General features: G+C 40.1%; 1 long non-coding RNA gene across 1 annotated transcript; it reads left to right on the plus strand.

Moving 5' to 3' along the window:
• The first annotated feature begins 11,386 nt into the window (after window positions 1–11,386).
• LOC148225374 (uncharacterized) lies at window positions 11,387–41,656 on the plus strand. The gene is made up of 4 exons (XR_015803771.1): window positions 11,387–11,757; window positions 37,271–37,381; window positions 40,996–41,109; window positions 41,419–41,656. It is a non-coding gene; the product is annotated as an uncharacterized LOC148225374 (long non-coding RNA).
• Window positions 41,657–72,089: the final 30,433 nt, after the last annotated feature.

Consider the following 72,089-nt stretch of genomic DNA (forward strand, 5'->3'; position numbering starts at 1 on the left):
AGCATACCACTCCGGCTTAAAAGCTTTAATTCAGGAAAGTTGCTCTATTGAGGAAAAAGGAACATAAGCACTTGCCTAACAAGGAGTGTTTAAACTGCTTTCCTAAATATGGATAGATTGGAGCATGCACTTAAATGGTTTCCCACACCAAGAGATTACACCTCCTACAATTATACAAATTAATTTTGAATCTAATTCTGGGAAACAGGACTGTTCTCACTCCTCCTCTGGATATGCACTCCTCTTTCAGCCACACGTGGACATTTGCCATGAGCTGTGCATTCAGTGGCCATTTGACCCCCTGAAGGAGTAGGCTGGGACTGGTCCCTGCATGGGCTGATAACCTGGATGCAGCTGCTGCACACCATAAATGCTCTGGCATGGCCAGTAAAATCAGTAAGCCATAACCTACCCTGCAAGCTGCTGGGGGATGAACCAGGGAAGGCCTTTTAAGAAATACATAACAGCCCCTCTAGAGCTGTAACTGTAGCCTCACTTTTTCCCATGTACTGGCAAGTTGGAGATACAGAGGAACTTTCTTTAGGTTGTCCGAGGCTTACAAAGGGAAAGAGGACCTGAAGCCTTGGAGACAGCCAAGGTGTCTATATCTACTGTGGAAAACCTTTCCTTTAGCTGGCTTGAAGCTGGGGCAGTGAAGATTTACTGGTTGCACCCAAGGATGTTAACCACAACAGAAGATCAAATAAGACATGTATATGTAATGAAAAACTGAGTACATAAGAAAAAAAAAAGGGAAAAAAAAGTTTGATATATATACATATATACACACACATAAAGTTTCAAAGCATTTTTTCACCCTTATTGAGGATTAACACATTGGCTGAGAATATATTTTCCAGTAGCTTTTGGATTTCTCTAGTGTTTTCAAGCATTTAGGGCACAGTCTGGAAACCAAGCTGACAGATACCACCCTTGAGCAATACTGGTTTGCCACTGACCTCGTGCACCACTCAAAAAGAATCACCTGCTCTATCTTTTACCCTGGCACGTGACTTCAGAAAAATCAAACAAGAGTTTCTCATTACACTTATTAAATTTGAGTATGGCTTGTTATTAATTGACTGAGGTAAAACAAAACCCTCTCACTGTAAAACATAATTATTTAAACTAAAGTGCTGATGACTTAAAATGCAATGTTATAGCACATAATCTATGCTGAAATGAAAGATAGAAACATCTCCTTTTGGCCTAATTGCACTGAATTCAGTGCATTTGTTATGATCAGAAAAGTGAGACTTGAGAGGAGTGCTGGATGTGGGTGCTGTGTTTTATCAGTCACCAGATGCCAAGGCTTTCCCTACCCCTATGAAAACAGGCCATCAATGAGCTACAGCAATAGAGAAAGCCTTCCAGGTCCATTCCTATGACTAATAAAAGAGAAAATCAAAGTATTTACCTCTTATGTAGGAGCAGAACAGTAAGATATGCTTTACATATGTTCCCAAAGATGTCTGTAGCTGCGTGGGTTTCTTGTAGTATCTTTCTTTCTCAAGCAGTTTCCAGTTTTCTGGTGTATTTTAATTTTGAGGGGGAAAGGGCTTCCTATTAGTAAATAATTCATCTATCATACTTGTATCTTAGATTTATGAAGTAACTTTGCTTCACCAAAGAGCATTGCAAATGACTGGCTAGTTCATCCCTTCAGATTTTTTGCCATAGAAGAGAAAGCTGGTTCAAATAGTCCAGAAATCTCTCAAAGAAGGAGGGAGATGAGTGTGGCACTGTCATCCTCCCCTTTGCCTGTAGCTCAAAACATGGCTATGTGTATGAATTCTGCCTGACTTGAGGTCCACTGAGATTTGGGGCTGAGAAGGAGCTCAAGTAAAATGTGTGTTCTGGGCAGTCATGAACCCAGGAGGAGCAACATTATATGTGGCATAAATGTCTGATAAACCCACATGGGAATAGGCATGGAAGCAATGACTTGGCTTAATCAATAGCAGCTGCTAGATTCACTTTTATGGTATTGTATCTCATGAGGGCATGAGGTGTTTTGGTGTGTAATGGGTCCTGCAGGATTTGTGGCAAGCAGTGTTGTTTGGGGGAAACATTGTAAAGGCTCTCTCAGCCCTTCTCCAAATGCATGAAAAATTTGTGAGGTTTTACTGGAGTCTCTTAATGTTGATATTCTCATAAATTTTTGTTGCTGAGGTGGAGGTTCCTAAGGTTAAATCACCAATGACTAATGATGAGCATTGTGCAGCCTCACCTTTATGCACCTTCTTTTCAAGGCAGAGTCAGACCCTTAAATTATGCATTTAGGCTCCCCTTCAAAATCAGAAAAGTCTGCTGCCTGAGAGTGCCTTGTCACAAGCTGACATGCTGAGCCAGGAACCAGTAGGAAATTCTTTATCCTGTTACTCTGTAAGGATTAATTATCATGGGGACCAGTCCCCAGGTCTCCTTTTTATCCAGCCAAATGCTTTAACTAAGGGTAAGAGAATCACTGACATTTTTCCCCCTGCTTTGTTTATTCAGTGCCCTTTTCCCCTTCCTTTGGTGGTGAATACCACTTCCCCAGCCAGGCCTCCTCTGCAGGAGGGTGTTTGAGCTGGAGTCAGCCCTGTGACAGAGTGTGAGTCCATGAGCATGTGCTCCAACCCCCAAGCTGGGGGAAAGACCTTTGCTTCTAGGAGAGGTGGCTGAAGGAGGGGTAGGAGAAACAGCTCCTATTTCCAGGAGACTCTGAATGGACATACATCTATTAGGCATGCTCAGGACATGCACTGAAACAGTAAAACATTTCCACAGGAGCTATTTATCATAACATGAAGACATGCCCTAACAAATATTCACTTGCAAAAAGCTGGTAGGGTCTTGCTTTGCACAAGCTTTCATGCACCTTTCCTTCTTTATATTCTGCGGGATACAGAAAGTTACAGCCAAAAAAGACATCAAGAGTTTTTGGATTTTTTTTTTCTCCTGACTTAACATTGCTCCACACAGGAGATTATTTCCTTTTTAAGCTCTTCCTGTGCTAAACACAGGTACTTGCCTTTCCTATGCTGTTCTTGGCACTGAAAGGGGATTACTCTCTCTGGTGGATCCTGCTTGTGACAGAATGGAGCTTGACAATAAACAAAGAAATGGCATTCTAAGCAAAGGGGATTTCACTGTGATCGTGTGCCTATATTGACAATATTCACTGTCCAACCCCTCACCAATCCACCTAATTCACTTATATGACACAAAATAAGGGGTTTCATTTTAACCCTAAAGGTATGTTACACACACCTTCTATGAAACTTCAGTTGGCAGTCAGGAAAAGGCAAAATTCCAGCAGAATGTATTGATATGGGTACCACAGAATTTTATACACACCCCTGCCATAACATAGGTTTTCCAGGCATCTATCTACTAGCCTACATTGAGACCCAGATCAGTTGCTGTAGGTTCATCATAAACTCAGAGAAGAGCACTTCTTCCTCTGTGGAGCTTGGATATATACTCACCACCACTCCACAGGCTCTAGAGAGCTCCAGGCTGGAGCTGCCCCTGTGGAGGGCTGAGGGAAGTGCTAGGGAATGAGGAATGTGAGCACAAGAACAAGTAAACCATCTGTGTGATGTATTACCTGTGAGTTCAGCTGATACCAGCTACCCTTTCTGCCCAGAGCAGCTGTTTCCTCCCCAGCAACAGATCTCCATTCAGCATAGACCTCTTCAAATGTTGGCAGCATTGATGCTGAGGCTCAAGAACACCTGGGCACATTTGTGGTAGGACAGCACTATTTGATCTGTCACAGTAATGTCTGGTGCATCCAGAATACTCACGTGTCAGCACCAAAATGACACTGTTCCCTTCTCCTTCTTTTTTTTCCTTCTTTCTTTTTTTTTTTTTTTTTCTTTTTCAGTAGAGGAAGATCATCCAGAATCAACCCAGTAAAAAGAATTGTCATAAAATCTCACACCATTGACTTGTAAATGGAATTGAATCTGTGGAGTCTATATAATGATCCTATCAAAAAGGGAAAGAGCTATCACATTCATATAACAGATGAGATATGAAATGACTACTATGGCAGATGAACACCCCAGAGGTATTTTGCTTTATTCTACTCACTGCGTTATATTTCCAGTTTCTCTAATTTTAGTTATTTTTTTATCCTAAGGTCTCAATACAAGAACAGAAAGTCTTTATTTTCTTTTTCTCTTTCTCTTTCTTTCTTTCTTTTCTTTGTTTTCTTTCTTTTCTTTCTTTCTTCTTTCTTTCTCTTTCTTTCTTTCTTTCTTTCTTTCTTTCTTTCTTTCTTTCTTTCTTTCTTTCTTTCTTTCTTTCTTTCTTTCTTTCTTTCTTTCTTTTTCTTCCTTCCTTCCTTCCTTCCTTCCTTCCTTCCTTCCTTCCTTCCTTCCTTCCTTCCTTCCTTCCTTCCTTCCTTCCTTCCTTCCTTCCTTCCTTCCTTCCTTCCTTCCTTCCTTCCTTCCCCTTTTTTTCCTTTTCTTCCCTTTTTCTTTTTTTCCTTTTTTTTTTTTTTTTTAACAAATAACTTCATACAGAAGTCAATAATATAAATACTTATGTTTCCAAGGTCAGTGCTGGGTCTTTATTAAAACTGATTTTTCACAATGCCTTTCTCTGCCGTTGTTTTTGCTGTTGCTGCTAGAAACCTTCCAGTCATTTCATTTCCCCTTCCCTATAATCATCATTTGAGTTGCTGAGAAGTTAAAGTATTTGCAGAAGACAGGGGCCAAGTAGTGACAGGCTCACCTTCCTCACTAAAGAAATTGCCCTGCTTAGGAAAATCAGATGCAAAGCCCTCCTCCAGCCCCTTCTAACCCTCACACATTCCTTTACATCTCTTACCTCCATCCCTTTCCCCCTTCTCCCCTGGCCCCCTCTGTTCAGCATTTTGATTAGTGACTACTTAAAATAATCAGAACAGCCACTTAACTGGCAGTCTCACACTCGCACCTGAAGCTAAAACACAGTGTCATAAAAATGAAAAGTCATCAGAATCGCAGAGACTGCCGTTTGCATGCAGCTGCCAGAAGAATATATTCATACAGCAGTGATTGTGCAGTGCTGCTGTTAGTCAGCACGGGCTGGATTAGTACACAGACCCTTCTATCACTGCCCTCCAGGGATTCACACCCTGGGTTTAATTAGGGTTTGTGCCTGGTTTTGCTTCAGAGGGACGCTGAGTTAAGTGCAGCCCTGGTGTATTGTGCTGTACGACCTCTGTCTATGTGGAACATGCTCCTGCTGTGGCATACACAACACACATGCAAACCCCTCACACACATTCTCCTGCCCCTTTTCTATACATTATTGCCAATATTACAGTGCACAAGCTGGAAGGCACTACTTAAACCATGTGTTTTGTACTTATTAAACACTGCTGGCCACAGGGAATGAAATGAGCCAGGGCTCATTCATAGGAAGGGTTGTTGTGGCACTCTTTAATTGTATAGAACAATATCATCCAATGTGATGTAATGAAGATCTATGAGAAAACCAGCCTTTTCCCTTGAAGACAATGCCAATGTTTTTTAATTTTTATTTCATTCACTGACATGTTGAGAGATGAAAAGCACAATGTGATCTGCTACCATATTCTACGTACCACATTAAGCCCTATACCCATGTGTATTCTCTATGAGCATATTACCAGTAAATAAGATAAAGAGTGGACAACAAACAGACAGAACAAGATTTTTAGAGTTAAAACTGTTGCTACATCAATCCTTCATGTCTCTTCCCCTTTACAAAAAGGAACGGAAATATCCCAAACTGTGCCCAGAGCATAGATAGCAACCTTTGAATTAAAGAGTGGCACTGAAACTGTAGTGCATCTAACCTTAATCTTATTTAAAGTTTTTTATTCTCTGTCATTGTTTTGGTTAAAAGGCCCTCAAGAAAATTTCTGAAATGTGTATTAGCTACCTGAAAGAGCAGTTGTCTCCTATTTAAATAAATATTTAGAAACTATCCCAAGGTCCCTTGTTGCAAATGAACTATTTTCTATTGATTTCAATGAGCTAGGATAAGACCTTTAGGCAGTTGTCTAAAAGGAACAGTTTTGCTAACTTTAAATCTGTATCTTCAACTTATATGGAATAAAAATAGAGACAAATTATGAAAGCTGTACAAAATCAGAACAAGTAGAGTGACTTGTGTTACCATAACTTGCTTCCCTTGAGCTGGCTTTGTCTCATCTTACTTGGTGTTTGCTTACAGTGGGTAAGAGGGATGTAGGCTTTGTGCAGGGCAATGCTGCACAGAAGAGCACAGCATAGCAGCAAACGGGCCAGAAAACACAAAATTCTGGCCACCAAAACCAGCACTGAGCATGGGGTTGCTATGAAGGGTAGCCTACATGGATTTTACTGATTTAGTCATATGGAAAAGTTTTCCACCTTTGTCCCCTTTTTTAGTATTGATCACAGTTACCTGCATGATTTCATTGAACCTTAAATCCTTCTCTTTTCAGTGATTTGTTTTTTACCTTTGTCCCTATGTGAGCCTTGTTCAAGAGAAATAGAGAGAGGAAAGCAGAAAAATGGCAGATTTGAGATGGCGGGAGGGAGGGAAAATGCTAGAAGGGAAGAAAGTATGAGATAATCAAGCACAACTAAGGAAAAAGCATGAAAATATTTGCTTGCTTATAAGCAAGATCCAAAAATTTCCCAGATCACAAGGAGGAAGTTTGACTATAAGGCTAAAGCTAAATTCAAATCCAGTTAAAGACTGAGGGGAAAAATCTTAAAGACCCCCACTTCTGCAAAGGTTGAGAAGATCACTCTGAAGTCTGAGCTAGCAGCCTGAAAAGAAGAATAATGAAGCAGAAAGGAAGCATAGCACACCTTGTTTAAAGAAGGAATGAGGTTTAAATTGCTTTGAATTTTAATGGCTCCCAGCCCCACTCCTCATAAGATGAGAGACAGAAGTAGAGCAGAAGGCTCCAGTACTTTTTCTCCAGCAACTTTGGTATCTGCTTACCAGTAACTGCAGCTTTCACCCACTACTTCACTTAGCTTCCACAGAGGACATCCTGGATCCCCTTCCTCATACCACAGCCCCAGAGACCAGTGGCTTCCCAAGCCTTCACCAGCTGAGTTGGCACCTGTTGTGCAGCAGATGATGGCCATGCCCCTCCCAACCCTCTGCTTTGGGGAAGGAAAGAGAAACCCACTGTGTCTGCCACCATGACACGACTCCAGGGAGGTGGAAGCTGTTGAGCCAGATTATACAAGCACCAGGGGACTTGTAAAGCTTTTATGGGAATTTAAATACATTTTTAGGGACTGTTCTGCACGTTTAATTTCCACACCTGGTTATTTGCTGTTATTGAAGTCTATGATTAAGCATCTTTGAACCCCCGTTTTTATAAGACCCCATGCACATGAATATCACTGAAAGACCAAGACTTTGTCACTTTAGTGCATGAGAGGGAGCCCTGGTCCTGGCAGATGAGGACCCCTTCTCATAGGCATGTAGATCTGCTCATTCAGCCTGTACTGCAGCATGGGCGACTGAGACATGTGTCCATCTTTCTCCTGCTGTCAGGCCTTGGCAGATGTTGTCGTCTGACCCAGTTCTCAAGGACAACGGGATATTCCTGCCTTTTTCTTAAAGGTGCAACTGGCCCTTGTTGAGTCTATCTAATAACCTCAATATTTGTTCATTTCAAATTTTTATGAAAAACAAAGGCTTTTTCCTTTGTGGAAAATCCATTCTAAATTAATAGATATTGCAAGATACTTTTCTGATGCAAAAGACCTAATTCTTCATTGACCTACACCTTGCAACCAGTCTACAGGGCTTAATGTTCTTATCAGGCGTAGAGGAGGCAAGGTCTTGGTCCAATATAAAGACTAACTGGGGTCCCTTCCACACCTATCTCTTTCATACAGGAACCTAAATGGAAATACTAGGAGACTTCTGATTTGGGTTTTTATAAGTGAAACCACTCCCTAAAAGGGTGATAAAATAGTCCAATAAAAAACAGTGACTCCAGCTCTTTAAAAGGACAGTTTTACCATTTATACTCCAACTAGATCTTCCTACCACTGCGACAGGGCCTGCAGGTTCCTCTCTTTGTCATGCCGACAGTGTCTCCATGCATGGTGTTCCAAGCAGAATTGCCTCATCCTAACTCATTCAGATGCCCTTCCTGTGAGTCAGGAGCATGAGCACACTGGCTGATGTCTCCAGTCCTCCTGCCTCTTCCCCAGCCTCTCAGCAGGGATACTCAGCCTCTGGCAGAGGACAGTGCTGACTGTGCATATGGAGGTGCAGCAGGGAGACCAGAGTGGGAGAGCAAAGCGTGATACTCTTTGTCCCCTTGCAACAGTCACTAGGTTCTTTTCCTTCTGCTTTTGCAAGGCCTTGCTCACCTCCCACAGTCTTTTACAACAACCTTTTATTTACTGAACTGGATATAACCTGTAGGTAGCAGGTAAAAATTCAGGGAGTTGCTCACTCACAGCCATTCACTCACATTGGGTTTTCAGTGCCTTCTCATGGGAGCACTTTTGAGAAGTCTTTCTCACACACTCACATCTAAAAGTGCTTTGCTCGTCAGAGAGGTTCAGGCAGGGCAGGTCTTAGCTATAGTATTTTTGTGTGGAGGAAGAACTGCACCACAGCTAACAATAAGCACTTCTTCAAGAGCTAATTGAAGATAGAATGTATAACACCATCTGTAACCAGCCATCTGGTGATTCCCAATAACACTGCCTTCCACACCACAAGGAGGGGAGGAATTTATAGAATAGCAATCTAGTTTGAACAATCTGATTTGGATAAAACGTGAGCCCCTCTTTGCCACCTCCTCAGCCATTATCCATATTCAAACTGTGTGAAACCACAGCTCTTGTGGGGCTTTAAAAAAATTGCTATAGGACTGTGAATAATAATGATGATGATAATCAGAAATGTATTTATTAGTTACCTTTGAACTTTCAGATTCCAGCCAGACAAGATGCAGGAAACTAAGACCTCAGGAGAGTCTTTTTTCACAGAAATGACAGACCACTTCTGCAATCCCAGGGGACAGTGCTAGCAGAGATAAGTATCTAAAGTTAGGAGTGATTATCTGAGTTGAACTTAGAAACCTTCTGCAGTTCACCATCAGTCCCTATGCCTTCTCTTACTAATACATGAAGGGACTGTAAATTAATGACCACCAACCTATCAGTTGTGAATCAACAATATATTTTACTCACAGGAATGCAAAAGCAAAACAAATCCCCCTCAAACACCAGGGGTTTCTGATGTACTCCTGGAACACAAAAACATCTGACACTATTTTTGCCACATATCATTCGTGAAATTTGAACCTGTGCTGAATCCTCAAGCGGCCTTTTCTTTAAACTGTGAGAGAATTTTAGCAACTGCATTTGGTACCCTTGCAAACACAGGCAGAGACTGGTAATATGGACAGACCTCCACTTTGTGCAACACAAATGGCACCAACTATAATAAATATGAGGAGTGATTCCCAAACCGAAGACTGGCAAATAGTTACCCAGCTGCTACAGAAATAGCAAGATAGATTTTTTTTTTAAAGAAAAGAAATTAAATGAAATGGATATTAGCTGGAAACATCTGTGTTCACCACAGAGCAAAATGCATATTCAGCAGCCAGTTTATTGGCTCTTTAGAGGATGTGAATGGTGCATTGTAAATAATGACACGCCTGTAATAAATTCCCAGTAAAAAAGAGAGGGGGACTGAGCCTGTTCCTCCCACAATTCACATTTCTGGGTCCCTGCTGTGAGTGATGATTCACAGCAGTCACAAATTCCTGTTTTCAAAATGCTATTGTATACTCCAGGGCTTTCATTAAGTTTTACACTAGCAAGGGAAATTTAAAACTTGAGAGAGAGAGAGAGAGGCTCTGTGGTGACATTCATTTAACACTCACTGTACTGCACTGATAGATGTGATAGGAGGGTGCATGTCAGAAATCAGTCTGTGTTGCTTTCTTTAAATGTAAAGAATGGTGCATGAAATCCTGACAGTGTGTAAGAAACAATTCAAAAAACCACCAAAATTGTGACTTGACAGCTTTTGTGTTTTGGAGGTGTATAAAACATTGCATAAATGTATTGGGCTTCAGCATTTAATTTGTGCTCCTACGGGACAGGCAGCTGTCTTAATTTCCTTCTTGATGCAAGTATATCAGGTCTGTGAGTGTTATGTATAAAAGATGTACTGTTCCAGCCTCACAGCTCCAGGACTGAGCTAGCTGCAAAGAAAGATCTCATTGCAGAGAATATACCTTTTCCTGTCAAAGCTGGGTATCAAGATGTGCAGATGGATTTTTGCACCCTGACCAGGGAATTCCTAGAACATCATTCTGGTGCAGAGAGTTCCAGCATACTCCCTCCACTGGGCCTTTCACCTCCAGGACATGGTTTTATATTCAGTCTACATCATTTCAGCCAAACGGTTGTTCTACAGCTGCAAAGCGCACTAATGAGATGAGTTTTTGGCAGACTCACAAAGTTCTCAGTGCCCAGAGTTACACATGTTGTACACTGTCTGCTGGCTACCTCTGTTTGCACTTAAGGAGGCACTGTAAGATTTTTTTTTTAGCAGAGAATATATTGCCCAGTAGCTAAAATGTTATACAAGCTTCTTCTCACACTAGTGAATTTGCCATACCCCATTCATTTAGAAAGGAGGCATCCTTATTCTCAGCTAAATTAAGGGCAGATTTTCCAAGAACCAGGGCCAAATTCTGCTCTTAGTTTTTTGGGTTTTTTTTCAAACCCAAGTGCAATTTCATCTTTTCATTGGGATTTCTCAAGCAAAGACAGAATGACTTTGTCTCTCATATGGCTGTGGTATATTTCTCTGCTTCTTTTCTGCTCTGAAATTTAAAACCTTCTGTCACAATTTTTAGCTATAATTACTGAGTTTAGGGTTTCACATTGAGAGCTGCACCCAGCACAGGTATGAAGACACAGGAGCGTGAAATAAAAGCTGTTCAGATCCTGCCTAATAAAAATCTGTAACACTTCATCAACATCATAGGCTTATTAATTTCAGGGTCATTTTAAGAGAGAATTTGTGAAATTTGCGCCATTTTCCACTTTGAAAAGGAGATTGGCGTAAATCTTGGAAACAGACCCATTACATTTAATTAAAACACAAACAGAACTGAAAATGTTTTTGCTTTTCTCTCCTTCACCCTTTGCACTTTTCATTTGCTCGAAAAGTGGGTAAAAGTTTGGTGTGCTTTTTGGCTGTGTCTGACTTTTGCTTTAAAAAAATACATGTAAGGTGGAAAAATGCTTGAAACATTAAGTAGTCAACTAATGGCACTTCATTAATTTGCTTTGTTCAGGAGCTGGAGCAGGGAAAATGTACTGCTCTAAAAGCACTGGGCTGCAAGACTTCAGAGCAGAACCTACATGATCCTATCCCAGCTCCACATCTCCTTCCTTTCCCGTGCAAATGTCCCTGAGGCTATCCAGCCCTGCATGACAACACTCCCTCCACACCTCACCCCACCCCGAGCCAACATTTTGGGAGCCAGCACTGCAGGATTTGCAGCTCCATACCAGTTATTAAATTTTCCAGGGAGTACCACCTCATCTTTCTTGGAGGCTGCTGCCTGCCAGCCAGCTGCCATTTTGTGGAGCGGGGTTGATAGAGCGCGTTGTGGAAGAATCAAGCCCTGCACGCTCTCAGAGAAGGTGCTATTTTTGGTTCTTCTCTTCCTTTTTTTCTCACCTACGCTGAGGAGCTACAGCTATTCAAACTGACTGCCTCCGCCTGCTTGAGGTATGGAAAACAATTTTTTCTCTGTCTGGGGTAGGAGGAATGGCGCGGTGTCATGGAGCTGCTGCCAGCAGGAGAGTGGTCCGTGGGTCACTGCCCAAGCTCTTGGGGTGGGGTTGGGTCTGCAGGGCAGTGGGGCAGCAGGGGTCCCAGACACTTTCTCATGCTACAGCCAAAGGAAGCAACAAGGACAGGGAGAAGCAGATGGGCTTCATTTCTGCAAAAGAGTGTTTTTCTTGGGATCTTTTAGCTTGGTTTGTTTGTGAGGTGGATAAGTGGAATTTCCAAAATGAGTTGGTGTTTAATGTCAGGTTCACTGACAGAAGATCCATTAAACTGGGTGGGGTAGGTGTGCTGATAGTATTTGTTTTCCAAAATAATATTCAAACTGAGACATGTTTTTAAGAAAGAAAGCTTTTTCTTTGCAAGATCCCTGAGGTAGAATAATGGAAACTGCTTTTTGTCTGCCCTTTATATCATGGAAAAATGGATAGGTACATTTTTAGTGGTACTCAGATATTTACACCATGAATCACCAGAAATGACTTTTCCTTAAACGTCATCATTTGTGAGAGATTTTTTTTTTAATCTCTAAATTTTGATAGGGGTCCCTCCTCCTCTGTATGACACCATAACAATTAGGTACATCTGAAGCTCTCAAAGATGTAGAGCCTGATTTTCAATCTGTGGCGATTGGTGGAAAAATACTTTCACTTGGGAGTTTTACTGGTTTGAGAAAGCCAAAGCCTTTTGAATGCCATGGTATACTCTGAAACATGTTCCCTTGATGCCTGTGACAAAAGGAGATGATGTGGGTCCAATTGGGAAAGTTAAGATGTGAAAACTGGATTTGACAGAGCAAGTACTGTTTGCTAATTTAGCAAGTAATTTACTTGCATAGGCAATGCAATGCAAATACATGTGTGCACCAAGAACCTGAAAAAAATTAATTGATATTCCTTTATTTAGAACTTAAGCACTGTTTATATGCCCATTTTAAGCTAAATCATTTTAGATCATCCATTTAAAAAAACCTGCTCAATGTAATAAAGATTTATTCCAATATTACTTTTAATATATTATTGTAACATATTTTGTATAAATAACACACATATTTTCTCCAAATTCTAGGAATCTTTTTTTCCCTGTCTCAAGGTGACTTTGAGCCTCGTCACTTTATTGCAGACTTCGGAGGTTTTCATCACCCTGTTTGCAAGTACCATTTCAGTGGTTAATCACATCAGGGACAGCTGTCTCTGGGGTGCTCTTTTTGATACTGGGATGGAAAAAGCCTTTAAAGACCATTCCTTTGGTGCTCCAAGCACAAAATCAACCACTGACATATGCCCTGCAGACAGGGGAAGCCAGTAAAATGATATCACAGCTATTAAATGGGCTCAACTATTTTTGTCTTTTTTTTTTTTTCCTATTCCAATAAATTTTTTGGAACCTACCCCACCATCATTGATTCTACCCCAAGAGAAGGAAGCAGAAAATCAGTCATTGTGAGAGTCTGAAGCATTTCACAGCAAACTGCTTTCACATCCCAGGAGAAACTGAAATATGTTCCCAAATAGAGGACTCGGAAACTTTTTCTCTAAATTGCAAGAATGTGAATTATTCCTGTTGGAGACAGAGCATGAGAGAGAAGTGAGAAGAGTAGCTGCAGTTTCTCATCGCAGCCTTATTCTTCCCTTCATCACTTATCAACATGTAAACTTTGTTTTCTCAGGAGTAATGATTTTACAACCACTAGGGACAATAGGAAATGTCAGATAAGAGACTCATTACACATCGAGTCAGCCTAGTCTGACAAGAGTGGAACAAAATTAAGGAAGAATGAGTAGAATTTTATATGGTTATGTTTTGCTTAAAAGTGGCCACTAAAGAATAATATAATGTGTTGGATTTTTATTTAAACTCTATGCTCATGGTACCTTTAAAAAAAATCTCTTTGTATCACAACAGAAGGCTGACTGAAAATAGAACTCTGCATTCAGTGCTGCCATCTCATTCTCACCTTTGAGGACAAAATTCAGATGCGAAGGAAAGTTCACATCTAAACTTTGTGTGTCCTGCTTACCTCTCTCTGCATTCCACCACACATTGGAAAAGGAGGTAGCTGGCAACACGTATGGATAGCTTTCAGCTATTGTATAATGGATTTTGACACAGGCCACAGTGGTGATGACCTGTGCCAAGTGGACACCTGTTATGAAATCTCATATGATTTTGCAAAGAGCTCATGATAAATGTTGTCAGTTCAACAGCAAAGCTCTACAGGCCGTGAATTTGTAATGGATTTCTTGGTTGTGACTATTTGTGCTGGGATATATAGATGATGAAATGAAATCCAGATGATAGCTAGATTTCTGTTTCTGTTCTGCAGTGTCACAAGTCACGCAAAGAGAATGAAAAAGGTCCTTGAACTTTGAGCTTTAAAGGACTTTACATCAATGGTAGTGACTGAGGACACTTTTTAGAGGTCATCAGTTTATGTAAATCAAAACTTTCTCGGGACTGTTAACACTGTCTGGGTTTTCTCAGTGATAATTTCCCTGCCTATACTAACCAGTATATGCAACAAGGCCCTCATCACCAAAATAAACTTTCTGCCTACCCTGAGATGAAAAGGCAAAACATGTAGTTTGCACAGAGGAAACCCAGGTGAACAAAACTGAATAAGAACTCTTTTTGTCTTTGCTTCTGTGCTTTTTCCTTCCTGAATGTCTCAGATTCAGCAGACTCGCTTTGAACGTTCAGCTGGTTGATCACTAGAGAATGTATTTTGTATGTAAGTCAGACCTACTTTCATGACAATTTCAACTGTGCTGGTGTCAAATGAACATGGGAAGCCACAGGATCTTAAATGACTGCTGGCAAGGCCTAGCAGATTCACCACTTCCCTATTTCATAGATGATAAAATGAGAAAATCTTACAAAAAAGAGAAGTAGTGTACAGCCCTACTCAACATATGAGCTAAGAAAGGGGGGGAAAATGTTGCAATGATTCCACAAATTTAAGGATCACAAATGCAAAGCTACAAGTAGATCAATATAAGAGTAAGATAACTAAAGCAAACGCAGGGAATGTTTACCACCTCAGGTACTGATTAACTGTGGTCCAGATAACTTGCTAATCAGCTTTCCACAGTCAGTTTCACTAGGACTGACACCCACTTTATTTCAGTATAAATTTTGTGTGTATGACCCAAATTAAATACCCCAAGCCCCACGGTGTGTGCAGATGTACACAAGCCATAGTGATTTCTGTCTCTTATAAGGACATGGGTTGTGTGGAGAGTATTTTCAGACTTTGGGTAGTTGACACACTGCATCTCCACTAGTAGTTCTTGTCCTGAGACCAGGATACAAAGACTGACAAGGAACCTGCTGCTGAGAAATAAACGCATGTTTACATTAATTATGTACATTTACATTTCCCTTGTCATATTGTCACAAGCTTAGTTCGAGGGACACTGCATAAGTTCAGAGGAATGGCTTGGCCAGGAAGAGCCTGTTGTGGGCTGCTACATACCCTGGGCAGTCTGAACACTATCAGGGGTAAGTCCTCCTGGGTGATATACTAATTTTATATGCAGTCTTTTTGCATTCATTGAATCCAACAGGCAAAACAATGCTTTCTGTGCCATAGTCAGCCCTTAGAGACAGAAGAAAGGCCCAGTGAGACAACAGATACATACAGAAACTGGACAAATTGCTTACTGTGACCAAAAAGAGTTCAGACATTCAGCTTCTACTCTAGACTTCTAGAGCTTCTTTCAAAGCATAAAGTCAATAATAATAACAAATACAGTAACTGAACAGATAACAGTACCTTAGCTGATAATAAATCATACAGCACCTGTCCATTCTCAACCAAATTGGATCCAGTCTTTGGTATTTCTTTAATTATTTTCTGATGTAAGTTTGGGCTCTTGAGTGGATGATAAGAAAATTATAAGAAGATTTCTTTCAGTTCTAAAGCATCTCCTATTCCAACTAGGTAACTTATTGTCGAGTCTAAGATTATTTGCTTTCAGCTATGAGTAAAATAATAAATCATTCACTGTTTTCTGGGCATGTAACTGCAAATTCCTTTGTTAAAGCTATTTGCTTGCCAGTCGCACTATTATAAATTAATTACTCAATAGCAGTTCCAAAGGTGATGCCTGGCTGAGGATTCAGACTCTCACACTGCTGAGTGAAGTCAAACACACGTGGTTACTTTCAGTCTGGCTTTAGCATATGAGCCACTCTACAAAAGGATCGTAAAACAAAGTACAAAGTGACAACCATGGATACCACTGATGTTCCTTGTGAAAAAGAGACAAGATGAAGGAATGTCTACTGTGGAGAACCAGATGGAGAGGTCCTTATAGATGCTTGGTCTCCTGATTCAGACACATCTGCTCGGGTGGATTTATTACTCTCCAGCAATGACAGGCTGAACCACAGCTCACTGGCATCAACATGGGGTCTTTCTACTAACTTCAGAGAATTCAGATTGGATGCTGAAGGTGGATACAAGTCTTCCTACTAACATCACTACGCATTAGGTAGAGAATATATTTGAAGAGCTGAGCCTAGCTGACTTCACGAGATTTAACTTACAAAAAGTATTAACTACTTTATGATATATTACTTGGTGGTGTGTTTTTATGACCTTTATTAATTTAAAATCTGAAACTTATAAGCATGTAAATGCAGTACAATAAAAGATAACATAAAAAATTCATAATATTGCTAAGATATTTCAAACAAAAGGAGAAATATGGTTCATGGGTATTATAAACATATAAATTATGATCAAAATTACTTTGATTTTGACCATTCAGGAGTGCAAGAACTTTTAAACTGAAGAGTGTTTAGAAGATTGCATAAGAAAACTTAGTCAGAGTTAGATCTCCTTAGAATTTAGCCTGGTAAAATTAATTGATAGGAGGCAGAAGCCTGTATAAACATTATTAAAGCAGAAGTTTACTATAGCTATAAAATTTCTCAGTGAGTAAGGTCCTCATATCAGTTCAAATTCCAAAAAATACAGTGTTTTCCTGATGGCATGAATTGCATATTTGTTTAGTATTGTTATGATGTAGGTTGTAGGGGATTGAACTAGGGGATATCCAGAGGTCCCTTTCAACCTTAACTATTCTATGACCCTATGAACTCCAGTGACAGCACTCATGTATTCTTGGAAATGATACAAAAATAGTTACCACTGTCCTTTTGGAAACTAGATAACTAGCAAAGCAAGAGCTCTTCAGTTTTAGGTTCATCCCACAATACTAAAACCAGTCAGAAAACAAAAATTTAAGCAGCTATGATGTTCTGCACTTCTAGTATGTTTTATATTGTGTGTTATTTACTCACTCATTTGCAAGGAAGAATGAACTGTGTCTTCTGTGTCATTAATATTTAGAAATACTGCACATGAGCTGTTGAAATATTTAAAAACATATCTTTTCTAAGTGACATTATTTTGGTGACTGGGATGGAGTTGCAGAGATTTCACTGAAAGCGTGATGTCAATGTCTCTGAAAGATGCTGAAGTGCATCTCTAAAGGTATTTATGAGCACTTGGGACTGGGATGACACTGCTAAATGCTAGCCTTGTCTTAATTTCTCCTCATATCAACCATCCAGTCATTAGGAGCAGGCAAGTTCGAGCTATCTACTTTTTCTTAGAACTAATCTGTACAAGCTGCCTGAAGAAGAACTGTCTGAGCTTTCATTTCCAAGAGTGCTCCTGTGGTGTGTTTGGAAAACACCCACTCTGTCACACTCCTGCATGCAGCAGTGGCCACAGCTCTAAAGAGAAAGCTGACCACTCTCTAGTGCATGTAACCATTTCTGAGCTTGCTGAACCTGCCTCCACACCATACAGTTTATGCATTAAGTCCATTTCATACAAGAGATGCTCTTCTATTTCTATTGACAGTTTGGCAGTGCAGTGTACTAAAATAACTTTGCAGAGGTTTTTACCTTGCCAATCCCTGTTGTCTCTCTAAGGAACAAGAATAAAATCTTCATAGCTATCATTCTCCAGCAGCTCTTTCTAACCCTTTCAAGCAACTAGACCTTCTTTGATGAAAGGGGCATAGCCTGCATTCCCCACTTAGTCATGTACACACACTCTTCACTTCATGTTACTTTGATGGTTGCTGGCCCATACAGATGCCAGAAAGCACCTGATGCTTTCAGAATATGAACAGCAAACTTCCCACCTTCCACATCACCCTCAGAGAACTGCAAGAACAGTGAATCACTGTTTGTCATCAGAGACCTTCTGGGTGCATAATGTGGAGGGAGGCTTTAGAATCAGGTAGTCTTTTCACTTTCAGATTCAGTTCCAAATGACTAGCTGAAGAGGAAATAGCTGTCAGCAGCTATGAAATGAGGAGAAAAGAGACCAAGAAACACGAGCACAATCTTGCACAAATTCCAGGAAGTGGGACATATAAGCCCTATGTGAGGTTGGACAAGGTAATGGGGTTTTGCTACAGACTGATAGCTGGTTTCCAGGTTTGATGTTCACAGGAACACAGAATGATTAGAAAGCATTTGTGCTTACAATTGAAGTCCTAGCTGCTTTTCACATCCAGCAATGAAGAATGGCAGGACTCTGACTGTTGGTAACATCCCAGTATTTCCAACAGGAATCAAGGCTTTAAGTAGGCTGGAGAATACCATCTATGAACACGAGACAGAGTAAATAGTGCATTCTGTTTCCAGAAACATACATAAGGTGAGAAATAATCAACTTAGGCCAAAGTTCACGCCTAAGCTTTACTATTGTGCATGTATTTGTTTGTCCTTATACATTATTTTTAATGTATTGTATTTTTTATAATACACATGTGAAAAAATAGGCATTTCTTGCCACTGGGTCTTAGCTCCAGTTTTCAGCTAGTGTATATCTTACACTGCAAAATACCTTGTTTTGGTAAGAAGATCTCAATATGTCTTACTGTGTTCACAGGTCTCAGCTCTCACCTTGTAAATGTATATGCTACATCTACCTTTACATTACCATTTGTATCCACAGAGTACAGTCAAGCTACAATAAAGCACATTTGCAAGTGAGGGAAGAGTTACCTTCCAGGACACTGTCTGTGACAAAGAACCAATGCAACAAACAGATTATGCAGGACAACTTTCCAGGATATTATATTCCTCAAATTTGATGCTTTTACAGTAAGTCACAAGCTAAAGATTTCCCTCAAATTTCCAGGTATTTCAACAGTCCTGCAAAGTTCAATGAGTCTCACTGCAAGCAAAGAAGATCCCTACACCCTATATTTTTCCTTAGTAACTCAGGTCTTGCCCTTTAATTATTATGAATAGGATTATCGAGTAGAAAGCAAACATACCTGGGCTTTGCATAACAAATGCAAAGGTATGGCTGTTGCTGCCTGTATTTTCCAGTCTATGGCCAAATCCTGCCCACTTCACATATAGTCATGGCTATACCTATGCTGTATTGTGATTGTAAGGTAGGGACCAAATCCTTGATGTGACAAGGGTAAAAGGGGAGGAGGAGCAAAGACAGAAATGTGGGAGCATGCCTTTGAAAGCATTTTCCTATTGCAGAAGACCACATTACAAAGGCTTATTCTCTCTCCCCCTACAATTCCCAGCCAGGTACCTGGGTCCTTCTTAGCACCCCAGATTTTTGTGCATTGAGTATAACTGCCTTGCTGTGACACCATGGCAGGCTGTCTCTCATCAGCCCCTGCTGTGATACTCCTAACGCTTTCACTCCAGGGAGTGCTTCCCTGCTTGATGCTGCTAGCAGATTAAAGCTGTTCTAATTTCCCATCCTAAGCCAAATAGATGCATAAGCAAGCTGTTGGATTGTTTCGCTACGAGCAGCCTGCTTCCCGCTCCCCCCACCTCAGCACTCGTAATGGTGGACATTTGCAAGTAAAATGTGGGGTGGAGGCCAGAGGTGAGGTTAAGACACACGATAGACAAGGAAGAGTTCCAGGAATATTTTTCTGCCAAACCCTATTTTTCAAGCTACTCTCCTGACTTCTATCTCTGTGTTAGTGTCAGGAGATGACTTGAAAATTAGGGAGTCTTTTTCTAGGATCAGAAAAGTCATCAAGATTCATTGGATCAGAAGAGTCTTTAAGATCCAATGTTTTTCAGAAATAGGCTGAATGAGCTTGGTAAAGATTAGATGCCAGTCCAAAAATACAGTGCAATACAATTTATTTTTATATGCCATCCTTCACACAAAGTACCACAAAACACTTTAGAGAGATGGAGAGATAATGCTTTACAGAGTTAGGTACAGCAACTCCCAGACAGGCAGAAAAGGAAAATGACATATGGAAATAGAGCAGAGTAAAAGGGAAAGATGAAATTTAGAAGCAGTAAAGATGCAAGTAAGTATCCTCATGGATGAGTCCCTGCGAAAGGACTGCAGAAGAATTCAGTGACAGAGGAGGAGAATGAAAAGTGGAAATAAGTGTCGAAAAGTAGGCTAGAAAACATGGAACAAAACTAGGAATGCTTTCACTCTGCAACATCTGGTAAGAGAAAGCAATACAGAGGGGTACGTGGCTGTCATTATAGCAGCTAAACAATTTTTTAAATAATCCAATGTTACTGATATACCTACTCATTTTGGCTGCCCATATGAATTAGGCCCAGAAAGAGTTTCACACACACAGAGATCTCCTCTTGCCGTCAAAATCAGTCCATCTGTGGTATGAGGATTTTATGATGCCTGAACACTTCAGGGGCATTACAGTCATTTCAGGGAAGCTGCTAACCAAATTGCATGGAGATGGCTTTGTCTGGGACAGCAGGCAGAAATACTTGCAGGCACACAAACATGCATGCACACACATGCACAAACTTTACATAAGAATCCCTTTAAAAATACATTATCAGGTTAAATTTTAAATTGTGCTTGATGATTCTGAAGTAAATTGAAAGCCTTCAGGCTATTTATTTGTTGCAGGGGAGAGAGAAGCAGGAGCTTTGTGTATGGAACGATTCCCTTTCCCAGAGGATCTCTGTAGCCGGCTGGAAGATGAAAAGACTCAGGCTGCAGATGAGTCAGAAATGGGGAAAGGAAAATTTTCAAAAATAGGATAAAAAATACGCTTAATCTATTTTGTGTTGCTGTGATTTTGTCACTGCTGGCCTTGGCGGGCTTTTCTGGCTGTAAGAGAGTTGATTATTGTTCGTGAGAGCTCAGGGATGGCATTGCAGCGTGCACGCAGCACAGCCTGCAGCGCCTGGATAGCAGAGGCAGTGGGCAGTGGGTTATCACATCCCTTGCATCATTCCAGCCTTGCTGCAGTCATATGTCATTATGCATCCTTAGTCCAAAGACATGAAGCTGGAGAAGTCGCCAATGCTGCTGCTGTTATAGAACATCCCAGCAGCCAGACCCTGGTGAAAGGTAGTGAGATAGTTCTGTTACAAACCTCAGCTTTTTTTTTTTGTTTTCGTACTTCACCTAGCAGTGAACTGCAGCATACAGAGTATCAGTGTGAAAATCTGGGCTCTAACTGTTATGTACCTGAATAAAGCCACTGATTCCAGTTCCCATGTCTCTGGCTAGATTATGCCACTTTGGCTCATGTCTTTCAATCTTTTAGGCTTATGCCTGGTATAGTTCTGAGAGAAATATGTCTACCCCAGTGTTTTCTCTTGGTGAGTTTTCTCTTCATCACAAACCTGCTCTTTGATGATATACCTGCCTTAGTCTTGTCAGTGTACATCCAGAACCGTTCCCCCAATTTACCGAAGAAACTTCAGCTATTACCACAGCACCACAGTTTCTCTCTGTGTCTTTTTCTTTCTCCATCATAACTTGTAGCCAAGACGGTTAAGTTGAAAAACATGTGAAAAGGAGAGATGATTTTTTGGTGCAAGAGGATGCTGGTTTTAGGCTCTAGCCCAGTAAAGACTACATGGAATACTACACACATTATATCCAGAGTATATGGGATGATCACCAGTGCAAGTTCATGAGACAGTCACTAACAGATATATACTGTTATAGTAAAGTCATATATTAAAAAGGCAACTTTGGAGTCATGAGTGAGAATCTGTCTGAGAATTGTTCATGTGCCTTTCAACAAAGTTGTGATTTGTTTTATTAGCTTTATATTCCATTTGTTTGTCACAGTCTCCTGAGGGATCGAATGTTGCCCTGCTTCCACAGACGAGCAATTGTGCTCTTCCTACAGACAACTCTCTTGGAAAACTCATGCCGAGAAAGAAGTAAGGCCATGCTTCTTCCCTGTCTCCTTCCCCAGGACTTGCAGAAGTAGTGGCAGGAGACTCGACTGGTCTTATTGATACAAACTGATCTTGTATGATGTGCTCTAGGATGACTCGGCTTTTTCAGGATGTTTGGACCACTTGGCACTGTGGTACCTTCAACCTTGCCCATCCTGTGATCCTCTGATCTGAACCTAGCTTCTGCAAGCTGGATGCCAGGCACAGAAAGAGAATTTTTGGACTTGACATATCACTCCAGTGCATCGCAGTCCCACGTTCCTGTGTGGCACGCTGCTTCTGGGAAAAGGCTTTAGACAGAAAACTTTCTAACTTTCTAGCATGAATTATGGCTAGTGACCCTCATCCCAAGTCACATCCAGGCCTGTTGTTACAGCACACAGAGCAAGAACAAGAGGGTAGAATTTGTCAAAGGGTTACATTAAAGTTCACTCAAATAGGATGAAAATCCAAATTCCACTGCCAGGGAAGATCATACTGTAAAGTACAGAAAACCAAATAACTATCTGCCTCTCACAACCCCTCTGTGTGGCCCACCAGATGTTCAACACAAGCTCCCAAAGCACAGCATGAAGAAAAAGCAGTGTTCACCTGAGAGATGCAAAGCAGAAGTGCACATACTTTCAGACAATGAGAGGAAACCGTTTGCACATCTCCTCTCCTGTACAAGTAGGCTAAGGGCTCAGGATGTTGACCACTCCTTCCAGTAAGGAGGGCCTCAAACTCTACAAAAGGTCAGCTATGAGTTTCAAGACTGAGCACCCTAATCAACAGAAATGTCCCTTTAAGTGCCATGTCCTGTAACATTTTTCTCTGCTGAAGCTTAGAAAGATCCTGACTCACCTGCTGGCTTTATTGTCCCATTTATAAACACCCTGCTGGAAATTTCCCATGTCAGGGGGATTCTGCTAAGGCTAGGGTGCATACTAGAACAAGGTTACATAATATTGACCCTTCCGTGTCATCTAAGACTTGAGCCAGGTTGAGACAATGTTAGAATCTGGCCATAAAAAAATAACCAAAATACAAACAGAAAGTTGCTACAATAAAGCTATAAAAAAAGATTACAGAAAGAAATACTGAGATGTGGGGTGGCAGAGGGGTAGAGGGAGACAAAGAGCTTTAGGGTGCTGTGAAGCCCAGTATGGATATGCTACATTAATTCAGAGGAGTTTTCTGCAGGAAGATGACAACGGACTAAAGAGTAGTCACCGACGTTACACCAGCAATGGCTTTGGCTCTGTGAATCCCATAGGATTGGACCCTGTGACAATTCGCTTCTTACTCTGTGGGCTTCCAGATTGGTGTGCTAAGTGAAATAAGGTGCAGCATTCTTTTAAAGATAAAAGGACTTGTTCAAATTTTACATAATCGTAGAATTATTCTTTGCAGTGGATTTACATAGACATTGTCAGTGGGGAATTCTCTCAGCAGCTTCAATTACTGTATTTTCGTGTGCATTGTCTGATAGGAGATGTGCTGGATCTCAAATACCTGCTTACCTGATTAATGTGGATTATTCATCCCATTGTAATTACCTGTGAATTTCAGGGTAGCAAACATGTGAGAAGAATTTGTATAAAAGCTGCAGGATTGTTGAAAGGCACATATTTCCCAAGAATCCCTCTATGCAGGCTGACACATTTCATTCCTTATGGTGATACTCTCTGCGTTACAGCATTTGACTTGATGTAAATGTGATAGTGCTAAGTAATACTGACATGCAGCAGTGAAATGCACTGAAGAACCACTAGAAAACACCTGGCTATTGAATGATTTCAAAGACTGAAAGCTTTTCATCATCAATTTCGCTTTCAACAAAACTGCCCTTAGATGTCTGTTGTCTTTTAATTTTTCTCCCTAATTAAAAACATACCATTTTAGCTGGTCCTTCTTGTGAAGTAGGTATCCTGAATTCCCCAGGAGCACAAATGTGTGGTAACAAACACAGCCTTAGCATGAGACACCATTTTGACAACTAGGTCAGGCTGGCACCTGATTCTACCCAGCCTGTGAATAGGTTTTAAGGTAGTTGAGCTGATTGGGTGGGAATTTGTCTTAATGGAACAGAAGCTCCTAAACTACTCAGGACTCATCTCTGTAGGCAGGGTAGGCAGATCTGAACTCCACTGTTCACACCATAGGCCGGATGCAAATGTGCTTTGTGTTTTTGGAGTTCATGCAGGTACCTCCCTCTGTTCCTGTGCATGACGAGCACTTCCTTGAAATGCTCAGACTTCATTTTTATGGACTAGGCTAGTAAGGCTGCCAGAGGAAACAGCCCTGTGTTAGGGCTCCTTGCAAACTATCTGACTTGTCTACAGACACAAGGCTTCCTGAAAACAATTTTTTGCCTTTTATTTTTAATGGCCAAAATAATTCTGCAGTTAGGATTGCTACTAAAAATAGAGAAGACGACGCAAACATGACCGCACCGTGGATGGAGCTCACAAAGACAGACTCTGATATTGGCTAAATACAGCTGATGGGGTTGGAAATATTCTCCTGAATGATATTTACTGACCTTGCAAATTTCACCAATGTCATTCCACAGCTTCAGGTCAAAACTGACTGAAGTGAGAGTAAAGAGGAGCCTGAATCATCTGAGCTACATTTAAAGTTAAACAGGGTTGCTGATAAGAGCTTTATGACCTTGAGCTCATTATAGCCTGAGCAAGCAGAACCATATTGATACATCAAATTGAACATTAACACGAAAAACCCTGTGAGCTGCCTTTTCATTGCTCTGGGAACATGTACAGCCCAGGCCAAGCACAGAAAGCAAACACAAAGAGCTTAAGGAGGTATCTGCTCATGATGTCCCCATTCACTTAGAAGTTCTCTGGCCACTCTTTTTTTTTCCACCACATAATAGACATGGTGTCCATCATCTCCCTCTGAAAGCCGTTTTTATCATCAGTGACCATAATCCAGGGTCACTGCTTCCTGACAGTGATGTATTGTATCTCTGCAGTTAACAACAAAATCTCATATAACCCTTGAAGGACTCAAAGGATTTCCTTTCCTCCTTTGGGCATTGCTTCCATTTACTGTTAAAGAGATGGTGAGGATAGGCTTAGATTTGCACTGATAGAACCCACATCCCCAGACCTGTTTACCGTGTCATCATCAGGTCAGTGTTTTACCTATTTATTCAGTGGCAAGTAGGATGCCTGTGCTGCTTACCACAGGAAGTCTCAGCCTTTTACATATGCATGTGTGAACTGAGTCTGGAGGCTACAAAGTTAGAAAGCTGTAATAGTTCCCAGAGTTCCTGTGTACTGATCCGGGAACTGGTCCCAACTTTGAGCCAATAGACTCTATTTCTGTTGTCCCTCAAGGGGACAAGCCAACGTCTGCCTCTTTGAGAAATCCAGCTCAACTCGTTCTTGAAACACAGTGCCAGACATGCTGACATGCATTGAGTGAAGTGTTATAATTGAATGGTTTGGACAATTTGAGACTTGAGATGTGATGAATACTTCAGCAGAAATCCTCCTGATACTTTCCCTTCATCTACAAAGAGAGTGGGTGATTTGATATCTGCATCACTAGTTACCCACCAAACCTTACTGGGAATAATTAACACCTGATCCAAAGACATAGCAGTTATTTCTTTCAAAAAAAAATTGCATACAGAAATGAAGAGATGCCATTTTATTATTAACCTGCCGTGCTGTACAGAAAAAATGTCATCAGATTAAGGACTAGACCCCGCTCTCATTTATGCATGTGCAACTTCACTAAATCCAACAGGAATCATGAACACATGTATGGGCAGGATTTTGCCCATAATCACTGATAGCACCTTTTCTCACAGTTCACATGCAATGTGGTATAAATCTGTCTAAAGCTTTCTGAGGTATACAAAAGTGGTAACATGTTGAATTTGGAGGATGGTAGACAAAAATACAGGTGTTTTGGAAAACACGTTAAAGGAGAGCTTTTTCAGTATGACTTCACTTAGTCTAATTCACTTGTTAATAAGGTCATCCTGAAAGTTTCGTCTGACAATTTGTGCTTAACTGTACTATTGATAGATCTAAAAAGTTTGCCTACAGCAAAATTTGCACAGTACTTCTCATTATAAAACTCCAGCTTTACTGGTCAGAATTTTGCCCTGGTTTTAACTGTGCTGGAATGAGCTGTATAGACTGCCTTTCTATGGGAGAATTTTGTTGGTAGGCAGTTGTCTCTCTAATATGTCACCTAATTTTTTTTCAGTGTTCTCTGAGAACATGTAAAAGGAAAAAAATACAGTTTATTAAATTAGAAATAAATTTACAACTGCTTTATGGAGAGCTAGATATTTGACCTTGGGCAAGGGATATGCAATTTGATAGAGAAGCTGACTTTAGACAGAGATGGAGCTTTTGTAACCAGTCACTGGAAAAATCTACCTTAATTCTGCTGAGTTGTGAGCCCTGAAAAATGTTAGGTTCATCAATACAAAGAATTTCTGAAACTGTTCAAAGAGCTTTCCGGACCCTGATTTGAAACTTTATATATTAAAACCACAAAAAATTTCCACAGTTAGAAGCTGCCCCTACCAAGCCACCATCCAAACACTGTTTCATACCCTTTGCCAGTATCCATGACACCTCTATGAACCTGAACAGGCAGTGCATTTCCTTGGCCTTCACTCCACTACCTTACCTTGCCTGCAGCACCACATGCTGCTCCACTTTGCTGCCTTTTTCGCCAAAAAAGAATTCACAAGTACTGTTTCTAAAGGGACCCAGAAGGAAGCTGGGACAAGCTGGGCTTTCAGAAGCTGTCTTGAGTTTCTAACCATGCTCGTGAGTTTGTATCATTTATACTTAAGTAGCCTCACCGGCAGATGTGAACACAACTTTCTCTGCAAGGTAGCCCTCAGAGGTTGTAATTATCCCTAGAGGTTGTGTAGGATTTTTGCTGCTGTTGCTGTTATTACTATTGCAGTTGTCATTATTGTAATTGTTGTCATTAAAAAATTATTATTATATGTGAGTAGGAAATTCTTAACAAGCAGTACTTTTCCTATTCCTATGCAACATGCCAAGTTTAACTTGCGCTGCCCAGGTACTTAGGTCTGGAGATCTATTCCTCCTTCCCTCAGGGGATAAGAGGAGGATTGATTTGCAGCTTCAAAGCAAGCAGCAGTGAATTCAGAGCTGGGGATACTCCCATGCCCTTCACCCTGCAGAAGCCCCTGCCAGCCAGAGCACTCCCCTGCTGTGGCAGACATGGGGATCTGCCTCCTCCCTCAGCTGCCAAAAGGATATCCCACAGGTGTCAGCAGGGAAAAAAATCACAGATGCTCTCAGACACACATGCCCTTCTTCAGGTCTTGAAGAAAGAGCTTGCATGCCAAAAAAATTGTTGATTTTTAAAACGAGATCACTGGTCTGTGTATTCGTATGAGGTGGGACAGTGTCAAGGGGACAGTGTAGGAGTGCACATACCCAAGTGGAGGTTGGAGCTAGGGGATTGCTCTTAGGCAGAGGAGGGAATTTATCTTGAATCAGCTGGTTCTTAGATTTTACATATAGCTTTCAACTTTTACGACCTTTTAAAAAAATTAACCAAATTATTTTTCCAGTTTAGACTAGATTAGGCCTTTCATATCTGAAATAAAGCCTGTAGCTGTAGGTCAAGTTAGTGAATGAATACAATAAATTTTTCTCCTGGTTTTAATTTTAAGGGAAAACTTTTACACACTGTTCAGTCTGAAGTGAAAGTTTAATTTGTAACTTTCTGGCTTTGTTTCTGAACCCCAAAATTTCTCACTGTAGTCTTGTTTCAGACAATGTCCTATATCTCTACTGCTTGATGGCAACTAACAAAGAGTTGGGAGGATAATTTAGGCACACTTTCTATTAATTGCAGCAAGATGAGAGTATTGGTTTACCTCTAGCTGGTAAAAATTATATATGAAAAGAACACATAGCACTGCAGATCAAATCTTCATCTTGTCCTGCAAGCTGTAATGTGTCATGTCTGTGGAGTTGCACCCACCTACAGAAGGTCTGAATTTGGTCTTGCTTTTTTCTGATGATGTTTCCCTTTAGTAGCTCACTTCATGGTCGTTTAACAGGAACCTAGCACACATGCAGGAGAGGTGTCACAACATCAGTTACCTGAGATTATTGTAAATGATGTGCCAGCACCTGAAGGAGATGTTAGGATGTATGTCAGATCATAATAATAGATACAGTGTTGTACCAGGCAGCACAAAGCCAGATGTATTTATAATTCCTGCAGCTGCAGCCCTGCTATTAGTTAAGTCTAAGAATGGAGCCACTGATAGATTTGTCAGAGATGAGTTGTCTTTCTAACAGAAAGAAAGTGATGAAAAGAAATAGAGGGTGACTCCAGTTATTGGCAATAGAGAATCTTTAACTGTACATCTTGAATTCAGAGATGGACATACGCATGTGCCTGGCATTTATTCCTCTCCAAACACCTCGGTGCCACCTGACAGAACCTGATGTGGTCTCACCCCAGTTCCCTGTGACAGGGGACAGATATCTCTATCAGAAGTGGTGCAATTACTGACAGTCTCCCCAAGAAGTGAGAAGATGTGTAGGCAGTGAGACTGACTTGTGACTTAGGGTTGTAGATCTGGGGTCAAACTTGCTGCCAGGTTGGGAAGGGTCCTTTTCATTGCATCTGTCTCTGCTGAAACTTTCTGAGATGGATAAAAGATTTCATCTCTTCACATTACGCTCAGAGCTGGTCAGAGATCCATGACCTAAATTCAGCAATGAACTAAGGTCTTAGAAACCCTGTAGCCATCAGAGCATCAGCCTCTACTGAAACCATTGTACTGCTGCCAGCTCTAAACACAGAGCTTTCTGAAGCATATTTCATTACTTTTACCTTGTAATTGAGTAACTTCAATAACTGAATTAGTTTTCCTCCTTTAAAACAAACAGAATGGTACATATCTACAAGTTTGGGAGGTAACTATTAGGGATCAGCTGCGAGTCAGGCTCCTAGGATGAGAGCTGATTACTCAGACCTCATCATGAATATTCAGAGATGGAAATCAGAATGCAGACAGTGGATTGAAGTGATCAGGTAACACTGGATTCAGAAAAGCAAGCTGGGGAAGGAGAAAAACTAAACACATTTTCTTCTACTTATGATGTTGATGATGAAGAAAAACGGCACCAAAGTGTGCTAGGTCACTTAGATGTTCACAACCAAACTAGCCCAGAAATGAATGCAGAAGCCCTGTTGTGCTAAGGTGGGGGTGTTTGAACACGGAAGTTATCTTGTAATGAAAGTTTTCTGGGAGTCTTCAAGGAAAGAAATAAATAAAGACTACATATGACCTCCACGCCTTTACAGACACTTCAAAATGGATGTCATTTTGACTATAACACAATTTTGATGCACTTATCTTGACCTATTAATAACAAAAATTGCTATAATTAAGAATCAAAAAACCTACAGCAAACCATGTTGGAAATAATATTTAGAGGGAATAAAATCTGTACTTTTAGACTGAAATCCTAGTGTAATACTAGAACCTGTTGATAACATCATAAGAGCACATGTGAAAGAAATCAGTGTGTGTTTTTGGTTAAAAAGTCTTAGAAAAGGGAAAAATATCCCAACTCTAAGTCTACGAAAAAACTGGGCATTTTTAAGCCTGCCTTTTTGTGATTCTTAATGTCTATGTGCATAATTCCAAATCAAACATATTCACATTATTAACTTTTATAAGTTTATTAGTCTCAGTGCTAATGAAACCATTCATCCTTTGCAAATGCACATGGCTCCCTAATGAAACTTCAATAGATGGATCAGCAGTTAAGTGAGTACATTCAAATGTTTATGCCAAATTCTGTTTGCTGCAGTGAACAGGGAGACCAAATCTCTTCCAAGTAGATTCTACACAAACCAACCAGCAGATGCAATGATGTATATGTAATAAAGATTCCCTTTAGCTATAAAGGAAACTATACAGTATATAGGATACTGATATTTAAGATATGTATTTTTTTCTTTTGGCTTGCTTTGATGTCAGTCAGAGCAATTCCACTTGAAACAACAAAAATAAAAACTAGTTAAATATATAGTAAAATGAGAGGATAAATCAAACAAAAATCGTAAATATAGTAGGAAAATACTTTTGGACTGGAACTCAATAATATTTAAGTGATGGACATCTATGTGCTTTTTAGCTGGGTTTTAAAATCTAAAGCTTATGCTGGTAATAATAATTTTAATTATTTTAATACTTCTTTCTCTTTTTCATCTTTTTATTTCTTGACCTGCAGTTCAGTTTTCTTGGTGTGTCTATGTTTGGTTGTTATAATGGGAAGTAACTGATTCTCCATACTACAGAATTTCTTTTCCTTGAAGACTTGGTGGTTTGTCTCAACTGTGAATTTAGAAAGCTACACCAAAAGGGGACTTCTGAATTTTGGAGTTTCAACATTACTATTTTAAGTCCCCAAAGTAAACATTTGTGTCTTGTTATCGCAATATTTTTTCAGGTTTTTCCTTAGCATGAATTTTCTGGAAAATGTATATAACTGGGGACTTCAGGATTCATTTTCAGGAAATCAGTTTATATTATTAAGCCAAGCAAGACAGAAAAATGCATTTGCTCCTAGACTATGCATATTATCTTCTTTTTTTCATTATTTTCTACACTGAGGTATAAATACTGTGCCTGTAGCCAAATATGTAAGTGCACAAAACAAACAGAAAGCATTCTTAAACCAATGAAGTATTTACTTTTTTAAAAAGACATTTTAATCCTATTAATGGTAAATTATATTACCTATTGTGAAAGCAGACATGAAAGAAATATCTGAACCATGCAGTTAATTATGATACCAAGTGAAACATAATATTTATGCTCTCCTTGTGTAGCTGGAACAATTTTTCTTTCACTAACTGTGAGTCATCCACTGATTGAAGTCTTGAAACTGATGATGAGAGAGTTGGCTGGCGTATCTGCCACAGAGGATTCCTTCTACAGATAATTAATAAAAAAAAAAGTCCTGGTTTTATTCTTTTGTATTCCTAGTTGTCTATTTTTTAAACAAAATCTCCTCCTCCTGCTCCTTCGACATATCTCTCTGTTTAGAGGTTATGTGCTTAAGAATAATACAAGACATCAAAGTCTCTGATAAAGCTGGGAAATGAGGATTTCACTGAACAAGGGCCTGAACCACAGTTTCATATTAAGGTTACATTTCTATGTCAGAACATCAGAAATATTTGAATCAGAATTTTTAAATGGTCCATTTTAATGAGTGAGCTCAGGACACAGTTTGTTTAATTACCTCAGTTTGGAATCTGCCCTTTTCTCCAGGAGGATGAAAAGTGTTCAAATAGCCAATTCCTGTTAAAATACTTGTCCATTTTAAGATTCTGTCTTCCCCACATTTTCTCGCTCAGCTTTTGCACTTGTTCATATTAGGTGCTTGCAGTGGCTGTTTAATTAGCAAACTAATGCAATTGTGTTTGATTCTTATGGCCTTGACTCTGTATTCCAAGCCAGTACTAAAGTTGTGTATGGCAGAGAATCTTCTGTGCCACACCCTCTTTATCTGGCAGTTTTCTACTTTATTTATTTTTCCTTTCATTTTTTCTTTTTAATCAAATTTTTCTATATTATTTTCTTATTAATTCATTTGGCTGCTATTTTTTCACTCCTTCTCCTTCCCAAAAGATGCTCTCATTTTACCACTTGCTTCTGAAAAGATTGCTTTGAAAATTTGTTCATATACACAGATCAAAAAAGTTACAAGAAATAAGCCAGAAAGGTGTTCTGTGAGGAGTGCAGCTGCTCTCCTCCCCCAGGAAAACTAATTCATCAGCTCTTTGAAACAGACTGTCTTAATTGTTTAGAAACTACGAGCTATGGATTTTCTTTGTTAACGTAAGTGCCCTGCATAGAAAAATCACCTAGTGTTACAAGTAGGAGGCAACCCCTTGGCACTCATGATTTCAGTTAAGTTTTTCATTTCAGCCTTAATAATTTTATGGGTTTCAGGTGTTTAAGATGTTATTTCAGGTTTTAGAGAAAACAGTCTCTTCCCTTTGTAGCAAGATTATAAAATTCCTTTACACTGTGACACATCCACTTAAAAATTGGAATTTTGTCTGTTGAATCATTTGGAAAAATCAGTTTCTATGGTCCTCACTTCAGTCCAGGGGAGCTTCCCTTTCTGCATTGATGGTACCCACCACCCGAACCCTGCTGAAAAATAGTAATCTAGAGATTTGTTTCAATCTCATGAAGCCCATGGAGGGATGGAGATGGCTACTGTCTTTCCATTGCCTTTGGACTGACTGGGCTGCAGCACCAAATGTAACCCATATCAGAGGCTGGCCCCAGCACTTCTTCATTCCTGGGCATATCAATAGCCAGACAGCTATTGTCTGACTACATCTTATATGTAGTTACACACCTAATCACCCAATCCCTATGGAGAAAAGAGACAGTTGCTAAAATGATATAAATTTCAAGATACTATTAGAAATCTGAATGTCTAATATCTCCAACACAGTTCCAATTTTCCTAATGCATGACTCTACTCACCTTACCTAAATATTCACTGATAATTTTCCTCCATCATTCTCAACTCTGTAAGCTTTTAGGGACAGTTGTTATAAATCAGCATTTCATTGTTTCTGGCTATGACCTCCTTACAATAAAAAAGATGTTATCAGTTAAAAAGTAAGAAATGCAGTGTGGTCCGAAGGGCACCATTGTAGAGATGCAATCAAACTACAATATAAGGCCCATGCAAATTCACTGCTGTTATCTATTTCATAGATGGCAAAAAGTTAGCAGTAGTAAATGTACAGCCGCATAAAATGGCAGTGATAATACAGGAAATAAAAGCCTCTCTAATCTCTAGTAGCAATTTGCACTAAAAAACAGAAATAAACTCCCTGTTAAAATTTTGTTCTAGAAATTTACAATTGCCTCCTCTTCTTTTCCTGCTAGAGTGAGTTCTGTTATCCCAGCTCATTTTGCTAGCAGACATGACAAGCAAGTGTCAGTAGGTACATACAGGTAACTAAATGCATATACACATATGAAGGACACTGGAATCCTGCAAAGCCAATTTAATTTTTACAGATTTCATTATTTCCTTTGAATAAAATCTGTTAGATCAGCTTTTATCTAAATAGCACCCTCAATAAGTCATTTTTTATACATCTCAAATACACATTCAATAGATCTCTTTGCAAAGTGTCAAGGAATTCAGTCAATATTCAGCTGTAGTGAATAGCATGACCTGAGTGATTAAACTGACATCTCATGACCTTGCAAATACTGGCAGAGGAATGAAATTCTAGTCAAAGGTCTTCTCTTAAAATGGGTATTTTGCAAATAGGAGCCAAAACAGTCTCCTTATTTTATTGTCTCATAGCAGCCTTCCACATACTGTGGTTATCATATTCTGATAAGTTTGTGAGCCATTCCTGCTGTAGTGAATCCCACTCTATGGCCAGGTATCTTGCATCCCAGGCAGTTCAAGATTCACCTGCAGAAGGATACTTTTGCCAAAGCCCGTGTAAAAGGAGGGCATGAAAGCAAAGCCAGAAACAGAGACAGACTGGCCCACACAGCCTGACCTGTCTCCTCCTGAGCGTCTCTTGAAACTGATTGATTTAATGCCTTGTATCTGCCAAACTGTCCTTCAAGCCAGAGGGGATTTGGGTGAATACAGGGGAAGCATTGTAAAAATGAGTTTGTGCATTAGTTCACTGAGCAAGCTTTTAACTCCTAGGTACAGCAAAATTGGCTTGTTGGAAAAACTACAATAGAACAGCTTCACTAAATGGGGAACAAGAAGGGAAGGGGGGAAGTGCTATTTGAGGAGTTAGTAGATTTCTTCCCTTGATTTGTGCCTGAAAGAAAAAAAAATATCCCAGCTGTCTGCTGCATTGTGTGAACATATACATGCATTTAAATTACTTATATCATTACTTACAGATGTAATTGTGAAATATGTTCTTTTGCATTCAAAATTAGGGGCAGAACAGATGGTGAAAATTCAGTTTAAGGCAATATGTCCATTAAAATAACCCATACTGTTTATGTATTATAACAATAGCAGTCTTCAGCATGGCTGAGATTTCTAGCAGTGCTAGATTATGACAGAAATACAAATAGGCTGTAGGACAAAATTCAGCATGACTGAAAATTCACCCTGAAAAAAATTTGCTGATTTCTCTTTGGTGATCATCAACAGATGAATTCAGTTCTGCTTCCTCCTGCCTTTGCAGTATTGACCTCTTTGTAGCAAAAAGTGAATGATAAACTTTCTGGAGTTCATGGCCTGCAAAATACTTCTCCATATTCAATTCACAGAGACTCTCAAAAGTTTGCAAATTCCTCTGCTGGGGTAATTTATATCTAAAAGGATGTACCTATTATAAGCATATTTTTAATATAAAAATATTTTAATGTAAAAATATATACGTATTCATATATATATTCTTGATATAGAAAGGAGCCACGCTAGGAGTAAACAAATCTTGGCTTTTGCCTCTGGAGTGTAAGTTTCACACCCTCCTGAACATGAAGAAAAGCTTGCAAATCTGAGCCAGGTGCTCCCCAAAGGCTTAAAAAGCAGCAAGCTGTTAAGCCTACCACAATGTTTTTTAAAAAACGTTACATAGCTTGAAGCTCTGCTCAGTTTCTGCTAATAACACTGAGTATTGCCACCACTTTTTCGTCTTGAACAATATTTTTTCTAAAGTTAGTCCAATTACTATTAAAAAAAAAAAAAGAGAAAAGGTGGATTGTGTTTTGGACTGAATCACCTATAAGTAAAGCACCAACAAAATATTCCATGTCCTTCATTTGCTTGGCATCCAGCACAATAAAAATAGAATAACATTATAACAGCCATGAATCTTATGTCTTGCCATAAAATCTGGCACACTCTACATCACTTTGGATAAGTTATTTCCATTCTACTTTGTTCACTTGAACATGGTAAAGTAGTTAACAAGAACATTTATCCTTTTCCCTTATTCCATCAGTCCTGACATTTCAAGCTATAATTCCCCCTGCATTGAATATACATGTTTTCTGTTCATTCATGCAAAAAAAAATGATGCTTAACTTTTAAAGAAATTATGGTGGTTTGTGACAAGTTTAAAGAAAGACAAGATTTGTCTTTGGCATTTGTACAGCACTGAGCACAACAAGAATCACACCTCAAACACATTGTATTAAGCAAGGATTAAAATGTATGTCTTCATGTCTCATACACAAAAAGGAGAATTTACTCCAAGCAAGACAGATGTAGGAACTCTTAAGCAATAAGCTCAATATCATACCTACTGGAATTTGATAAAAAGCATTTATCTGTGGGGCACTGTGCCTTTAAATCCGACTCATAAATACACAACTCTTTTCAGAGTGCTTCTCCCACGGGCTGCTAAAACAGCTGAGAGTCAGAAGATTATAAGAGAAGACTGAAAGTACTTAATTTTTTTATTCGTTTAAACATTCGAGACATTTTGAAGCGTCTAAGTTCATCATCAGAAGTGTTAATATGGAAGCAAAAATAAGCATTAACCATGAAAGTAACAAAGTTTTAAACCAATAGTCCAAATGCATGCATGAGACTGTGAGAGGAATGACCAAGTTCAAAGGTGGAGCTTGACGAAGTGTAGGAGAGGACAAAAGTGCTTCATGAGGTACTTGTATCACACTTATGTTTAATTACACAGTGTACATCTTCCACTGCATCATTTTTAGGGGCTGAGAAGTAGCTTTTTCTAGGTATTGATTTAAAGACTGACTTCCTTACTTCATGTTTACTAAGTTTTGCATTCGTTTAAAAGTACCTGGGGTAGGTTCAAATCTTAATATTATCTGGCTATACTACAAACCATTAATGTACCATCATCTTGTCTCTCTTTCTCTTCCTCTTTTCCAGTAGCACATAGTAGTTTTTTTGCATTTGGGCCCTCTGTACAAAATGTCTCAAGTTGTTATCGAAGTAGGAGTTGGATAATTTATAACTTCTGGATTTACTGTCTATGATAGCACCAGATTTAACCATTTTCATGGTCTTTTCAGCCCTCTGTTCAACTGCTTTATTTCCAAGGTCTCACAGGCTTTGTAGTGAAGTTGATCTAAAGGGTTGATGGAAGACTATTTCAGCCCAGGTCTCAAGTTTCCCTCTCCTTCAAAAGCACTAAAAGACTCCTGCTTTATGATCTATGCTTTTCAGGTTGTGCCTACCTTTTCGTAACCTTCTAGATCCAGATGACATCTGGAGGAAAGTATTTGACTTGTCTGAATTCTCTAGTTCTCCTAATTACTTTTTAAGAAACAGCATTATTAATCATCTATCTAAAACAGCCAGTAACCCTTCCAAAATAGATTTAATTACTAAGAGGTCCAAACAGAGCAGAGCACTCTCCACCTTTTAAGTTGGACAAGTGAAATCAAATGTTTTATAGCAGTAGCAGAATCTCCAATTGATCTTAGAACAGCTGTTAATAAAGCCAGGATCAGCAGCAGAATCATTAATTCAAAGAAAAGTTAACATGGTGTAAATGGGAAATGCCACTAGTAGCAATGAAATGGTCACCATTTGTCTTAAAAATACCAGTTTTTTAGAAACAAAGGTGTCCAACACCTTCTTTCTAATTGTTAAAAATGTGATGTTGTTTATGTTAAAATACATCACTAAAAAATGGAAAAAGAAAAACCACTGGAGAACTTGTGCAAGCTGTGGATACACTTGCTTATTAGGTGACTCCTGGTACTCGGAAGAGTGTGTGCATCCATATGCTATTGCTATACTGCAGTTAACTTTCAGCAACACTTTTTGTTAAATGGGAATAGCAACCTTTAATTAGGATTTGGGGTTTGGTTCTGAAATTGCCATACACCTGCTTATTCAAAACAGATGTTTTATCTGCAGTGCAGTTTTACTCATCATATGTTATGACGGCAATAGCAGGTTGCTAACAAAATACAAAGGAAAGGCAATATCTACTCGCTGTGTTCTCTTCTATGAGGTTAATAAAGTTGACTGATTAGGAATATCAGTTTGCTTTTACCAACACCTGACTATGTTATCATGCCACATTATAATTTATGTGAGTGTATCATTCAATGCTCTGATACTGAGAATCTAATTCAGTTTTAGTCAGAAAACAATTATAAAATGACTTGGCCTTTATGTTGCACTTCATTTTTGTAGTGTTTCATGCATCATCAGCTTTCCACGTATTACACATCTCCATTCCCATTTTACAGACAAAAGAAGCTGAAGCATCATCTAACACTGAAGCAATGCACTGGCCTGGCCAGCCTTGGGCCAAGAGCACCACAAACACAACAGATACAGTGAGGTTTCCTCACCCTCAGGTAAGGCAATTCCTTTCCTGGGTACACTCAGTAAACCCTAAAGCTAGAGGAAGCAAGGCAGAAAAGCCATGAAATGTCAAAGGGACGTGTTCAGGGTTCAGACCTGGTGTGTGGGAGGGAATATTTCCAGAATCACACATTCTGCTTTCGTAACTGTCTTAAAAGGTAGAAAATGCTTCTGATAATCAAAGAACGAACCAATGCACTGTGGATTTCATCCATAATTTGCTTATAATGAGCAACCAATATTCTAGGTAAGATGAGGGTCCCAGCTAGTCACTGAGTGGTCAGAAGCCTGGAGATGTCCTAATGCCATGAGTCAATTTTCCCTCTCAGTTGTCCTGCCACCACAGCCAAGCCACCTGAGCAATTTGTGTCCCTTCCCCATGGGAGAAGGAGGGCTGTCAGCAGAAGGTAGGAGAACAGTGCTGAGGTTTACCCAGCCCAAGTGGCAAAGGTGATGCAATACCAAGGACTGAAGACATCAGCATGCCTCTCTTTGCTGCAGCCTTGCAGCATTTAAGCAGAACATTGTCATGCCTTCTGGGTCAAGAATGCAAAATTGTCGTATTGAGGGGTAATGCAACATGCAAATTTATTTTATAAAGGTGTTATGTATGCTTCTAATGTGAAGATATTAAGTTATACAACAAAAAAGGAATCACTAAGAAACAAATTTTCTGCCATATTAATGCTTTCTATATAACAATTAAAAAAAAAATTTCAGTTGAGAAATGTGTATCTGAAAACCTGAAAACTTCGAGCTTTGCTTTCCAAGTTTGGAAAAATTGCCTCAATCTGACCTTCTGTATTATGTTTGTTGCCACATAGAACAATAGTTTGGTGGTCTCTATCTGTTCTCTTGCCTTTGATGGAGTAGCTGTATCATTTCCAAGAATCCTGTAATGATTAAATTAGCTTTGTTACCATGAACCTGTTCTAAGCCTAAAAAGTTAAACCATCGTCAAATGAGTACAATGGTCTGGTTTACTTGCCTTCTTTTTGTTTGCTTTTTATCACTTTTCTTTTTTTGTAAAATGTTTTTTGTAATGTCAGACTGTGAGAAGATAGATTGAATTATTCTCTGGATAGGAGTTTCTTTGTGGAGGAAGGTTTTTGTGATCTGACATTCAGCAAAGCCATCTTCTAGGCTCCATTTCATTGACAGGCCACAAATACATGTGGATCCACTTTGACTTTTGGACTTAGAGATGTAGAAAGCCAAGCACCTGTTTAAGTAATTTGCTGAATCAGGGCCACAGTAAACTGAAACATCAAAAAATTATGTAAATATAGGTTGATAGCTTAGCAGAATGAATATGCTCAAAGTATAACTAAACAAAGAATTTATTGAGGGAATCTCATCTCTCTTTGTGTCCGCTTTTGGAATAGCTGCGCTTTTTTTAATACTTACTTGTTATTTGAATGTAGTCAGCAACTGCCTTTAGAGATTTCTTTTTTGTTTGTTTGTTTGATTATTTAACATTTGAGATTTATTGCTTGATGGGATACCTATTGAAAGGACTGTAAAGATTCCCATTGGCTTCAAAGGACAACATATTGTGCCCTGAGCTCTGGTACAGCAAAGCATTTAGACGTGTGCTTAAACATTGATGCTTTCAATGGGACTTGAACACATGTTTAAGATAAAGCATGTGCTATGGGCTTTGTTGCATAGGGAAGCACTTCAGCACATTCTTAAATGCTTTGCAGAACTGGCACTACAACCACCTTTGCTGCTAGCTATATTTTTTACTTTTATGGAGAAAAAATAAAAGCAGCGGAAGAAGTTACTGTTACTTTGCAATAAAAATATATCCAGTCTTGAAAGGGTGGATTTGCCTCCTGTTTGGTCATAAGAAAGTTTACATACACTATGATGTATTTTTGAAAAGCAGAATTTAACACTATCTTGATAGGAGATGAATGAATATTTTTTCTGTCCCTTTTCAGCAGTTTTAGTTTGGCACTTGTTTAAGGTGTTATTAATGTGCACACTCAAGAGAGTCTTAGATCCCTCAGTAGTTCTCCATCATGAAATGCCTTTTTTAGCATGTAACAACTTCTGCCTACTGCTCACCATCCACTTTTAGTTGCCTCCCTGTTATCACTTCATATACTTTCCAGAGAGTGAAGAAGGAAGAGGAATTCTCAAATAAATGTTGTCTTCCCTAACTGTGTGCATTTTCATTAAGACTTTCTTAGCTCCCCACTCCCACACACCTTTCCCCAAGAAAGTGAGAGGAATGTGCCTCTGCCAACAATTTATCCTTCATTAGAACTAAATATCAGCCTAAACAGACAATCACGAAACGCAAGATGCTGAGTCTTAAAAATTTGCGGTTTTTTTTTCCTTTGGAGAACTGAGCCTGTACAAGATGAGATGAACGCCATTGCACTTCAGCTAAAACATGAGCAGCCAGGAGCTACAGAAAGTGTCAGTGAATCCAAGGCTCAAAAACCTCATGTTTTTTCACAAATGAAGCATGCAGAAAGAAAGCGTCCCCAGAAAATGGGGGTGGTCATGTTCCTCTGCTCACAAAATCTCTGACAGAAATCCTGTGGAGTTCCAGAAGAGTAAACCTATACTACTCACAGATGAGTTCTTCTTTAAGCTTCAGTGAAGTGAACAGTGAATATATTTAACCAGTTCCAAACTATCCTGTGCAGTTTTAATAGTCTTGACTATGTTTAGGATTCAAATAGTGTAAGAATTATACTAAACAAACTTAAAGTGCATTTGCTCTGTAACTGAAACATGTGGTTGCAATTCCTATTGACAATCTAGCCTAGCTGTAATAATTGTGCAGCCTGATGGAGTTAGAGCCCCAGTTTGCCCTGGTAAAACGTGCTGACATGGTCCAAGGTGAGCAGCCACTCTGCTCATGCCAGTATTTCAGCTAATTCATTTAAAATCTGGCTTTGATATAATTACCTCAAATATAAGTACAGATTAAGATTGCAGAAAGGGTCAAACTTGAAACATGCCCACACAAAGTCATGACTCCTGCTACTTTAATGATACTGATAAAAAAACACTTAAAATTGTCTCAAACCTAAACCAAACCAAACCAAAACAAAACAACAACAAAAACATTGGAGAGCTGCTGGTAGTCCAAGGGTAAATACATGAAGATTAGACTCAATGGAACAGCAGACTAGGAAAGAGAGAACATCACTTATGTGATGGCTACCTCATGTTTTCATGTACTTTCAGCTTTGACTTTAAAAACATTTCTTCAAAGCATTATCTTTTGTAAGAAAAAACTTTTATTTGGTTCTTCCCTGAGACCTCAGGGCTTGTTGCTGTTTCATCAATAAAATGGAAAGAGAACAGAGAAGCGCCTATTTTGCCAAACTAAAATTATGAATAAGCAAAATCTTTTTTTCTCATAGATACATACTGAGAGAAGTTATGGAAATATGATGTTATTAAAATAGTTTCCTATTTTCTCGCCTCTTATTTTTAATCTGTCTCAGACGGTATTAAACCTTTTTTGCCTAGAAACCAAAACAACATCTCCTTGAGAAGCCTTATCTGATCAAAATTAAAGCTTTCCCAGCCAGCAAGGAGCCCAGTTCTGTTCTGACTGCATTTGTGTTCATTTTTTCAGAACATGGGTTCCACCCTCTGCATGCTGTAGTGCAGTGAACGTGAGCCCATGCCAACTCCTGAATCTCTGGCTACTTTCTGCAGAGCATGAAAATTACCTTTGAAACCACCACTGGTAAGGCTTCCTGGGATGATTTTACTTCTTGTGGGTTGCAAGTGTTAGTGGTTTAGAGTTAAGGCAGAAGATACCTTTAGTATTTAGTAGAAATATTTTGAAGACAAAATAAATAAAAAAGAAAAAGTAGAAAGGAGTCAAACAGGTAATTATTTGTAAAGGAAAAAACTATTGATTTTCCTTTTGATACATAGTCTAAATTATCCCTCAAGAAAAGTAGTAATGCATCTTTAAACAGATTTATTACTTCTAACCTTTAAAAAGTGGCTTATTTAACTTCAAAGCCATTACTGTTTTCATTTGATACAGAGATGGAACACAAATGCAGACACTGGAGACGAAGTTTGATTTGGCCATCAAAAAGATTCAAGGAGATTTGAGGTCCCAGAAGACTCTAGGACTTTTCCACAGCTTTCATTTTTTCTCCCACTTTCCAATTTTCAGTTCCTCAGCTCCCCATCTCTCCTGTCTGTGTGTCCAAGAAGACTCTTTTATCCCACAAATACTGGCTCAACCCTTCCTTGGAAGGCAATGTTTTTTCTGCACAGGTGTCCACTACAAGATGTATGAAGTTTTCTACTCAAAGTTGTCTCATATACACTCAGATCTGAAGGCAAAGGAAATCCATCAAATCCAAGATTACACTATTACCATAGAATAATGATTTATTGTAAGGACTTCACATTGATACTTTTCTTCCAATCTGCTGGTTTTGCAGGTTTGGTTTTTTCCCTGGCATTCCTAATAGTTCATCTGTAAAGGTAGGCCATAAACCAATCTTATGCACAAGGAAAGTTAAAGGCAAAATTACAGCGTGTTACAGTATAAAAAAACCCTGCAAATGGCTATGATTTTCCAAAGTATAACCAGGTGTCTGGCTGGCTAGCTAGCTGGCTGGCTGGATGGATGCATGACAAAAGAGAAACTCTGCATAGTGTCACTGCCAGTGAAGTTTAGACAGACTCTGTTTCTCACCTTTGAGCTTCAGGTTCAGATTTACCCATATTTACTGAAGGGCAAGACACAGCAGAATTTTACCCAGAGGAGACACTTCATCATGATTCTGCATTCCCAGCACTGTCTCCTCCCACTTTTTCCTGAGTGTTCTCTGGAGTCTAATGACATATAGATGCATTCACTCTTCAAGCAGCCTTTGGTAAGTGTACTAACTTGTATCTCTTTCTTCTGTCCAGGACATAGGTGCATAAGCTCTGTGGGACCCTGATTCCCCAAAACCTCAATATCAGTCTGAGAAGGTGGGCAGTGCATTCAGGAGATTTAGCGAAAATCTGACAGACACTCAACTCACTCAGAATGAGTCTGGTTTCTTCTTCTTAGGAGCACCAGGAAAAAGACAATAGTCCCTAGAAATGCTGTCTCTTGTGGTGATAAGGAAAGGCTTAAGACAACTGCTATGACTTTTACCAGTCTCTTGCAAGAGGAACAGCAAACACACATGAAGATAATTCTCTTTGAAATAATGTCTTTGTGCTTGAATAGCAATTGGGCAGGAAAAGAGTGATACACACAGATTAGGTCACAAATACTTGTTCTGGGAGATTACAGGCACATCACAAAATGATATTACTGGTATCCCGGTGATATCCCTGTGGGGTGTAACACAATGTACAAAACACAGTGGCACTAAGGGACTTAAGAGTATTTGAAGACTATATAACCAAAAGCTGGCTCCAGCCAGTCAATGTGATGATAATGTGTAAATACATATACATGCATACATGCATGGTCGAGCAGCAGTGATGTGCTATTCTATGTCAGCTATTGCACTGGGACCTTTGGACAAGATGGAAGATACAAGCACCAGTATTGGAGCACAGAAGACAGGAGGAGGATTATTTATGTGCTATTGTAAGGGACCATGACAACATCACTGTGTAAAACACAGGATAACAATTCTATGCTCTTATTCTCTCTCAGACTCAAGGACCTTCATGCACACTTGCACTCTCTTGACATCTGCAGAGAGCAAAGGGAAAGGCATAAAAACAACGTGTAGACAGCTATTGAAAATAAGGACTTCTTGTTCAAAAACCCAAAAAAGCCGAATATTCTGTCCCATTGTTTTATACACACTGAGAGAAATACCAAGTGCAGCTTATAATATGATTTGTAATGATTTAGTTTTTCTCTTGCACTCAAAAGAAAAAAAAATGTGTTCTTCTTTCAAAAGAACACTAACCAAACTGTACACCACCTCACTTCCAAGAAGAAGCAAGAGAAAGGTTAGGCAAAAAGCATCTGTGGTTTCCTTTTGGCCTCATGTGATTGCAATGCTTGTGTCCTAGCCATGCCAGTGATCCAGAAAAGGTCAGAATTCACCCTGTTTCACTTTTCCAAACCATATCAAGCAGTCTTCAGTCACCAAGGAGGGTCTGACCCAGATTTTGTCTCTTTCTTCTTAGCTCTTTGCCTCTACCTTTTGAGCATCTACTTCCCCAGGCCAACTTTCTAAGTCTCATCGTCTCCCTCTCATGTGCCAAAACAATCTTATTGCTTTCAGGTCTTTTACTCCCTTTGATCTCTCCTTCTCTATGGACATATTGCCCTTCTCTTTCTTTTCTCCCTGAACCCCACTTCTCCTTTCCTGTAGATCCTCCAGGTTGATTTCTTCCTTATCCTTCTATTCCCTCAGGTTTTTCCCACATTACAGACTCAAGACCCAACTCTTTATTACAAATTTTTCCCTTAGTAAGAGTGGGGGGAAGGAACAGGGAGGAGGTCTGCAGCTTTTCCAAATGTTGTGTTGTTGGGAATACTTCCCTTATTGTGCCTGTCTAAAATATAGTTTATACAGGTGGCAGAATGAAATGTGCCATCTCGTAATTAGTCCCACATGCACTGCAGGCAATTTATCATCAAAAAAATCAGCAGTCACCATTTGATTCAGTGAATACCAGAGATTATCAGAAAATTGAGCCTTAGGAAAGGAGGAAAAAAAGATAGAGCACTTTGGCTTTTGTAAACTTTTTTTCTCCTTTTATTCCTTCCACAAAAAAATATCATTTTCCCTCTAAAGTAGTGACCAATCCAAATGACTCCATAATTAATAGATTCACAGAAAAGCTGTTGTGTTGGCCTTTACAACTTTTCTTTCCCTCTGAATTTGTTGTATTGGACTTCCTTGTATACTTAATAAACTGCTTCAATAACAGAAATCAGCAAAAATGTGCTACTGGTGAGGAAGATGTTCTTTTTCTTAGATGAGTATTGCTGCTGCTGCTCTTTTTAGTGATGGCAAGACAGATTGTTCTGTCTCCTTTGTGCAGGAAAATGTTCATGGCAAACTCTGAACACTCATTCCTACACACACACACACATTCAAGCACATGCACTCTCATACATGGACATAGCCAGAGGTGTTAAATGCCCCAGGTAAGAAGAGGTGTGGAGACAATTCCCCACAAGGTAACTCTAGGATTATTAAAGTATCATTTACTGCCAGTCCTTTTTATGTAGAAACCCAGTATTTAGAGGAAAAACAGGATGCAGGATGCCACCCAGCTCCAAGGAATTGCTGAAATCCACGCATCAGAGTAATCAGGGTACAGAAGAGAAATGTCTGCAGGGAGAGACAGCAGTAGCCCCATGGCCCTGCATGAGGGTATGTCTGCCTCTACCCTACATGCAGCAAGTGTGGAGATACATTATTCTCCTGAAGAGCTATGCAAGAATGCTCAGTGATACGGGCCTTCCTTGCCTCATGTCATTAAACTATGCACTGGAGGGCATAGCCCCCAGGGTGGTCACCAGTAGACAAAAGCACATAAGTATTCAATATGTTTTTGGGAGATTCTTGCTACACAGCTTCAGAAAAAAAACAGTGGGAAAACCAAAAAACTTTTCTATTACAGACTCTCCCAAGAATTGCTCAGTGTTTCCCCTTCTGTACTTCAATAGCTGCAACTCTTCCCTATCCCAGCCTCCTGCAACCCCTCCTTGTACCAGATACTACTAAAAAAATTCACAAGCCAGTCTTTAAAATTTTTTCCACCATATGTTACAAACTGATCATTACAGTCTATGAGTCAAACCGAGTTTGCTTTTTAAACAAACGATGTGTCAATAAGACAAATGTTCCAGTGTTAACTTCAATTACCATAGACATGCCTGGTGATGAAGACTGTTTGATCTATTGCTACTTCTTCAGGGCAACTTCCTTTTGCAAGAAAGGCTTGTATTGCTGTGTTCTCTCTATCCTCTGCTTCCATTCTATCAATGTTCCTTTTGTTTCAGAGGCTCTTCAGTTAAATTAATATACTGATCAAAAGCAGAGAACTGAGTTCAGGCTGGGCTTAGTAAATGTAGAGTTGCTTGAAAGATAAATTGCACAGATAGAATGCATCCTTTGAGGTGAAATTTTACACCAGGTAGATAGGTGAAGGTCATGTTATTTTAGCCACAATATAGCATGACCTAAGTGATTTTTTCAAAATAGTGCAATGTTTTACTACTGCATTGCTGAATATCAGCTGTGCTATACACTTACCAGAAGCAAATATGCCCTGCATATTCTGCTATTTAACATAAAATACCAAATGCAAACAAAACATTTTCATATCCTACTTTGGACAGTGATAGTCATCTGTGATGGTCCCAGATTGGACTTGCTGTATAAAGGTCTTTAAGCACAGGACACAGCAAACACAAAGTCACTCATAAAGGGGGTTCAAAGAAACCTGAGTTACTCCCCTTCATTAAAACACTTCCTTCAGAGTCGACATGAAAACAGCTCTTAGATGAAACATTCATTGGCTGTACATGAGCAGCACACAGCAAAGTGCTATCATCTGCAACTGAGAGTTTACCCCACATCGACAAGACAAATAAACAGCGATCCTTCACAGCTGCTTTAAGACCAGTATTTTTCTCTGTACCCTTAAGCACTGACAGAGGAAACAAACAAGGCACCCAGGAAGACACAAGCCTGCTCTGCCATCGGGTGTGGGGGGGTGGAAGGCAGAATCAGGAAGAGCAGTCAATCATCACCCTTCCTAGTCCTCACCCCTCTCTCCTCAGTCCTTTCAAGTAGTCCTGCTACTGCAGACAGCAGAGAGGTCCTGAGCAACATCCATACTCCTCCCCATCTGAGCAGAGGCTGGACAATCCTCCTTGTGGACACACGTAAGGTCTTGCTCTTAAGGCACAGAAATTTTTGGCTCACGTGGAAGTTACTCTACTATGTGCCATATGGACATTTGCAACTCCTAGGTCAGGGTGGGTCCAAAGGAAGGCCTCAGATCCTAATATATAATAATATATATACATAATGTACCCTATTGTAGCCAAGCAGTAATAAATTGGAAGATATTTGAGAAAAGCCCCATTTTTAACACCTTTGTAGCCTCCTTATATCTAGCTGTGCCAATAAAAGCATAAGAAAAGGAATGAGTGGAGGTCCCCAGCTCTCAGCTGTATCTAACAGACCATGGAGACTGTGGAGGGGGGTGCCTCCCCTGCTGTTTACAAACCAGCACTGGTGGGCTGTTAACACTGGAAGCAACAGTACTTCACCAATGTCATCACTTAACAATATAATATGACAGCATGTATAGAACCGATTAGCATAAATCAACATAATACCCACTTTGCAGCATTAGTATTGGAAACTTTCATCCTCAAGTAGTGGGGAGGACACAATACGTGATGAATTATAATGATTTTTCTGAAATGCTCTCCCATGGCAGAGCATGTTTGCACAATATGTGCATGTGAGACTGCACACACATGTATTTTAAGAATATGCATAATACGGTAAGTTATGGCATTAGTTTCTAACAATAACATTCCAATATTTCTGTGATCTTTTCTTAGACTTAAAAAAGAGACAAATTTGCAGGAGCTGTCACATGGAGAAGGGTGGAGTGAAAGGTGTGTGTTTGTGTCTCTGTGTGTATGTAGTCATTTTGATTTCAAAGCACACCAACCTGTCTTTCTGTGTCCAAAGGGTCATCATGGATAGAGTCACGTAAATAGAGACTGCTTAAAAAAATAACTTGAGGTCACTCGGACTCCTAGATTTGAATTACAGATAAACATATTTCAAAATGTAAACTTTGGACATAAGGTACAGGGGGGAACAACCTTACATGCCACTTCCATCAATTTTGATAGAGTAGTTTCAATTTTCAGTGTAGTAATTCAAAGGTCTTGTGGCTTTTTGACAACACTCAGCTCTGCTTCTTCCTCCTCATTCTCTGTCCTTCCCTCCAGTGCTTTGTGTACACTCTGATCATTACCCCTTTCAAACCTGTATGCTTAATCACATCCAAGTGTATTTTTTGAGAGCTCTTCCAAAGTCTTCACTTTAGGCAGCATTTTCCTGAACAAGAGATCTCTGGGGTTAAGATCACATGCACATTTGGAGACAGTAGGCAAAGTACAAATAAAGGAAAAGTACGGTGCAGGATACCACAGGAATTCTCCAAGGGCAGAAGTCCTAGGGGAAAAGTCTAAAAATTCTCTAGACTCTACAGCAGGTCAGGATAGTTAAATTCTCCATTCCTTGACTACCAATGATGACACAGAAAACCCGAGGAAGATCTTCATGAGTAGTTCACTAGTCACTCTCCACTGCACTTCCCTAAGGTGACACCGTTTCCCAGCAGAAAGCTTACCACAGGCCTTGCTTGCCACCATATGGCATCATATCTCTGCACTCACCCTTTCAATCATATTAATGCCAATAATGCAACAATCTTTTTCTTTTATAAAGGTCTTAACCTGGCTTGTGCATTAATTTAGTCTGCCAAGTTATTTATGCACCTATAAAAATGCAGACTAGGCATCCTTACAAGCACAGGCACATCCTATTAATGCTGATCTGAAAGAGTTCTGAGCTCACCATTACAGGTCCTTGATAGTGTTGGCCCATTACGGAATGTTTTCTAGGGGCCAGAAGTGAACAAGCTGATTCCAAGGGAAATCAGTGTCTATATCTTGCACCTTAACATAAATTCTGCTCTTTCCCATTGGACAGACTCATTCTTCACTTGCTGGGTCCAGACAATCTTGTAGTATTTCCAGACTGATGAAAACAAACAATGCTGATGTATGTCCAAACACTTCTGCTGTCATATTTCCAACCTATTTCAGCTACCGTTTCAGTGAGTGTTGGGAATGTGTAGTACTGCTCTGAAATGAAACTGTATTCACAAGCTTTTCTTAGACATTTTGGCGAAACCTGCTCTGAAAACACTGACAGTTTTGTCCAAGTGAAGCCTGGAAGATTATGCTGTATGTGGTACTCCAATAATAACACCAAAGTAAGGAGTATTATTAAGAGGCAGTTTAATTTTTGAACATATCATGTAACACACTGTGAAAGTAGCACAAGGTCAAGGAAAACATCTATTATTTAATTTGACTTGGAGCCAAACTCGTGGTGATGTTGAAGACCACACTTCCCACTCTGAATGGAACTTCATTTATTCAGTCCTTCCAACTTCATCAAAACTTTCCACTCACTCTACCTCCATCCATCTCTTTCTTAGCAAATACATCACAACCTCTGAGGGTCCTTCCCTCTCATTCTTTGTTTCTCTGCCAGACAAATGAGGAACACTCTTTACTCCTCTATAAGCTACATTTTTGGTTTCCATTTCTGCCCCCAGCTGAAACTTAACAGCTCCAGGAGAGTCAAAGAAGCAGAGATAACATCAGAACCTCATCTTAGATATCAATGTCATTGTCATCTAAACTCTTCTTTCCAGACAACATTGCCCCTGCTTTCTTGTACAATAAGATGGTGATTTCACATCAAAGGTAACCATGACAGCATCCTGGCAGACGTATTTGGTAGGTGGTTTAAAGCAGTTCTTCAGTACTGTATGCCTATTAACATTATTATCTACAGACTCAAAAAAATCACTATTTCAGTCATTAAAAAGGTACATGTGAATGCAAGATTTACTAAGCCTGAGTGGATGTGATCAATAATTTAAATATTACTGGATAACAAGTAAAGAAAACAAAAATAACAGCTTTGGTTTCAGGATATATGTAGCTGTCCTATGAACGTAAATATATTAAAACTTTTCTGCCACATTTTATGGCTCTATATAAATATCAAAATAGGTTTATAAGCTGAAAGGAGAACATGCCAATTCTAAAATCATCACTCACAGCACTTCAGTTTATGCAGTTAAATTTCCCAGCTAACAGCATTCTGCAGGCAGTTGCTCACCTGCCCAGGAGGCAAACCACACATTTGTTTTCCAATACTCATGGTAAAAACCATCAGTCAGGAAATGCAGCCCTGCCAGAGCACATTCAAGGACAGTAGGGGTAAGGAGACTCATCATGGCCACTAGCTGCAACACAGCTCTGTTAGGTAGGGTAGGGGATACTCAGACAAGACAAATGTCTATGTAAGGATGTCTTTACATTGGTATCTTTTTCTTCTTCCCTTGGCATTCTGGTCTTCTCTTTCCATGCTGACCAACATCCTCAGAGAAAGGTCCTGTCTTTCTCTCCCTTTTTCTGGATGAAAAGGTCAATATGGAGAAAGGTCACTTTGCATCCTGTACTGAACAGACCTCCTATCTCTGGCACCAGAAGTTAGGTTGTGTCCAATGAGGGCTACATCATACACCATTATAAAAGCAATGCCTTCACTGGATGTGAACTGTGCTTAAAATGGAACCTCTTGTGAGAAACTTTACAGGTACCACAACAACTTGGCAATGGGATCCATTTATTGGCCTCTTCCCAACTGCAGTAAACTGGAGTTTCTGTAACCCAAATGACTGTGTAAGACTCCAAGGTGGTTTGATCAAAGGTTTCTGTGAAATGCACTATGAATTTTTGCATGTCGCCCCTCAAGGCCAACAGGAAGCTGGGTCTCAGTTTTTTTCCAGATCTTTGTTTCTTATAAAATCCATTTATCATAAAGGCTTCAGTGGAAAGGGAAACACAAAATTTGATGAGCTTCTGCTCTTTCCTGCCTTTTACTTTGATTGCATTTTTCTTGGAACTATGGCTCCTGGACAATATGCAAGGCAAGTTTGGCTTAACCTGTACAGCTTTATTTTTACATTATCCAGAATCATTCATTTGGCATCACGAGATCTCCCTCAGATAACATAGATAAAGTCTCAGCACAACTATATTAGCATAAGTGAACCAAACATTTTATTCAAAAAAAGTATACTCCTCCACCCCAAAACCTTCTCTAAATCCTAAAGAACAAGACCAGAACAAATTATAAGGAATCAAATTTCCTAAAGCCTTTCTTAGTACTCCATTAGAAAACCTGAAGCATCTGTTGATCATCTGATGGAACAGTTCATCATCTGTTTTCCAAGATGAGAAAACCAAGTGGCTTTCCCAATCACTTTCCAAGCTACTTTTTTGACTTATGGTGTGGCAAAACGTCGCTGTCTTCAGGTAGAGTCTGTTCTTGGGTGGGTCATTGCATCTTCTTGAGTGGAGCTTTTTCCACTCCAGAGGATGAAGTGCTCTCTAGTCCCAATGGTACCTTCTGGCACAGTGGTGAATTAAGGTATTAGAGCTGTCTAGGAGGGTGGGGCAGGTGAGCTGATCTGAGTGGGAATCAGATCAGTTCCTAGGGCCACTGTGTAGCTGATGTGGGCAATCTCAACTCATTTTTCACTAAATCACAGAGTCAAATACTGTTTTCCCATGAAAGGGAAGACTCCTGAGCAGCTCTTCCCCAAACCCAGTCTAAGAGAAAGAGCAACAAACAAAAATCATGCAGCAGTTTCCCTCAGACTTTATAAGACAAATATTTGATCCTTTGCAGCCTGCTTTGTCATGCCTTTTCTCTTTTTAATTTATTTATTTATTAGCATTTTCAGTACTCCTTCTGCACCAGAACTTTATTTAAGGCTGCTGGCTGGGTGCCCCTGGGAGGGTTCCCAGTCCCCTGGGTGGATTCCCAGTCCCTGTATTCCACAGCATTACGAGTGTGACCTCTTGCTTTGCCAGGACTCTAAAGGGCCCATCTGCCCTGTTAGAATCAATCACATTGGATATTTGTATTTCAGCCCCTCCAAATTAACCACGTTGTAATTCCCAGTCCTAAACAGTGTCCAAAGCTATTCTCTGCTACTCTTTTTGCATAGAAAGAAAAATATCTAATTTAAAGCCTAAGTTTCCCCCTCATAACATTTATGCATAGACTGTGTTACTGCTATTATATTCTGAAAAACAGTTATTTCACCAAAATAAAAAATCCTTTTCATAAGTGCTTTGCTCCCTAAGTTTTTTTCTTTTCTTTTTATGTTGCATATACCAACAGGGGCCAACTTTATTTCAGTATTGACTTGGATTTTGATGAATATGCTTCTATTTCATTTATTCTTTATTTGTGCAAAAGCTAGGCAGTATTTTTACATTGTTTCCCACCTCCTTTTTGATTAAACTGTTATATTTGATTTTCCAGAAATAAAGCAGCACAGAGATAGAGAGAGTGAGAAAAATACATCATCCTTGATTCTCTCCTGACTCACAGCTCTCTAAGCTCTGACCCAAAAGCCCACCTTAACTCACTGGAAATAAGTGCCCAAAGGGAGCTGTCAGAGAGGAAGCTCTTCGGGAAGTGACTACCCAAAGTGCTAACCACAGGAGAATGAGGCCTTTTCCACCTAAAATTAACTGAGCTGCTCAAACAAAAACACTAAACCTACTATAAACCTACTAGAATAATAATAATAGATGACCCAAGTCAGGCCTTTTAAACTAAATTGCTATAATCAGTATCAAAGATCAAAGGCTGCTAAAACTTCAGCACCATTAGTTAGCATGTCAGAAAAAACCCAGTCTATAAAAATTCAGGGGATAGACTGTATATTTCTTTTTCCTTCGCATGCAACTTTCCAAAGCTCTCTTCCTTAGGTTTGGGGGTATCCCCATTCTTCGTTTCAGCTTAGGCAGAGTTTTCTGAGCAAAAAATATTGCCATCTACAATACAAAGAGTATATATATATAAAAAACTTCCCCTTATGCTATGTGCCCACAACTGGATTTGGCAGTAAACTAAGACCAGGACCACAGCAATGAGAGCACAGTTCCACCAGTGCCACTTGTTAAGGGAAGGAAATTTACTGTTGCTTCTTTGAGCACTTCCATGAGATATGACTGAAACATCCTGGGGAGAAGTAATAAGGAAACATCACAATAGAAAAGACCATTCAATGTAACCCTGAAAAGTGAACCTGATGTCACAACCCTCATCCATTTCCATTCATTCTTCCCTGTTCCCTTTCACTCATCCACTTCCATTCCCCTTCACAGCCTGTCCAGCCTATAGCCAGGGTGGGCAGCCCTTACCTTGCAGTGTGTGGTGACTGCTTTGGCAGATCACCAGTTCCCAAGCTGCTGACTTTCTGTTAAAAATGCCAACAACAACAGCAAGAGAAACATTAATTTTCACAGAATGACCAGAGGAATAGAAAAAGCAGACAGTGAACCTTTTTTCTTTCTAAAGCAGAAAGCTTCAGGCCAGATGAACTGCACCACAGGCCATGCTTGTGGTCTTTGGGCAAAGGAACGACAGCATGAGAAGCAAATCCTGCCTGCTGTTAACTACTGCAGCTCACTTCTCCATTTGCCTTTATCTCTCTAAGAAGGCATCATTACCATTTTAGCTGCTGAAGAGCCAGGGGAGCAGTTATTTATTTGCACGGTGTCTGCTCCCAACTGCAGCCCCCAATATGACACAAACACCCAGCTTACTTCACACACAGTGGCAGCTGAGCTCTGGCTGTGGGCTCCTCACAGCTGCACAGGAGCTTCCCTGCTCCCCCCCAGGGAGAGGAGCAGCTGGGGTGGTGTGTCAGGAGCTGGGCTGAGTACAACCCAAGGAGCCCTGCTGAGAAGATGGGCAGGCGGCACAAGCCTTGCCCTGAGGAGCATAGTCTAGCTCTGTGAGTTACTGCAAAGTGCAGAAATCGTGGCTAAGCACAAGGTAGCACATTCCTGAAAGCCCCTGAGCAGATAAGCGATCAGGAATGGACCCCAGTCTACCCCAACCACACTGCTTGCAACGTCAGCCTTCATTCTTTTTAAGCTCACTCTGCCCTTCTCAAGACCCAGAAGTGGCATTTGTTCTTTGGAAGAGCCTGTGAAAGACCTCCAGGCTGTCAAACTACAAGCTGCCATCAGTTGTGCTTCCTCTCCTTCAGGTCTCTTGCAGTGCTGCTGTATGCCAGGGCCACCAGCCTGCTCACCTGGCAAGCAGACAGCCTAAACTGTGTTGCCCAGCTGCCCACTGGTGGGGCAACCTGCCATTCAGCCAGAAAAGGTACCACGGCCTTACCCTGGAAACCAGTGACCGAGGTATTTATTTGTTCAGTAAAGGAGCAGAGTGGTAGACAAAAGTCGCCAATGTAGAAGACAGCCAAGAGACAGCCAAGCAGTCACTTGTGCTCTGGTGGGTTCTGCACCAAATTTTCACTTCCCAGCCCCTGACGGATATTTCACATGTAAATGGTTGCTTAGAGACATACATGCACTACTGAGATGCTCCTTCTATGGAATCAGCAAGCAGAGCAGCTGTGGGGATTAACAGCGCTGATGCTGCTGCTACAGCACCTGAGCTGGCATGATCAGGACACACCACCTCGTCAGAGGAAGTGATTTTGGTTCCAGAATGTGGAAATAACTGAAATATATACTTCCAAGGCTAGTATAGCCACAGAGAAGACTTCTTTGAAACTGTGACTGACCACCCAGGCAGTTAAAGCTAACATACTTGAATAGCGATTTGTAGGAATCTGATTTTACCTATAGATTCATAGCAAGATCTAACACTTACTATGAGGACCACAAAGCATTTGCAACCTGTCTGCTAAGCCTACAAGAAAATTGAAGATTAAGTCACAAAGAAATCAGCTATCCAGCAATTATACAAAGTTTCCTAAAAGGCAGTGACAAACATTTAGCAACCATCCCAAAATCAGAACATCAAAGGAAAACATTTTTGCACTAGTTTTCCTTGCTATTGCCAGCCTATATTCCTGTGAAGGGAGTAGTGTTTATGGGACTGGTGTTTGGAAAAGTAAGCTTGAATAGCAGTGTCAAAGGGTAATTGGCACAAAAGAGATCCCTACATTTGGAACAAGGGGAATTAAGTTTTCCTAAGCACATTGGGACCACAGAGGGCTTGTTGTTGATAGACCCACAAGTAGTAATATTACCAGGTTCATGCCAAGGGTCATAGCATGCAGTGAGACAACAGTTCCTTAGAGCAATGAGAGCAGGGTCATGACTCCTGTGTGCAACTGATTGATCCTCAGAGTTCAGATCTGTGAGACGCACAGGGAAAAAAAAATGTGCAATTTACAGCATTCATTTACACTTGGCTTTGAAAGGTTTTTATTGAGGCAATGATCACCTTGCATTTTTGCTTTTCAGTTACTGCCTGAAAGTCAGTGGAAGGGTTTGAAACAATGCATGACCATGGGATTTTATCAGCAGAATATATTAGTGCACCAGTTACATGCCAGCTAAAGTTTTGCAGCTGTCAGTAGCTTTTCTTCTCAAGGGCTCATATCTGGAGACTGGCCTCTAATTTCCATTCAGCAGAACAGAAGCTTGAAGCCTTGAGAAATGACAGTGAAACTGTGCAATCACCCCAGGGACTCAATTCTTAGTTTATGTTCTTTACAACCACAAGTAGAAAAGTGCATCGAAGTCACATTTCCACTTTATTGATCTTGAACCTCAACTTTTAGAATGGACTTGAGGAATATTTAGGACAACCTGAGCACAAATGAAGTTTAGGGTGTTCTAAGTTATGCATTTGTTATAGAATAGTGGAGTGCCCTGCACTGCTCTTTTAACCCTGACCCTCAGCACAAACTGCCTCCTTTCCTTGGTAGCCTCCTGCCTGTTTGCCACCTGAGAGAATCTTGTTATCAAAGGCATGCTCAGTTGCCTCTTTAACTTTTTTTTCTATTTCTGATGACAGTAGAAAATAGTAAGAGTCAAGGTTTCAGAAGGAGCCCATGGCTCCAACACACAACATTAAATAAGCCTGCTGGAAACATCTGTGAAGCTCAGCAGAAGTCATTCTGGATCTTGTGAGAGTTTTCAGTCACTTCAAGCTGTTCTGTGTAATGTCTCAGGTACATTCCCTTGGATTCCTGACCAGGATTATACAACAGGAAGAAATTTAGTAAATTTTGAATGAGCCCAGAGATAGTGCCTTGGGAGTTTGGCCAGTGCTAAATGAACACAGAAATCAATGAAGCTTATAGCTACATACTTTCCTACCAAGCCTCAGCGCTTGGATTCAAGGAGTTCCCTGTAGAACTGCACACAGACTGGATTGCTATGATCAATACTGGAAGAGGATATAATGCAACACTATTAATGCAACTGGTCCCATTGAACTCAACAGAAATTCTGCCATTTTCTTCATTCAACCTAGGAATTTCACCTAATGTGTCTTTTCCAGCTCTAATATCTGTGATCCTGAGCACATTACTAAATTGCCAATGGGATCTGCCAACCATTACAGTCTGTGATTTGTCAAGCACTCTATTTGTATTCACTACATCTCTGTCGTCTACAGGATTCCAGTAATAACCTATTAAAGACATTTAATGTTACCAATTTAAAACTGAAAAACACAAACTACTGAGGTGGTGAAGTTGCCAGAAGAGACATCAGAGCCTGTGTTAGAATATCTGATTCAACAACTCCTGTATGTGCAAAGCCTGCAGATTGGATAATTATAGCTCCATCAGTGAGTAGTGTATTTATTAGACCCAAACTTGGTTATCAGAAGTGTTTACACAGAGATTGCCATGGTAGAAAGGGCAGACAAATGTGGACAAATAAAGATGGCTTATTAAAGCTCAGTTTTTGTGAGAGGTGCACTCATTTTCAGTGCAGCTACCCAATAGTTACTGTCCTGAGCAATATGGTCCAGTAGCATACACAGCAATTAAGGATGACTCTGTCATGACTGTTACTTAGCAAAGCTCAAAATCACAGCTCAGCACTCAATCAGACAAAAATATTGTTTTCTTATAGTATCACAGAAGCAAGCCTTGACAAAAAAGGAGGATATCAAATACCTCTTATCCTTGCTAAGTTGTTAATGGTGGAAAAATACAGATAGCTACATGATTAGTCTAGTTTGGCATCAATTTGTATACACATAGAGAAACAAGTTACAGATGTTTAAAAAGTTATGACAAATGAGAAAACAGCCCCACACTAAAACTGGCTGCAATAAATTGCCTTTCACTTACAGGTCTGTGGTGCAACAGCTGACATATATGGAGTGAAAGCTAAGGAAAGGGTGACAGTCCCACTCAACTCATACAGGGAGCAGGCAGCAAATAATTGTTAAATAAAGGTGCTGTGAGAATCCTAGATGGACGAGTATTCAAAAGCCAAGAAAATGACCAGTCTTGTAAGTCAAAAGGCAGAAGTAGTCAAAGCAATGAAAAATTTCTGAAAACTTGAAACTACTGAAGTTTATTATCATTTACAGTTCTTGCAGATTCGTGCTTCTTCCACTGTTCCTTAAAAGACTCACTCTGTACCCTTCACTAGCATCATTGCCTTTCTGGTGAAGGGTGTAGAGAGAAAGTCTTGTAAGGCATAGCTGAGGGAGCTGGAGTTGTCTAACCAGCAGAAAAGGAGATTCAGAGGGGACCTTACTGCCTTCTACAACTACTTGGAGGTTGTAGCATGATGGGGGTCAGTCTCTTCTCCCAGGCAATCAGTGACAAGAGGAGAGACAGGCTCCAGCTGCGCCAGAAATTCGGGCAGGACATCAGGAAGAAGTTCTGTGTGAAAATGCTTGTTAAGCATTGGAACAGACTGCTCAGGGAGGTGGTGGACTCACCATCCCTGGAAGTGTTCAATAAATGACTGGACATGGCACATAGTGCTGGCAATGTGGTGATCAATCAAAGGTTGGTATTGATGATCTTGGAGGTCCTTTCCAACCTTAATGATTATGGGATTCTGTAATATTCAGGAAGCTCCACTGGGTGTTTGGCTCAGTCTATGTGGTTGGTGAAATTCCAGCAGAAGATTTCTTCTACTTGGTTCTCAGTGTCTCTCATTGTCAGTTGAGATCAAGCAGCGCTCCCTGCACGTACAATATGATTATTCATGAACAGTTCTGACAATAAATTTGTTTTTCTTTTTTTCTTTTTTAGTTAAATATTTTTTTTTACTTCTTACTAAGTTGTAAGGCAAAGTCAATCATTGCTTTGTGTCACATTTAATGCCTAGTGTGATTCAAAATGTTCATCTACTTTGGGAGCTTTTCTTGCATATCTTTTCCTTTTTTTTTAAACTAAAGTACATTTTGAGAGAAACGCATCCACTTAAGCAATATTGAGACACTTTAATTTGGGCAGGGATCAGATAACTCCAGGGGTATCTTCAGTCTATTATTCTGCAATTCAAAATGTCAAAAAATCTTTCAAAAGTCATTCAAACCGATTATTTGGATTGATAGAAATACATCCTTTTTTCCTGTTTAACTAAATTTTTCAAGATGAAAAATTTACTAAAAATTTTCATCCAGATTTAACTTTTTCTTTGAATATATTCATAGAACTACACTTTTTATTTTACCCCTTCAGGAAAAAAACCTGTTTGCACGTCAATGTATCAAAATTACCCTTCCAATGCATAAAATAATAATGTATTTCAGATACTGCTCTTGCATAATTTCAAAAGCAGAAGAATTAGGAAGAATAGAAAAGAAAGAAAAGACAAAAATATATTTTAGAGCTTTTTAAAGTCTTTTGAACAGTATTCTTCTATATGAGTCTGTTTTCTTCACTAAAGTAATCTGGTTTTTCTTTCTATGGGACTTAGAAGTTCAGATAAACTTCCAGAGTAGCTTATGTCATATTGTGTTAACTATATAAAGCTTGTTTAACAAAGTTCAAAAGACATCCAAAAACTTCTAACCCAGTAATATATTACTGTTAAACATTTAAAAATTATTTATTCCCTTTAAGAAGAGAAAAAAACCCTAGCTATATTTAATGCATCTTATCTCTCAACAGAACTTTCAGTGATTTTACTGATATGTTCTCGGAAGTCAGAAAACACTCTCTTACCTAAAATGTTGACATGTTTCATCCCATTAAAAACAGATATATTTGGAGTATTTTATGAGTCAAAAAAGCCAACACAGATTCATTTGTTTATTTAATTATTTAATGTTTGGACAGTGCTTTGCAAGCATAATGCACACTTATTTTTAGTACTACTTGTGCAAACAGCATTATCAGCAAGATATGAATAAAATGCTCTCAGCTTTGCAAGCAATTTTCTTGATTAATTTCTTTGTATAAAGCAGCAGAGGGAGCTCATACATTATTTTTGGTGTGTCACACACACAAAAATGATAAATTACACGTGCACACACATGTGCACGCACGCGCGTGCGGGTGGCACAGCCCCGTGCACGTATGTGCACATGCAGTCAGCTCTGGGACGAGCTGCACAGCTACACTGGCTGTGCCTGCACTTGTCACACAGACCAATAGGAGCAGATGTGTTCAGCAAAAGAGCTGGAAGTGAGCCCCACATGGCCATGGCACACGTCCTTCAGGGCACTCTTTCTGGACTGGTGCAGCCTGGTCCTATCAGGCTGAGACACCCATGTGTGCCTTGGGCTCAGTGGAGTGCTGAGTGTGGAGTGCTGGAGTGCTTCTTCCATATGGATTTTACCCAAGAGGAAGCCAGGTGGTGCGTTCTGACCTTGACACTGGACACAAATCAAAGCTCAGCTGGTGAGAGTGATCATGAGGTGCCGTCAACAGCACACACTTGATCCAGAGAAAGTCAACAGCACCAGAACTGTGTTAGAAACTTCTAGGTACCTACCTGAGCTGATCTTCAGGTGTGTAAGCAATCAGATGGATTACATCAATCCAGGCAATTGCATTCTGCTGGAGTGACATGTTAGGGGCCTACATGCCTTATTGAATTTTCTCCTCAATCTGTATAATTTTTGCAGGAAATGTTTCACAATGAAAGTACACTGAGAAAGAAGTGCTGAAGTCACTTAAAGAACTGGACAAACTTCCTAAACTTCTTGGTTTTGTCTGATTGAATGAGTTCTTGGGAAAATATGCCCTCAGCTGGCCCCTTGAAATCTGTAATTCCGAAGTATAAGGAGGGATTAACACAGTTACTGAGCAGATACCAGCATTTCCTGAACAGCAGAAATATAATTGTTATTTCCTTTAGGAATATGTGGAGTATATCCTCTTCTACATGCTGGGCCAACCAGCACCTTAGGAGCATAATTTGAATTCCCTAGGCACTCCTGTGAAAGTCTAGGAGGAAACAATGGGCAGTGGATAATGCAGAGATTGTGCTTTAGTGGAGGGTAAAGCCAGAAGAAAGAAGTTGGTGCACTGGGCTATCCCATATCCTACCATATAGACATGAGCACCATTGAGGCTAAAGACTAAAAACAATGCGAAAACTGGTCTGCCAATACCTTTTATTTCCAGAACGGGCAGAGATACTGGGAACTACAGCTTGCTTGTTTTGCTTCCAGACTTGGACTGAGCAGATGTGAAGAGGCAACAATGGGACTGAAAAAAACAGGAAAAAACAGGTTAGAAAATGAGAGAAGTGTGAGGATGGGTGGGAATTGGGGGAATGTGGCACAAGATGGGAAGAGCAGACAAAAATGGCACAAATGCTTTGTGATTTTAAAAAACATCCTTTTGGGGTGGTGCTTAGGGCAAAAGGAATAGATTCGGCGAGAATTACTTGTCATATCTAAACCAGCTGGCCAAACTTGTAATAAATAGCCCATAAACCATCACTGCGAGAGAGGAAAAGTCACATTGTTTTTATTTGTCTGTAGAGCAATATGTGTCACTGTATAAATAGTAACTAATAACATGTGCTGCAGCACTTCTGTGGTATTTTTCAATAATTACTGTTGTTGTAAAGGAGTTTAGTATGAAGTAAAACATCTCTATGAGGGAAAAAATTGCTACCTCTTTCCCCCTGATATTTGTGTAACTGAATTAAAAATACACAGATACATCAAGAAAAAAAAATTATTCCTAGTTCAAGGAGCTCAAGCTGCACACCTTGAAAATCTCTCAGCTACATTGTTCTTTCATATGTTATGAGGATTTTTATTTCCTTTTAACAGCAGTAAATCGTCAAATGAAAGAGTCTTATATTGCACATACCATTGCGAGACGTGCTCATCATGTAACGTCAGAATGAACTATTTTTTAACCTAATATACAACAATTTAGCAGCATTAGAAGAACATAAAACAGATAAAAGTATAGCTTTTACAGCCATTCATCAATGGCCTTTTTTTGAAGAGTGCAGATACCTCCTCAGGCTAAGCATACATCTCTCTATTTCACATAAATACACAAAGTGACAGGGCTTCCAGTCAAAATAAACATTTGCTCAGTGTATACCTGATTTCCACCCATTTCATTCAGCAGGAAAGATACTGAGGTTAACAAACACACTAATCTCTCATCTGCTCTAGGGATGAGGATGTGCTGTATCCAACAACTTGTGATTGAGTGTGTTCGCAGTTTGCTGCTTCCATGGATGTCCATGCCTTTGTATTGGTACTATTTAAAAGGCAAACAAAAGACCAAGCCTTGAAGTGGATCCAACAAAAATTACTTTCGGTTTTTAGAAAATAAGAATGGTTCAAGGGAGAGAGGACAATGCCTCAGGTTTGGTAACCGCACAGGTAGTGAGGAGAATGGCTGCAGAAAGCATAATTTGGATAGAAAATGCAACACAAGGTGATGCAACAATATCATTGCTGATTCCAAAACAAAACAAAACAAAACAAAACAAGACACCCATATAATATTGAACAGCATAAAACACCTACAATTCAGGGTAAAAACTTCCAAGAGTCTGAGGCACCCAAATCTCACTAAATCTGAGGAAATCTGTGGTACCTAGAACAGAAAGCAATTTTTTCTATGTGGCTCTGGCTGCATTGCCTTAAACTCCCTGTAGAAGAAAAGATGACTCTGCTGCCTTGGCCTGTCTCTTCAGCAGTTTGAAGGATAACAAGGAGATCCAGCTGAAAGAGAACAGAAGCTGAGCACAGGTTTCTTACCTCCTGGGGCAGGGCTCATTGAATATCACCACCCCACCACCATTAGGACTGGCTCCCTTGCAAACAGAGAACAAAAGGATGTAGTACATTCCCTCTGAGTCCCATACCTGGCTTGCTAAACCTGTATTATGATGCTTTGTCAGGTAAAATACATAATTTGGACATATTGTTTGATGATCTCACACCAGGATTTCACACCTCACTATCGAAGATAATGTTGATTGAGTTATTTTAACAGTCATGATATTAGTTAAAACTGATTAACAGATTATTTTTCACTGAGATCACTTCTTTATTCTATTTACAAGCTAAATAGGCCAGACACTGAATTGATAAATGCTCATTTCCCTCCATCTTAATTAACTAAATATTCTTTTACTTAAACAATCCCTCATTTTTCCATAGACACAGTAATAGACCCATTAGAAGGGTCTATCTGATACCAAGGATCTTTTATTTATGAGGACAAGTCCAAATGGTTACTATTTTTTAATGTTTTTATTTTCCTTGATACTGTACATCGTGTAATGGCTTTGGTCCAAACAGTAATCACATGATGGGTGCCGTTTCTTCTTTCTTGACCTATCACACTCCACATGATTTAATCCATTGTTTTGGATGTTGCCAATGATTTATTGTATGAAAAATGTAAATGATCTGGATGGCAGATGTTTTATATTTTCTGACCATTCATTTTCAGTGGGAATGTAATTAAAATTTATGAAGTGTATCTGCTGAATTGCATTGGCAATTGATGATCTCCTCCAGTGCTGTCTGTCTGGAGATGATGAGTGATTGTGGACAGTGAGATGTGTTGACAAGGGCAGAAACAGACGTGATGTTACTGTCATGAGTGAGGCTACCTGCAAAAAGGCTGCCGGTTTTTTTCTCCCTTTTTTTTCCCACAGGAAGAAGGTGGCAACCAGAGCTGTCTTTCTTCTTACAAGACAGAGTACAAAGCCTCTGCATACTCCTGAAAGCTGTCACTCTTCACGACTGCAATCTCTGTCTCTCTCAGCAATGGGCATCTGGAAGCCACGATACCAGTTATAACAACCCATGTCAAGGATATTAATTAAATTCCTGATGGCCACCCAGAGAAGCTAATGAGTGTAAATTTCACAACATCCCAACTCATAAGGCAGCCCACTTAACCTTTTCAGCGTTGATATCCTTCCTCCAGGAGGGAAGTAAAGAAGTGAGCTGCTTGCTGAGGGAGCATGGAAAAGAGGAACAGGGAAAGGAGGTGATACTCGGTCTGGCATAGTTTAAAATACAAACAGATCAGACCTGGATCTGCTGGATTCAGATACCCAACAACAGAATGAGAAGGGTTTTTTTCAGAACGGAGATCTCAGATAGCATTTTGCACAGAGCCCTTATTGCTATGAATCTGAGTGGATCTCCTCACCTCAGCCCCTTCCAGCTCCATGAGCAAGAAAAGCAGCTCTCTTTGTAACCCCAGTGAGGTATACATACTGGACTTTGAATTTCCCCTGCTCTTGGCATAGCACACCTCTTACATTTCTCAGTGCTGTAGAGGACAGAATATGTAACTACTATCATCCCACCATACAGTTACTTCTACAATAAATGTACAGACAGCCTAGATTAACATGTAGTGAGTCATGAAAGTGCTATGGGACCAACAATTGGAACTGGGGAATTTCTGACACCCATCTTTATCATCAGGGATTTTGATCACTTGAATGTTCCAAGTGTTTTAATTCACAAACCTCATTTAGGATATCTACCATTAGGCACTAATAAAAATGCCTTCGCTCTAAAGTCACGTGGCCACCTCATTAACAGAGGCTGGTAAATGAGGAGTTTATTCCAAAAGCAAACCCCAAAGGTAGTTTGTCACGAATGCCCCAGTCCCACTGCTGCTGCTGACACCACTTCCAATACATGCTGCCAGTATGGGTGGGGTCCAAATGAAGGTGATTGTAGCTGTCAGTTCTTGAGCTCTGTATGTGCTGAAGTCAGTAGGCATTTTGCCATTCATTTCAAAAGTAAGCATTACAAGCTCAAGAACTAATCCAAGCTTCAGGCCTGGTAGTGATTGTGACATTTGACAATGTATGATTCAAAACAGACAAGGGATTGAAATGGCAGGTGCAGCAGATGGTCAAGATCCTATTACACAAAGGCCTTTTTTTTTTCCACGTGTGCTCTCAGCTCTGCTGCTTTGGTGTGTTTCTGGCCTGTGATGTGCAACTGTGACAAGAGAGAAGCAATGAAGTACAACTAGGGTCACAAAGTCTGGTTAGGCAGATTTTGGAAAATCCCAAGAGGATACTCTCAGCACGACTCATACTACAAAATGCTTAGTAAATACTGCAGAACTCTGGGAGCCATCAAGGTTAAATTCTTCTTCTGGCTTCACTGCTGTCTTTTGGGTGCCTCAGTTTACCTCAGTTACTTTTAGGTAACATGCCTTACCTGGCTTTGTATGCCAAAACTTCATTCATTAATACTGATGTCAAAGAGGACATTCGGCACCTCACAGGAGGCCCAGTGCACCTGCATTAGTTAGCCATAAATCATGGGAAACAACACTTTGAAGTGTCAGAGAGATTTAATGTGGGATACAGAACAGAAGGGGAATGTGATGAACTGAGCCCCAAGCCCCAAATAAGGAATTTAAAATGCACCTTACCCTTAAAAGTGTCAGCAAATGAAGAAAAAGAAGAGTGGGGAAGCCCCAAAGGCAGCAATTTTGAATGCTTTAGTTTTCTCTATTGACTTTAATTAAGCTCACCCAGGATTGCAGGCCTGTCACTTGGGGAACCTTTCCATAAAGAAAAAAGGAGTTTGCTCCCCAGGTGGGTTTTCCCAAGTTTCTCAGGCTCTTACCACAATATATGCCTGGCATCCATGACAGGGTCGTCAAAAATAATAGCTAAGGAATTCACTGTCTGTCATTCCAAAATAATTATGTATGGGGCTTTACTTGCATTTGAGATGGGTTATATATTTCATTGAGAAAACCCATGTAGACTAAAACATATATTTATATGCATGCATGTAATATATGAAGGTCGAAGAGATTAATAGTCAAATAAAGAATATGGGGGAGCAGAAGTCTGTATACATGCATGTGAAACATGTTGAGAAAGAGGGTGGAAAGCACTGTCAGTCAAAAATTTGTTCATTATGAAATGCTTTATTAATAATGCTTTATTAGCTATCTATCAGTAATTAATCACCCATTCTGATGTACATTTCAAGCTTACAAATGCACCATGAAAACTGTCCCTTAAATATAAGCCGCGTTTTAAGGGTCAGCAGAACCACAGCGAAGATAGCAGCATATTCCCCTCAGCTGCCTAGAGAGTCTTTTAATGCCTCAGCACCATGCCTGTGTCTAGGCATGCAATAGTTTTTGGGTGCTTTCAAAGTCAAAATACTGCAGGGAAAAAAAATGAAGAGAGCTTGCAAGCAGAAGGGGAGGAGGTAGTATACTCAGTGGTATTCTTCAGGTGCACAGTTTGAATAAAAATGCAAAACAGGATGCTCCCATTCAGTAAATATTATCATTTTTATTCACTCATTAATTAAGTTGCTTAATTGCTGCTGTCAAAAGACTCTTGAGTTTGTGACTGGGGTTGTTGCACTGTTTTGATAGTAGCTGAGGAAGGAAAAAGGCAGTATCACTCGGCTTGTTCTTTACTTGATAATAACGAGGTACTGGTTGGAGGAGATCATAACGAAGCTGCATATGGAAAAAGACAGATATTTACAGGAAAAAAGGATAGGGATAGGTAGGTTTTATTTGATACCTCAAATGTTATTTCACCTATGTGATTGATGCACCATAACTTGTGCATTATTGTTCAATTTGTTACTCCATGAAAATCATTTTAATACAAAGTATTTCGTATTTCCCATGTTTTAGTCTAACTTCCCAAGACTGTCCAGAAATTGAAGGGGATTTAAGCTGCGTTGGTCAACACAATTATAGATAATTTTTTCCAGATCTGTCTCCAAAAGATTAATGTAAGCTGGTTTAGGTACTGTCTCTTCCAGGACACCAGATTGACAAATGACCAACACTTATGGCATATTATTCATACATTTCTGAGACAGTACCTATTCATGCTAGGATGATGATCAGTCCCATGTCACTCAAGACATTCTTAGAATTGATGCCCACTTGATTGCAGACATCTCACACCTCAGCATCACACTGATGAAGTGCTGTGGTCATGGCACATGAAGGTGTCTTTGCAAATGAAAATGAGACTGATCTGGCTGACATGGGTGAGGACCACCAATAACCATTTCTTGATTCTTATTACTAAACAGACAAAATGGAAGACAGTTTTCAAAACAGATTGCTGATGATGAGCTCTGGTACAACCTGAGTCAGATAACATTACATGTGTATCTATACCTGTACAGAGGTCTGGAGATGTAGTAGGTTATGCTTGTCTCAGGTTGGCTCGTGAGTCACAGAAGGAAAGACTGTTTTACAGACAACTAAGCAGAAATTGCTGACCAGAGAGAGAGTACTGCTGGGATGATAGATGTGGTATATAGCCACCTATTTTACCTTACAGCTAAGAAAGAAAGGCGTGGCTTATCCCTCAGTTCTGAGGGAAAAGTCAAGCCTGCAGTTAGATCTGTATGTCTATTCTCTATTCCCTCCTTTTTAATCGTCTGTAATGAAGCAGGTGATCACCTAAAGGACTTAACAGCTCAAGAGGAAGAATTCTGCTTAGTGATGAAACTCCTTTACCCAGGCTCGAATGGGTGTGGCCTGCTCTGTGCACCATGCAGGGATTGTCATGATAGGGTCTTTATGTTTTTGGGTGTCTCACACTGCCTATGCTGCTGGTTGGGATAAATCTCAGAAATAGGTTATGAAGGTCTTCACAACTCTTTGACACATTGAGTTTTTGGCAACACTTTCATTGCATCTCAAGCTGTCCAGATACACTCGTTAAAGTCTCCCTTCTTTTGATAAGACACTACAGTTTACACGGAACCCTGCAATAAGTTACGCAATGGACACAAAGGTTTTTAAGGAGAGAGGCAAATCCAGTACACTGTTATGAACATCTCATATCCAAACGTGAACATAGGTTTTCTGAGATGAAAGGCTATTGGTCCACAGCACCACAAGTCTTAGCTTGAAACAGTGGCATTAATTAAATGACTTATAGGTACTTGCTGCACTCATTACTTTTGATTCCACCGGAATTAATGAAAAAAGCAAAACTGCTATGAAACATTCCATTATACACACTGGAAGGTGTGAGCAAAGAAAAGTTTTCAAACATTTCAAACCTCTGAGTTATTATTATTCTGCAAAAAAAAAATCATAAAATATACCCATTCATCTTACTAGATTTTATGGGTCAGTATAGCCTCTTTAAAATCTGAAGGCCTAAGAAATGTAAGGGTGCTGACTGATGAGCTGGGACAGCATTACCTCAGGATAAGCTGAAAAGGTTGGCAGCTCCAGCTGTCTGCTCTGCTCCTGGTGTCCAGATGTCTAAGTTGCTTGTCAATCAGCTCCCAAACCACTGCAGTTTACAGGGCAGACTTTGCACTGCAGTCGTCACTGGTGTTGGTTTGCCTTAAAATGCTTCATTGTAATCGCTAGCTGAATTCTATGGATAATGACACAGGATAGAAAGAGACACCCCTACCACCAGTCCCCATAAAGGCAGTCCCAAGTAGTCAGAGTCTAAATGTACTTAAAAGTACTATATATCTGTTATTATGCTTTTACAAAAATGTCCAAAGCACTTAAACATGCATTTAATTACATGCAATACAAACATAAAGCATTCATAAGCTGCTTTTCCATAGAGTTTCTGCCATCAGTGCCTGGAATCGGAAATTCTGTGGTATTAAGAATTGTGTCACTCAAATCCTGCTTTCCTGACCCTAACCACCTCTGCCAGCCTGCAATGACAGTGTTGGAGCACCTAACCATCTTGCTAGTCTGGGACGCAGGATGCTGTCACTCATGCCACGCTCTCTATATGTCCTGTCCCTGTTTGTGAATGCAGCAGTGAACTTAACCAAGGAGTTTAAGTGTAAAGAAATGTAAGTTTTGTTTCTTCTTCTCTGATGTGAGGAAATACCTTTGCTTCACCTTTCTCTTGGCCTTCCTGATACCTCTTGTCATGCTATCTTTTCCTTGTCTTCTGTCTGCTACTTCCTTCATTCAACATGGAAGGCAGAAGCTACTACAGTCACTGTGAAAGGACACTGATTTTCAGAAGAAAAAATTGCTTCTTAACTCTCCCCAGTAGCTTCTCAGGTGTATTCTGAAGCTTATTTAGGCTTTTCTTTGTCTCCAGCGACCAGTGGTTAAATTATGCTCTGATAAAAGGAGAAATGAGCCAAAAGAAGGAATCTAAATTTAACTACAAGGGAAAGCAGGTGATGTAAGTTCTCGATTTAAGTTCTCAAACAGCCACCTGGACCTGAGTAACTCCTTAAGTAATTCCCTGATATTGCAGTGGTAGGCTCTGCCTAGAGACAGTGTAATAAATTGCCAGAGCATGTTATTCCCTGAGGACCCAGCAGGCGAGCACACTGAAAGCTTCCTTGGGAAAAAAAAAAGAAAGAAAAAAGTACAGGAAAGCACAAAGGTTCAGCTGCTGTCCTTGTGGTCCTGTTTCCTTATCGTTTCCCCCAGCACAACATAGTCAGACCAGACGATTCAGAAATAGGAACTGACGCCTTTTTGACCTTTTGTCACACGACTCCAAGATGTCAGCAAAATTCCTCAGCCTGGCAAGGGCTTCCAGTGCCATCAAGCAAAAGGTATCGCTCACTCCTCCAAAACAGAGGGGACATCCCCATCTGACACCAGTCAAAGTCGCAGAGTAACTCCACACTTTCCTTTGGTTTATGCATCCAGGGACAATCTGAGAGTGGCCGTGGGGTCTTGCAGGGGAGAGACCCTGGTTGGGTCCGGACGGTCCAGACCAGGAGGAGATGAAACTAAATTTTTAAGAGGTGGCTGCACCCTCTCCAGCATGGGACAAAACTCCTGCCAAGGTTCAGCAGACAAGCCTTCCTCGGCTCGGTGCTGTATGCGAGAGGCCAGCGATGATGCTGTGGGGCTGAGCTCGGCCATCCCCCAGCGCCGGTGTCCCGGTGGAGCCGCAAAGAGGCAGAGGTGGGCTCGGAGGCCTCTGGGCCCCGCGGAGCCCCGGTTCACGCCTTGGTGCATGTGTGGGAGTTGAAGAGGGGGTCAGGGGGTGAGGGAGAGTTCATTCCCGGGCTGAGCGATGGCCCTGTCCGCACGGAAGGGGCACGTCCCCGGCCCCCGAGAAGAGTCACTGGAGGTTCATCCCGCCGGGGAGGAATTCTTCCCAGCAGCAGCCGTCCTGCTGATGAATCGCCCCGCGCACGGGGCCCTTGGCCTGCGCGCCCTCCCCTCCCGCACAGCGCTGCGGGCCCGGCAGGCGCGGCCGCCACCCACCATGGCCGTGACGGGCCCAGACGGATGAGCCCGGGGAGGAGGGATCGGGGCACGGCACCGGGGGACAGCCCGGGGCCACGGCGGCTGCTCGCTGCTTCCCTCAGCCCAGCTCACCCGCGGCGAGAGGCGGTGCTGGAGCTTCCTCGGGAAATCCCAGCAAAGCCCGCACGCTCCACCTGTTGCTGAAGGGAGCGCGGCGAGTGACCCAGGGAGGTTTTTCTCTTTGGTCACTTTAAAAGGCAGCTGAAGTTCTCTTCAGACACACCTGGATCACAAGGCGCTATCTGATACCAGCCCGGACTGCACCGGGCTGGGATCATGCTCCAGATGTGGGAAGACTGGAATGCCCAGCTAGGACCATGGGTATCCCAAAAATGATGGCACCTTTCAAGCTTTCCTGTGGAGCAGGCAAAAAACATGACTGCAACTCAAGCGATGGTTTTGCAGCAGATATTAGCAGCGACAAGAATTTTCTGTTTAAAGGGGCTTCAGAACAAATACTTTGAAAAATTTTTAATATATATATTTTATTATATGTTTTTATAAAGAAGTAGTGAGAAATGGAAGTGATTATTTTATCTTCCAATTGAACCATGGTGGATCAAAGCAAGAAAGTATGTATCTCAAAACTGACACATCCCTAAAATTTTCATGATTGTTGCTATTTGATGTGACACGTCACGGAATTTTATGTCAAGCTGAAGAAAATGTGACAACTTATATGTAGTATTTTCAGAAATCGAGTTTAAGTGCAATATTGAGAAGTGTATCTGCAGGGTTTTTAAACGCTGCTTCTTCCCAGACTTGAGGAAAGCAACCCCATATGCTTTAAATTTCTGCACCCCATTAATTAAAGACAGAACTTAAAAGTAATACTAAAAATAATTGGCTGGATTAGAAAAGGCTGTGGGTGAGCTGAGAAGTTACCATTGCACAAATATTAATAAATCACTCTTCCTGTAATTAGCAGAAAAAAAGGAGAGTGCGATGTGGTAAGCTAGTAGTGGTTTGCAAAAGTATGTTGGCTAGAGCCTGTCATCCCTCTTCTTTTCCCTTTCCCTACACATCCTTTCAACCCAAGATACAGCTCCTGATGCCATTCATAAGTAAGAGACCAGCAAGGGCAAAACAGGATTTTCGAAAGGTCGGTAGAAAATGAGGAAATAAGCCAAATGACCAAGACTATTAATAAGTGATTAATATTATGCTATTGTTACCAGAAATGGAACAGTTCAGCCTCACAGTCTCTATACCAGTTCTTGAAAGTAGTAATTTTCTAATGATGTTAGGCAGTGTAGCAGAATCTAAGCACCCCTAGTTCTTTGCTCAGCACTTTCCTAGATGTAGCTCATGTGGAAAGAAAGAATCATAAAGAGCTCTAAGCCTTCCCCTAATGTTGAGAGAAATCCAACATTTGAGGGCTTCCAAAATAAAGTCAATAAATAAGAGCAATGTTTTGTATAACAAAAATAATCTCGTTTAAGAGCATCAGTAAGAATGCTATCTAATTGTTTTCTTTTGGCAAGCAGGGAAAATAGCTATATAGTTTTCTTGCTTGAGCACACAAGTTATCCAAGGTGCAAAATAGTCACAGCCTCCCCAACTCAACAGATTTCCCAGAGGTAGATTCTGACGTACAGTTCTACAATATGGTTTGTACACCTTTCCTTGGCTTATGATCATTCTGCTTTCTGGGTATCTCTCTTTTATGCTCAGGAGCTTGCCATCCTGTTTTCAGCAACATCTCCTCCTGCCTCTAGACTGCCTCTTGTCTCTTTTGTTTATGCCAAAGTTTTTTCCTCAGCTTTTCTAAGTAACCTCTGCTCTTCTATTTTACTATCAGGAAAGCTCCCTGAAAGATAAGTTTTCCTTTAAGTGGATGTTAACTGTTACATTCTAGATAAAACATAAAGTTTCAAGTTGTTTTCTTAAAAAAAAAAAAAACAAAAACAAAAACCAAAACCAAAAAACCCCATGCACACAACAACACCAAAAGAAAAAAAAAAAAGAAAGAAAGAGCACTTCAAAGCATTCAAGCATTTAAAAAGTTCATGTATTCATTCTAGATATCCCCTGGTGTTTTTGGCTCCAAAGTCACAATATTATGAAATTCTGCCACCCTATATCTCTGCCCTTTGGCACGCTCAAGTTCCATTGACTTCAAAGGGACCTGTGAACGCACAACAGTTACATGTAAAGTCTCCTCAATCCTTTAATCTTCCATGAATTTAGTATTTAGTACTACCTCAAAATAAAAGTCTTTTTTTTCCTTAAAAATAATCTAAGACTATTGACTATCTCCCCAGCAAAGGACTTAGGCACATGGTAAAGTTTAGGCAAGAGACTAGATAAATGCACTTTTAAGTCAGTAGCACTGTTTAAATGTTTGAGGCTTGGCATGTGTTATGCCCAAATCAGGGCAACAGGAGAGAAATTCCTTCACCAAAGAAACCAGATCACAGGGAGTATAACAACTTCTTCTTCACACTCGCATCCCAAAAACCTAGGGCAGTAATTGCCAGCATTTGTAACGATTTTATTCTGCTTCTGAATATGTTGGGTTTGTGCATTCCAGTGATCAGAGGCAAACTTGAGTCGGCCCTGTGTCATTCCCATGGAGAAGGAGTGAAGGGTTACATGGGTGATCCCACCATGGGCTGGGCCTGCAGCTGCACAGTGCCATGCTGTTCCACAGAGGCAACCCGAGGCAGCATCACAGCTCATCTTCCACTAGAATTGCATGGCCCAAGGCCAACCCACTCCACAATGGCATCAATGTCAAAAATTCCATAGACATTAGCTACATTCTTTGGGTAACAGAGTTTTATTTGGAGTAGCCCCTTAATATCACACTTTACAGCACTCATTACACTCTTGATTATTATTATTATTATTATTATTATTATTATTATTATTATTATTATTATTATTATTATTATTACATACGCTGCAGTTTTTCTTAGCATCAGCAAACAATGAGAACCAGATAAATACTAATATGTACCACAAGTGATGCAAGAAAAGAGGTTGAGCTTTTGAGGCTGGGGAGTTTTTCTATCCACAGACATTTTTTGCAGCAGAGAAAGAACAAAGAGAAATGATGCTGTTTATTTTGATGGTTCTGAGAAGATAACATTCACCCCGCTCATCCCAGGAGCAAACAGCTGGCAAACAGCTGACAACATAGATATCAGTCAACTCCCACGTAACTCACAATATAATACAAAAAAAAAATATAGGTAATAATGATATGACATGACAGGATGCATCTTTGATTGTGTGTGCTAAAAAAAATAAAATCTTGCAGTATATGGAAAAGATTCCAAGAAGTCTTCCTTTCTCTTTTTGCCTCTTGCTTTCCTACTTTCATAACATGGTTGCATATTTGTGATTTTTCTGTAAATAATGGTTTCTATTTGAAACATTTTT

Source organism: Sturnus vulgaris, chromosome 1 (genome assembly GCF_052056855.1).
Source record: "Sturnus vulgaris isolate bStuVul1 chromosome 1, bStuVul1.hap1, whole genome shotgun sequence".
Taxonomy (NCBI): Eukaryota; Metazoa; Chordata; class Aves; order Passeriformes; family Sturnidae; genus Sturnus; species Sturnus vulgaris.